Consider the following 72,089-nt stretch of genomic DNA (forward strand, 5'->3'; position numbering starts at 1 on the left):
CTGGACCCGTGCCCGTCTCAGACTTGAGTAAACATCAGATCGTCATCAGCAGAATGTCTGACTTGAGGGAAAAAGCGCAAGGCAAGTTGAACTCTGGAGCCGTGAACTTTAATCGACCTCTCTGCAGGCTCGGATCTATCATCTTAACTGAGGCGATCCGCAGATGACAGCCCTGCTCATCCATCACGGGAACCGCTCAGCCCTGACACACATAAAAACTTAAACTGCATAGAGTCGGACTCGGTAGAACAGAGAAGTTTCACTTTGATATAGAGTCCAACTTTTGCTCTCTCAGGACGTCAATCACACCTGTACGACTTTACTTTGACTTTCACAATCACCCAAAACATACATATGGAAATATGCTGTTCCTCTGTAGTGTCCTTTGATCAACTTTACGTTCCATTTTAATACTTCTTTCCATTCTAGCAGCTCTATTTCTTTGTTAAATCCCCTCTGTTCTGGCTGCTGTATCCCTCCATATAGAAAGGTTAAACACACCTAAGCAGAGGCAATGTGACTGATGCCGGGGCTGTTTCTAAATGTTAATGACACCCTGCAGGCAGAGCGCTGTACACCGCAGTATCCTACTGTAGAGTTATAGCGTGGCGGTTATGCTATAGTGGCTCCATCTGTGCACGTACACATCAGAATGTGTGTGCTCAGCGCAGACACACACACACACACACACACACACACACACACTCACACATCAGGGACAGCCCACTGTACAGCTGGCACGCAGCCAGGAGTCCTTCCACTGAGTGGTCAGGGAGAGAAATCAATCAAACATGGCTTGTCAGGCCCCTGAATCCATTATGGCAGGGAGAGTGGTGAGGCTTGAGTAAACAGGGATGACAAGGAGAGACAATTAGCAAGAATTCAGGCTGTTGTTAGAGGCAAGCTTGGGGATTTGGTAGTCCTGCATGGCCTAGTTTGGCCCACCTTGGCTTAGCTCCGTCAACAGGCTCGGCTCGCAGCTTTATTGCTGGTAATTCACTAGCCCCTCAGTGTTTTATGCCCGCTCTCTTTACAGCCTGAGCAGGCCAAATCCATTTAAATAAACACCAGTGCTGCAGAATGATGGCCGAGGTGTTTAAAAGCACTGATGCAGGACCAGCACATCCACTGAATCACAGCTGGGGCCATTACAACATTTCAGGCCAATATACTGTACAAGTATTAGATCAGACACAGGGGATCTCAATGAGACTGAGAGCCTCTTTGAGTTTATATACCGTACAGTATTGGGTGTACATGAACGCTATTGTATAGTGTTGATTATACCTGCAAACACGCTCTAACACACCCATCTGTATGCAGAAGTTATTTGCCGAAAATCATTCCCCAACCTGCAAAATTAGCCGCAAGATTTACCGCACTCAGATCAGGAGAGGAACTGATTTAGAAACAATGTGTGGAGAGCTCTCAGTGCGAGTAAGTGTGCGGCCATTACTCATACGTAAACTCATTACATTGGTCTAATAGCTCTGTCTCGTGACTCTACCGCTGCCCGCCTATATGGAAAGAACATTAGTGTGGCCTATGTATGGAACACAGTGCTGGAGTTCATTCATTCTTCTCTATGGTATGGATCAGACAGATAATTAACTGCAGAGACATGAAGTCATTGTTCAGTTAGAGATATGGGCCCGCTCTAATAAGAGCTCACACTGTGGAGTGGCGAGGAGAGAAAGGGACGAAATTACAGGGATGGGTCTGCTAATGTTTGGTGGGTGACTCGCACTGTCTCTCTGCACTGTATGTTGCATCATATGCTCCCTGTGCTATAGCATTACTGTGTTCATTTTTACACTCAAAAATGTGTTTCGCTCATTGTTCCTGTACTTTGATGCCTCAGCTTCGCTGCGTAGAATAATGCAGGAGCAAAGTGTGACATTGGACGACATTCATCTGCCGAAGAATGGAAGTTTCTCACCTTAAACCTCACTCTGTCACGTTTATGTACGAGCAGGATTTTGACATCACATATAGTGTGGAGGCCAATAATTGCCCAGTATGCAACCTACACAAGTGTGGTTTGGAAACCTGCAATGTCTTTGAGGCCTAGCAAACATTTTAAATTAATTTATTTCCACAAGAAATGATTTCTTCAATATCCTGAATGGTTAAAATCTATGTTTGCTAGCTTGCAGTTGTCTTCACTGCCTTTGTTGGTGTATCGCTCAGTTTCTTTGCACGTTGCCACCAAGCTGCAACCTGTTGGGTTGAAAAATGAAGTGACGACTGAGGACGGACGGTTTAGGTGCCGGGTGATTTGTCTGTGGATTTACAGAGTGGAGGTTGAAATTGTTTGAGGGTAAAACTACCAGAGGTTGGCAAGCTAATGACTATCAGGACTGTGCCTTCTCTATTCCAAAAGTGCAGCTGCATGCTACCAGTGAGCTACACTGTGTCGTGTTGTTGTCACGCATGTAGACGGGAGTGGAGAAAACATTGAGAATTCAGGGTTGGAAATTAGCAGCAGGCACCAGCCAAATGCTGGTAAAATATGCAAGCGGCTGCTATATTTGCTGCTCACCAGCAAAACAAAACAATAGTTATCTTCTGAGTGGCTGGTAGATTTTGGAGTCCACCAAAGTGGCTGGTGAAAAAAAAAAGTAAATCTCCAACCCTTGTCTGCTGCTGTAAATAATGCAGATATTTCAGAACTGCTGTCTAGTATGTCTTGAAACTCATCTGTCGTCAATGTGCTGGGAAAACAAGACAGTTTGTCATAATTGATGAATGAACGGGTTGTGATGTTGATGAACGCAGTGAATTCTAAGGGATGCATTAGTGAGAGTGAGAAGGAGAGTAAAAACAGTAAGTGAAAGTAAGGCTATAATCATCTCCACCTCACATGGACATTGAGTTTTTAGAGCTGAGCAAGTTCCCCTCATAAAGTAAAATTTATGTCCCCTGCTCAGGTGTTGTCTGGGGCTCCCACACAAGGCCAGCCTGTACTCGCCCCGACCCATAAATTCTAACTTTTGAATTTTTGAATGGACCTCTGTGCAGGGCCCAGGAGCCCCTGTCTGCGAGGCCCCTAAATTACAGAACCTCCACAAGCGGTCCAGTAGGAAAACAACTATGAAGTTTATCACGTAATTCCAAAGACAGCAGGGAACCGTTTGCGCTGCAGGGCCGAACACTGTACAATACACTGACAAGTTGATCTTACTTACGATAATCTTGGGAACAGATTGCCTTGAAAAAGTAAACTAAATATAACTAGAAATCTTTTATGTTTATGTTTACTTTGTATCTTATTGTTATGTTTGCTTAAAGTGTAGCTGTATTTAGTCAGTTTTGTCAAGTTGTTGCAACCAAAAAATGACAATTGAAATTAACTTGCAACTTCAGTATACCAGTCTGACTTAACTTGATCATGACAAAGAGGATGTTGTGGATGATTAATTAGGAGATCTGTGAGTTCTGTTTTCTTAACATGTTTAAGAAAATGCAGATATAATTGACTAGTTTGCAACCAGCAGATACAGATGTATAGCATAGTAACCTTGGTTTACTGAAGTTGCTGAAAGTTAGAAAAAATAATTTAATTAAACTTGTAATTTTTTAAGTAGCAACAACTTCACAAAATTGAGTCAGTCTAATTAAATTCTAACTAATTTTACAATTAGTTATAAAGTAAACATAAATTAACCCTTAGGGACTGTTTGCTGCACTTTACTCACTTTATATTCTTAATTCTTTGATCATTTTGGCTGTGTTCATGCATATGGCATATATTTTGACAAGATTTTGTATTTTGGTTTAATCTTGGAATTTCCAGCTCAGCTTCTACAATAAGTCTAAAATACACTGGAAACAAAATTGTTACATTCAGACTGTTAAGTGCAAAAAATGTGCCATTTAAACCCATTCAAACTGCAATGTTTGACCCCACAGCCATCAAAGCATAAAAACATGCATTTTATTATTTCTGGGTGTCATTCTGCTTGGAATTTATAATTTTAGCTATTTTCCACCCGATGACATTATTTTTACCGTATTTGGCATATGTCGAAAATACATGCTATTTCCACTAGGTGCACTGTCTCAATCAATGTTGCTGCAAATTACTGACATATCTCAGGCTGAGATAAGAAAAAAAAATACTTTGTAGTGTTAGAAATGAACATTTGATTAGAGGTCTGGTGTTGGCTAAAAAAAATAACTTAATGAAAGTAGAAAATCATATCAATGTATAATATTTTTTATAGCCTGATTTTGAAAAGCACATTTTGCGGGCAGAGCAGTATTTGACACAGTGTTTGACACTGCAAAAAAATGTTCAATGTTGCTGCTAATCATTGACATATCCTAGGTTGTGATAATAAAAAAAGCTACTTAACATGTAGTTTATGAAAAAATTCAGTTTTTGTAGTGTTGTTTTTTTTCATCTAAAAACAATGGCAATTTTGACAAAAACCTGGCATTTAAAGGGTGAAAATTCTGAAAATTAATGAATATTTGATATTTATGATAAGCACTGATGTTGGTTTAAGTATAACTAAATGTAGAAAATCACATTAATGTATAATATTTTTTAAAGCTTGATTTTGAAAAGCACATTTTGTGCACAGAGCAATACAAATGTGTGTAATATTAAAACAGGCCCTTAGGGTTAAGACTGGTAGTTATGTTTACTTACATTTTTCAAGGCAGTTGGTTACCTTTATTTTTTTTTTTTACAGTAAAATCAACTTGTTGTATTTTACAGTGTAGAGGAGAGGCATCTCACTTTATTTGTTATTTCAGTGTATTTGGTGAATATATAGAAAAGGGCCTTAAAATCCACAGATCGCATGACTTGGAGTGCATGGCTGCTACATTCGATCTGTCCCTGTGGGATAACATGCATGTGTGTGGGTCTCAGTGGAATAGCTAATGCATTGTATATATACATGTCTGTGTGTGTCTGTGTGCTAGAATATTTATCAAAGGAGAACTGCATGGACTAAAAGCATCAAATAAGCAAAGACCGCATGCTTTTACACGCATGCTGCACTGTTCTTATGTTGGTCCCATTGATTCTCATCCTTTGCATGATGCTGGAGGCCAACACTGAAGACAGAGACAGGGCCAAGTGGAAGATTATTCAGAATAACATATAGCGCTCTTGTGAGTCCTGATAAAAGTGAGTGACAGCATCAGAACAAATGCTGATGAAACGGTTGCATCACGGCGATCTGATCGCCGTCTCTATACCCGGTATCCTCTCCTCTTACATGTATGATTTATATAGACGCATGGAGGATTTCTTCAAAGCTCTCACATGTTTATGACTCCATAACATCTGACGCATTCATGTTTACGCTCCCAAGCCACATTTGACATTTTCTGGATATGATGAATCATTAATGATGACCTCAATAGGCTTTCACATCTTTGGCCCACAGATCAATAAAGTGGTTAGGGGAGTAGGTCAGCGGCTCTCCAGAGGTGTTTGTCTGTGTCTGTATGTGTGTGTGTGTGTGTGTGTGTGTGTGTGTGTGTGTGTGTGGGAAGGGTGTGTTTGTGTGTGTGTGTGCGCACGCCTACAAACAGTCACACCCAGCAAGCGACTGTAAATGTTGGTGCTAATTGGCGGCCAAGCGCAGCCCTGTCTCCGGCGCGACGCTTGGGGCTGGCAGAATTGCGGCTGGTTTTTCCAAGTTTTTCCAAGCAGTCCCTGCCTGCGAGGCTGTGGGAGTTCCATCCATTATTGATCAGATCCAGGGATGAAAGCAAGAACGCTCAGTGGGGACTGAGCATCTTTGGACCCACACAGGAAAAAAACTCCAACAAAAACCAGCCTTGACCACCAACTCTGTGTGAAAAGAGAAGAAGGAAATATCTTTTTTAATTTCATGAGGAAGTCAGCTGGAGAAGCAAACTGTGTGGAAAAGTAAACAAGCAGAATTTATGTAAAAGGAAATTAACGCGTCATGTGGTGTGAATCTTTACTCATGCCTTAACATTTAGAAGCCGAATCCTCACTGAGATTTTTTGTACCCAGATGATGACATTGTGTTACGCGCTGCTTTGCCAGGCTTGGCAGCCGCTCAGCGCAGCACTGTTCAATGATTCAGCTGTGTAGAATTGACCTCCACCTCACCTTGGCAATCCTCCCCAACCAAATGGACGTTTGGCAGCCAGAACACACACTGGATATACAAGCATGTGTGTACGCCAGTGATAACACACACTTAACTCTCAGAAACACACATGCGCGCACACACACGTACACACACTCTGGGAAAGGTTACAATGCTGCTTGAAACAAAGGGGCAGATGGCTGACAATGATACAGTGCCAGCACTGGCAAGGTGGTTAAAATATGCATTTCTGTTTGTGTGTGCATGAATATGTCGCTACACATCTCTCTGAGGTGGTTCTGTGCGTCTAACATCAGTCTGAACTTCTCCCAACTGTGTGTTTTCATGATGCAGATCTGTGTATTTGTTTTGGCCTGTTACTGTGTCTCTGCAGTCCCACAGCAAAGCAAAGCAAAGCAAAGCGCTTTGCCAGAAGTCGCAGTAATATACTTAAAAATTCTATAATGAGCTGCAACCACTGCTGGTGTTGAATTATCATTTAAGGAAAGAAGGGCTCATTTGCAGACATGAAACATTTTGGGGGAAATGGAAAGAGCTAATTAAATGGCATAAAAGTGAGATTATCTTTTTTTTAAATTTATATTATATTTCCATTCTGATATTTTTGGCAAACACTAAAGTTATAACCCTTAAGCCTTGATTCTGCCAGTAGCGTGTTGATGGCTTTATGTCTGTGACGCTGTTTTGCCCCGCCCTCCTTGTGGCTCTATATCCCATCGCGAGCGTCTGTGAGCTCTTCAGAAGTGGAGCGTCCTTCAGGTTTGATACTGTAGACCTGCTGAGATTGGGCTAATTTTGTAATTTTCCCTTGATTTTGTGGTCATCTTCTCTTGATTTTTGTGATTTTACCATGGCTGAGTAGACTCTGTTTATTGATGTTTTTACTCACTTTGTTGTGCTGTAGCCTGCAGTCCTGCTAGGAATCAAGTAGAAAGAATTTAAGCCACATTTCAGTCAAAAAACATGCTCATCTTGATAATTTTACAGATCAGTTTAAAAAGAATCCAGTTAAAGATGGAATAGATTGAAGATTTGTGGCTGTGTTTTAGTTAAAAACATATACATCTTTATAATTATGCAGATAGATAATTAATAATTCATTTGTGAACGAAATAGATGTGTAGGAGATTTTTAAGTGTGTTTATGATAGAAATACAGTGCTGTTCTTAATTATTATCCACTTTCTTTCTATTTCATGTACAGTGGCTGTTAGCAGGGACATTAATTCTCCTGCTTGCCAGAATACAGAGGGCTGGATGAAGAAGAAGAAGAAGAAGGAGCAGATACTATTGATGTAACATTTGGTAAGTGAAACATGATCCTGAGTTCATGCAAGGTGTGGTATTTAGAAAATTGACAGGATGCAGTGCTGCTTAACTTCCTGCCTGGTACGATCTGCTCTATGTGGCTTGACATAGCTGCTGTCCTCAGCATATACAGGTCAAAAATAGACCTGTATATAGCACATATTTTCCCCAGAGCAAAGCCGTGAACCGCGTCTGGGATGCTGCTGAGACGCTCTGAAAAACCAGTGGAATCATGAGCATTGTCCAGAATGTCCACGATCAGCTCCGGAGGCTGTGCCGTTGCCGTAACACTACGCTGATGGACCCGGATTCCAGTCTTGGTTGATCTGGCAAGACCTGTGTTTGGTTTAATACCATTGCATGAACCTGATCGAAATTAGGAGTACTCATGTGGACAAAAATCTGATCCCAGAATTCTCGGGGTAGCAAGTACAGCAAAGCCTATTCATGCACACTTTACGTTGTGCTTGAGTAGGCAATTGAAATCCAACACAGAAATGGCAGACCCTGCCGCTAAAAATGAGAAAATGAGAAAGTGAGTCTATAGAGAGGAAATAACTAAATGGAAATGGATTAAATGTGTATAGAGTGCTGCAGTGATGATGAGTTCTTTTGTATGCAGACAGAAGTTAACGTCGCCTTTGTTCTCTCGTTGAAACACCTATGGGATTTTTCCATTGGACTTTAGATTATTGCAGAAAAGAAGCTCTGTGGCAAACAGATGTTTCTGATACTTACATGTTTTGTTGAGAAAGATTCTTCACAAAGGAGCATCGCTTTCATGATTTTTGAAGCACATATGCAAATGCCAGAAGTAAAAAGCTAAATGTAAGCTTTTTACTTCTGGCATTTGCATTTGTGCCTATGAACAAACTACACCACAGCCGCATGACTTCACAGACAACCTCAATAACTGTAAATTTTTTGTTTGGTGTGATGGCATTTTTTTGTCTCTTAGCCACTTATTAGCAACCGCCTTTTTTAAGACACATTAAAGTTGCAAATTTTACAAGAGTGGAATATATTGTTGCAGAACAAAACATGAAACTATTTTGATCTTGTCTTAACCACAGACCAAAAACCTTTTCAAAAAGCCCATTGACTTCAAGACAAGGGAACCAAAAGTACAGAAATGCTAACTTCTTTCCGTGTTTTCAGACTCATTCATGCACTGTTCTTTGCAGAAAAAATGCAGGCCATAAATGTTAGAAAAAACAGATTCTGTTTCATGAAAATCTAAAGGATTATAGCTTTGAAGGTTTAAGGTATGATCGTGAAGCTCACTCCTCCAGCTTCTGCACCTGACTCCTCCTTTACATGAATGAGACTGTCCACTCCATGTCATTGGCATATTCAATGGCCATCCACTCTAATCCATCCCAGGTCATTAGCTCTGTCTGCGAGGCTAATCATCATCTCCTCTGGCTGAAGTTATCCCAAAGAGAAAAGTGTCTGCAGAATGAGACAGTTAAATATTCATGTCCCACTGCAGTGTAATATCCTCCTAAATGATGTTTGAACCTTTTGACCCAAGGTAATCAGCAGTAATCACATGGTCACGCAAACCAGTGATAAATTTGATCTTCAGATGGTTGAGTCTGAGGAGCTTTTGACACCCCTCAGCGCTGCGGATCAGCCAAACTATGATCGCCACATCCAGCATACACGCACACGCACACACACACACACACACACACACACACACACACACACACGCCACATGCGCTCAAAGGCGGCGTTCCTGGTGACAGACAGTTCATTCACCCCCAGGCATGTAGGTATGACATCACTCGATTAATAATGGAGCAATTAATTATGACCTATTAGACTGATGAATTAGATTAGATAGAGAAGAGGGATGTAGCCATGTGATAATGTTACACTAAGATACATTAATGACTTCTTGGGGAGCGAGGTGGGGGACGTTCTAGGATAGAATTTATATGTGCCAGTTTGGAATGACATACAGTCAGCTATCTAATTACATCAGTGATAAATGGTGTTATTGATATGATAATGATTCCTTACCCCTACATGCTGATATCCTACAGCTGTAATATGATTACACCGAAACCCATGGATCCATACTGTTAGACTCTGATGTCTCGCAATGTGACAGCAGACACCATCTTAAATGAAAGTTTCATATTGATGACACACTTAGCCTTGTGGAAATCACTGGTGCATTCAAGGTATCTTTGAAGCTGCCGTATGGAGGGTATTTATTGCTTAAAGACGTGATATGTTTTTTAAATATTTATGCAGTTGTGACGTCTCACTGGAACAACAAAGCTGCTCCATACATGACCCTGTATGAAATGAATAACCCTTTAAAAACCACTGTTGGTGTTGGATCATCATTTAAGGAAATAAGAGCTCATTTGCAGATATGAAACAAGTTTGGGAATATGGAAAAAGCAAATCAAATTGCATGAAAGTGATTATACTTCATGTATTTTCAGGGGATAGAACAGGGCATCCTCCAATCGGAGGGTTGGTGGTTCAATCCCTGTCAACTCCAGTCAACATGTCAAATTATTCTTGTGCAAGATACTGAAGCTCAAATTGCTACTGATGGCTGTTCCATTGTTGTATGAGTGTATATGAATGTATCAAAACAGAGTAGCAGGCGTCCATGGGGTGGGAGGGGTGGTGGACAGGTCCAACAAACCGTGGATCTTTATGTGGGGGTCTGGTGTGAGCTTCCAGTTTAAATGTGGTGGTTTTTTTTCTACACCTTACCAGGTGTTCCTGTTGCCTAATCCTAGCCATCTGTTGCAGCATGCGTGTTTGGTGATGCGTTGGTTGCCATGTGCTTTTGTTACCTACATAAAATCACGTACAGCATAATCCCACCATGCGCTCGTGTTAACATCATGGTAGCGTCATCCTGGAACATCAATAGCAGACACAGAGGATACCTAGGTCCACTGCAAGGTGACAATATGTAATGACTGTAGACTGTGGACTGTATAACTAATGGACGTGGCTACCATGACATCACCTATTGATTTATGGACTGCCATTTTGAAGCCTCTTGGTTTTTTGGGGTCCAGAGGTGACCAAATTTGGATGAGAAGCTTGGGCAGTTGAGAAGTGAATCGCAGTCTGTGGCCTCGCAGACAGCCCATAACTTAAACAGCCCAGCCCTAAATTGTGTAGTTTTGGGCCTCCTGCAGGCGGCTACGTTATTTGCATAATTTTGTTTAAATAGATCTAAAATTAGAACCATCACAGCGAGAGCATTCATTCTTTACATTCATCCTTTTTTACAGTAGAGAGATAAGGATTCTGTCTTCTCTGTCATCACATTATGACTGAACATTACATTACCTTACATACCATGCAGACATGGTATTTTGTCACAATTACAACAAGAGTTGTCCACAATGGCTGTGAGAGATTGCATAATCCTACAAATATATATATATATATATTAATTGACAATTAAAACCATAACAGCTAGAGCATTCATTCTTTTTGCAGCAGAAAGCTAAGACTTCTCATGTCAAACACAACATTTTGTATGATATCGATCTATATATATGAATAAGCACTCTAGCAATGACATTATGTCCTTACTTAGGTTAGATGTAGGCAAGTTACTTTGGTTAGGTTACATTGGTGAGAGAAACATGATGAGGACTTTCCTCAAAATGACTCCAAGCTGGGGCATCTGGTGGCTCTGGGATAGAGCAACACCACATATACAGAGGTTGCATCCTCACCACAGCAGCCACGGGTTCAACTCCAGCTTTGGCCCTTTGCTGCATGCCCCCCCTCCCCCTTTCACACTCACACTGTCCTGTCAAATAAAGGCAATAAAAGCCTAAAAAAAATGACTCCAAGTTCACATGGTTTGCAGTCCCAGGGCAAAGTCAGACTTTTGTGACCCATCCACCACCATAACCTGCCTCCTTACAGACCCAAGGGGACTTTCAAAAGTGGGATATGTATGAATTTAGGCGCATCACTTTTCAGAGGAAAACCAACTAACAGTTTGTGAGAACAGCCTGCATGATGTCATTGTGCTGCGTTGCAGTGGTGTTAAGACGTGTATTGGTGCCAGCAACTGAATAATGAATTGATCACTTCTTTGCACTCTGCTCATAAAAATAAGCATATCTCAAAACTTAAATACTGCACGTAGTTCAAATAACTTATGGTGTGTTGAGAAATATGTGGTACATGTTACATTTAAAAATCTTTGGGATCAATATGTTTTGTGGTTCCATTTTGTAAAATTGTATTTGTGGAAGAATTTCAATACTTTTATCAATTATTGTGGTTTATTTACTTACATAACCTTTCAGCTCAGGCTGCACAAATTTTAGGGATATGAAACATTTAAATATACTTAAAAAAATGACATTACAAAAAGCAAAAGTACCAATGTAGGCCCCGGTGGATAATTTCCGTTCAAAGGGTTAAATAAGTTTTATTCACATGTGTTTTTATTCTAATAGAGAAAAACAATCTGACTCATCGAGCAGAGTGTTTACACATCCCACTGTCTTCTTGGCAATATCTCACAGACGCCATTGATGTCCTCAAGTTCAAATGGAAGCTACCATCAACAGCAATCAGAGATAAACACATTTGAAACAGATAAACATGTTATAAGGCTTCAAATATGTATGTTGTTATTGCACTGAGTGAAGACTGAAGAAACAAAGGATCCTGCACTGACAAGGTGAACAAAAAGCCCTGTGCTTGCACTCCAATGACATCTAGTGTCAGATTTGGGAACTGAGATAACACACTGTGTCTGACCCTGTGCAGGTGTGTGTGCCCCCCCCTCCAGACACACACAGATGTTATCCACTTCCCCATACATCAGTGTAGTCTTATTGATCTGCTCGATATGACCTTGAATGATCAGACAAGTGGAAGCGCCGTGTTGGAATGAAACCCATCCATTCCCTCTGTCTGCTATCTGCCGCTGTAATGACTTGAGGGAAGACGGGGAATAAAAGGAGCCCATTGAGATGGACCCCTGAACCAGTCAGCTCTGCAGCGGCCTTATGTCGCGGCCAGTCTCCCCTCCAGGCACAGTCTGTTGCGGGTAAAGGAAGAGAAGTGGGTCAGCCTGTCTGAGATGTGAGACAAGACTGAGCTGGGTTATTCTGTATATCTGATCATATAGACAGATAGACAGATAGCGCTCCATCCTTAGCAGGGTTATGTAAGTGGATTTGTTCCCAGGATGGCCTCACATCTGAATACGTTAATATAGTGTATTAAAATGATAATCAGTGGATGAATGATGAAATTTATCCTCTTGGGGCGAAAGATGAGGTGGAGCCATGCTTCAGGGTTTTAGTTCGGTATGTTTCATCCTCTAACATGTAGATTCTAACAGGATATGTAAAACATTTTTTTCCCTGCAGCTGAAACATGGCTGGAATGGTTAATAATGATGATTTTATCCTACTTTCATATAACTTTGATGACGACTGAAATCAGGATGATCTGTAAAAAATGTCACAAATGATGTAAAGGCTAGGAGTACCCAGGCCTGCTTTCAATCCAAGACAACCCAGTCGCCGGGAAAGTTGTCGTTGTACATTTACACAAACCATAGATATGTTACATTTGTACATAATTTATATGGTTACCATGCATTTTTTTTCAGAAGCCCTCTGGTGAATGTTGGGCACAACAACCAATTGGTTATGGTTTTGAAAAGATAATGTTTTGGCTTAAAACCCTTTAAGGAAATGCACAATGTGTTACTAAAAAACAGTTTTGGTGCCACAAACACCAGTAGGAACACTGAAGAGGGTGGACAAAAAACAACAGGTGTTAGTCTCAAGTATTGGTCTGCATCTTTACAGGCGACCATACCCCTCACCTCCCACTAACACAGCCTGTTCTCACGCTGAACTTGTAAATACGTCCACTCTTTCAGTGCTTTCGGCATATCAGCTTCATGCCAAAAGCCACCTTCCACGTCCAAGGGGAACTCGTTTGGATGGTGTCAGATGAGAATGCGAACACAACTGGTGGCATTATTATTATATGCTGGCCGACAGCCGGACAGTACCGGGTGTCCACATGCAACCTGCACAAGCAGCATCACTCGAGAATGCGGCTAGATAGAACCGGTTGTGTGTGCATGAAACGCTGTTGCAATGCAGTTGTTTTTATAAGGCAGGCGTGTGGGGAGGTGGATGGTTCCCAAAGATGACTGACTTTTGTGCAGGAGTCCTTCTCGTGTGGATGTGATTTTTTTGTTTTGTTTTTTCTACACCTTACCATGTGCCTCTTTAGCTGAAAACTGTCCATGACTTTGTTGGTGGTCCACGTTGGTTGCCATGTGTTGTTGTGTAAACATAAGAACCTTGCAGCATCATCCCATCATGTGCATTTGTTAACATCACAGTAACAGCATCCTGGAGTGTAATCAGCTGACACATAAGGATACCTAAAACGTCAATAGAGGCAGAAGGTCACTGACAGAGCAGCACCATGTGATGAGATAAGATGAGAATGTGTTGAATGTTATGTTACTTAGAAATGTTGATATGCAATGTATTCTCATACTAACATATCACATATCACCACTTTGTCTGTGGGCTTTCACATGGAGGTACCCTCCTGTGTCTGTTGGTTGATTTTCCAGAACGCTGTGTCAATTTATGCTTGTTACAGGAAATGAACAGTTTTTTGCACACACACACACACACACACACAAAGAGAGACACAGACACACACACACACACACACACACACACACACACACACACACATAATTAAAGAAATAAAGGGGAGATTAGATATTGGTCTATAGTTAGCTAAAATCCCTAGATCGAGAGTGAGCTTCTTTAGAAGGGGTTTAACGACAGCTACTTTAAAGGACTGTGGTACGTAGTACATAAAGCAGCATTGATTATATCTAAAAAAGATTTTTTATTAAGGGTAAAGCTTCCTTAAGTAGCCTAGTTGGGATGGGGTCTAGCAGGCATGTTGATGGCTTAGATGCAGAAATCAAAGTAGAGAGTCAGCAAAGGTCAATGGGGAAAAAACAGTACAAATAAATTTCAGGCCTTGCTGCCGTATCCAAGCTACCTGTGTGCGGGTTCAGGTCAGTTAAGGGTGAGAGGTGATGGATTTTATCTCGAATAGTTATAATTTTACCATTAAAGAAACTCATAAAGTTGTCACTGCTTAGGGCCGAAGGAATACAAGGCTCTATGGAGCACAGAAAGCAAGACTTTTACTTACGATGGATCACCTCAGTAAAAAACAAATCAATCAGAGCCCCAGTCAAAACATTTTTCAACGGAAGTAACTGTCTACATCTCACAAAACTACAGACATATTGTGACAGCTTTATTTTTTGCCTTATGTCTCCTCCACACCTCCGCTGTCTGCAAATCTAATTACAGCATATAATGCACATGCACTACTTGCAGTATTTTCAAAACCAGATTTTTCCCTCCTGACAAGCACAAGTGAGAAGCACCAAGCCCAAAATGAGAATGTATTTAAAAAGGTTTTTTGAGAAAATGTTTTATAACCCGTATTGAGCAATAACGAGCGGCGCGGTCATGCAGGCGCACATCAACACATTCACACAAACAGCCAGACACATGCACACACTCCTCTGCCTCTTCATCATCGAATGTGACACCTGACGGCCCATTAGTTCCCAAAGTGCTATTCTATTCTATGAATTCCTCTCCTTATAGAATATTTAGACTCTGTGTGTTCCCCTCAGCTTGTCAACATGGGATGCATTATTCATGTTAATGTGCCATTATCTGACGCTCTGCGTGATGTAACGGAGCCATTCCGCGGCCCCTCACCCACAAACACATCCAGTGACCTTCTGAACTGTGCACTGCCATCACCCCGCCTGCAGCGCTGTAGCCGCTCCGCTTCATATAATATACAGAGGGAGAGGAAATTTGTGCTTTACAGAGGCTTTATTGTGCAATTAAAATGTGTGCTTACTAAAAGCACAGTTACATTGAAGATAACAAAGAAATATGAGGCTTTAACACAGCTTTGGTGCATCAATAACTGTAACCGCCTACAATACCTGTTTTCAACAAAGACATAGAGAGCAGCAGAGTGAATTAAGCCAGCTTTTAATTATGCCATTATAAAGGTATGCCTGTATTTGAGATAGAGTGATGTATCCTGACTGTGTGCTTGAATTTAAGAGAGATGTGACACGAGGAGAAAAGAAAGGGTATTTGAGTTAGCAAGCCTTTAGTGCAATTAAAAGATAAGTCAAGGCCTGCATTTGAGATAGAATGACAGAATGATTTTGAGTTTTAATATGGCTTTAGTGAATCCATAAGGTATGCCTGGATTTCAGATATAGAGAAGAAAAGGAAAATAGGTAGGCTTTAACAAGCTGTAGAAATATAAGCATATGAAACGTGTTTGAGATGGGTAGAGACAGAAAGAAAGTGTGATAAATATCAGCCCGTTCTCACTTCTAATTCGTCAAATACTTCCTCTTTGCTTTTGACGTAGGTGTGTGTTGCCAAAAGGCTCATTGTCCACATGGAATGCTGTTGGACAGCATGGACTGAGAATGAAGCAAGACAGAACCAGTCGTGTTTTTATTACACACAGGCAGACAGCACCAGGTGTGTCAACATGATACGCGCACAAGCAGTGCACCTGAGAATGTGGCCAGACAGAACCGGTCATGTACGCACATAACGCAGAAGGACAGCATCATGTTGAAATGCTGCTGGTGATGAAGTACTATAAGGAGGGCGCCTTTAGGGCCGGTGCAAGGGGCAGTTAATTCGTTCTACAAACAACTGACTTACATGCAGGAGTCTGGTGTTCGCCTCCCATCTGAATGTGATGAGGTATTTCTGCATTTAAACATGTGCCTCTTTTGCCTAAATCTAACCATCTGTGCCAGCATGTGCATTTGTTGACGTTCCACATTGGTTGGCATTTGCTTATGTTGTCAAAACATAACCACGTGTAACGTCATCCCACCATGTGCATTTGATAACATCGCTGTAGCACCATCCTGGAGCATAAACACCTGACGCCAAAGAAATATGCCTAAAACGTCATAAGTAGCAGATGCCACAGCGGCACCATGTGAATAGTTGGAATGAGACTGTGTTGTAAATATGCAACACGTTCTCATCCCAACTCGTCACATGTTGCTGCTTTGCAGTGGACTTCTGCTGCTACATATTATGCTCTTCTGTGTTGGTTGTTGATGTTCTGGAATGATGCTGCACATGGTTATGTTTAGGCAGCAAAAGCACATGGCAACCAACGCTGCAACGTCGACAAACATAAATGCTGGCACAGATGGTGGTTGGGGTTGGGCAAAAGAGGCACATGGTTAAGTGAAAGTGAACACTGGACTCCTGCATTAAAGTCATTTGTTTGTGGGATCCATCCACCTTTCCACCCTATAGGCACCCGGCATAATTTCAACCTGACCCTGTCCAGCAGCATATCATGCAGCTTTCTCAACTGACGCTGCCTATCCGCACATCATGCTGATGCGGCAGGTGCCATCTGGATATCCGGTGGCGTGTAAGAACACCACAAATGGTTCTGTAAGTTTAGTTTTCAGTTATCATGCAGACGCGAAAGGTGGCTGTTGGCGTTGGGATCTTATGCCGAAAGCACCGCAGAAGTGGCTGTATTTGAAAACTTTGAAATGAGAATGGGCTGGAATAGGTAGCTCAAGCCAATTACCACTTTGCTTTGTTTAGTTTAGCTTCAAGTATGAGCTGGCAACAAGGTGACCAGTTTCTGTTGTTTTTACAATCCATTTTTGAAAAAACCACACCCATTTCTGCATGACAAAAGGGGCTGCCAGTACAATACGCCCACTGGTATGTGATGCCAACACCAAAGGCCTTCTTTAGCATCATTATGAGATGCACCCGGCTTTCAACACGCTCTAGTGTAACCCATGCATGGCTGTACTAGATGCAGACAGCAACTGACGTAGAATGAAGAGCAAGAAAGTCTGTGTAGGACAGGACTGAAGGTAGGGGAGGTGATCGGGTCACACAAAACAGCTGCAGTTTGTGTTCTGTTTGCAACCTAAAGTCAACATTGTTTTAATCAACCCTTACGCCTTAGCAATTACGTTTATATGCTACCAATTTGAAACAGCAAAGCGACTTGAGGAAATGTAATGCTGAGCGAGTTATGTTATTTATTAACATAATCAGGAAATGTTGCTCCTTAATGTGTCTGACAAGTTGCAAAAATGTTGATACTGAAAATTTTGGTAAAATGTTCACTGACAATCGATTTCACATTTCCTATGATATAGGCAATCTTGAAATGCGGTATCCAGTTGTTGTGAATACTGCATTATTTTTTTAATTTCCTTTTTATTAATATTTAACCAACTGTCCTTGACCAAAGTGCATTTGTTGCCTAAAACTAAAGATCTGTTCAAACTACAAACAACAATTCTGTTGAATTGTCCTTTGCAGTTTAGTCACCATTGAAGTGTTGCTCAGGTGCTCATTAATGTAGTTACTCTGCCACTCTTTGTTTTGATTAAACAGATATCTGTGCTTTTGGTTGATGTCTGAACCCCATTTTAACATCACATTTCACCACCACATTGCTTCTCTGGGTGCACTGCAAGGCACATAAGCTTGCATAGCAGCAGCAAACTTTACTAAATAACACAGTACCACAGCTAGAAACCAAAATGTGTGATTGGCTGGCACTTCACTGTGTCACTGGAGCGCTGAAAAAAGTTTAAGCCATCTCTACGTCTTTGTAGCGCGTCATGCCTGTCATGTAGTGGCAACTCTTGGGTGTCAATTTGCAGCTTCATATCGCTGGCTTCCACTGAATATGACTGTAGCTTGTTGTACATGAATGTAGTGTTTTGTTACATGAAAGAAATGCCTTTAAACATTATCCAGGCAGTGATTATGTTGCCATATTAATTTGATTAATGTTAATGTTAATGTATTTACATATGCTCATTGTGCACTGACAGCACTCTTGTGACATACAGTATTTTAGTGATTTGAAGTTATGTTAGCCTGTTCTCACCCCGGCATCGATGAGAACATACTCAGACAGAAGTCAAGTAACTTTTAGTCAAGATTATTGATAAAGCCCATTTTCACAAAAGACAGTTTGCCTCAGAGGGCTTTACAGCATACGACATCCCTCTGCCCTTAGACCCTCACATCACCGAAGGAAAAACTCCTGAAAAAGAACCCCTGTGGGGGGGGGGACACCTAAGGAAGAGCCGAAGAGGATGATGAGGGATCCCTCTTCCAGGACGGACAGACGAGCAATAGATGTCATAAATAACAGTTGAACTGGTGGCATTGTTATTATATGCTGGCATATGGCCAGATGGCTCGGGGCGCATCCACATGCAACGTGCACGGGTAATGGACGGAACCGATCGTGTGCGCATGAAACGCTGAAAGTCCGGAATTTGCTTCCGTTGTTGATGTGTATGGGTTTTTTTCTGCACCTCACCATGTGCCTCTTTTTCCTAAACTTAACCTTCCGTGCCCTTTGCCTAATCCTAACCATCTCAGCAGTCAGGGCTGTAAACATCAGGGCCATGCTGCTTCTTCCCACCTTTTTCATTTGTTGACATCACAGTAACAGGCTGCATCATCCCACCATTTGCATTTGTTGACATCACTGTAACATTATCAGGGAGAAGAAACAGTTTACGCAAAACAATACCTAAAAGCACCATGTGATGAGTTGGAATGAGAACACGGCTATTCTTACGTTACAAACAAATTTTTAACCCAAAACATGATCTTTTTTCTAACCCTAACCAAGTAGTTTTGTTTCCTAGACTTAACTGCAACTGTTTTTCAGTATTAATCATGTGTTTAAGCTGTGTTTCATATAGAGACACCATAGGGTGCCCTTGTGCCCTTCTCTATGAGACGCTGGGGGGCATACCTTTGGACAGCTGTTTGCCAGTCTTTGTGCTAAGCTAAATTAGCCAACTGCTTGTTCCAGCAACTTACCTACTCTTAAGACAGAGTGGTATCAATCGTCTCATTAACTCTTGGCAAGAAACTGAATAAGCTTTTTTTTCTGTGAAGGCAAAACATTCCTTCAGACTTTAAGAATAACATATTTAAGCATTCAAATGGTGCAAAAAAATAAAAAGGAGATGGACTTGAAACGTATCTATCTATATTAGCACTCCACTTAAGTCATAAATCATCAGAAAGTCTCTTCCAGTGCATGCTGGGATTTTGGCCACCATCCCTACCACCCTGACAAGGATTAGACAGGTGGAGAAAATTAAAGACTGAAAGTCTCATATAGTCATCAAACCTAATTATTCTGGCTTTGGGAAATGTTTTACCCTTTCTATTTGACAAGCCAATAAATGAAGGCTTTTCAAAACTAATTAACATGATGGCTTGAATGTTCTGCAATATTGACAGTGGCTTTATGGGCTGGTGTGGGTTGGTGCACAGGTTATTTTTAAGATACCAGACAAGCACAATGCATAATTTATCACACCAAAGGATAACCCTCCTGAGGTGGTGAATAAAGGAAGTAATAAGGGCAGCAAGGCATGCAGCTGAAATGACTGATAATGCTTTACAACAGCTTCTAAATAGAGTAGATGGAAAAAAAAATCCTGTTTGCTCATCATCTTAAAGGGAAGTGTAATTATCTAACAGCCAATCAACACCTAGCACTCACTTCCTGTGTCTGACCTTGCTGGACTCGTAACCATGGAAATTCTGTTTTCTCTGTGATAGAGCACAGCTTGGTCATACAGAAACGTGTGTGTGTGTGTGTGTGTGTGTGTGTGTGTGTGTGTGTGTGTGGAGTTGAATGACAAACAAGACCAGTTTTCCATGTCTTTCTTTCAAAAGGGCACCTTGGAAACAGTCTTATCCTGCCTTTTATGCTTTACCATACTGTGTCCAAATAACAAATATGCAGAGATGATGAACCACTACACCCATGCACTCACACACACTTTTGCTGCCTGGTAGCAAATGTTCTTTGCACGCACACATACACACACATAGGTCGGATAAATATGAGAAAATGACAGTATTTGTTTTCTTTTCATTTGGGATCTGTTATGACAGTCTGCATAAATAATGCATCTTCAGGAAACACTGAAATATTTACAGAACACATATTGGTGCATATCTGACTTTGTGTGTGTGTGTGTGTGTGTGTGTGTGTGTGTGTGTGAGGTTGTTTCTTTTAACATTATTTCAGAGACGGACCATGCCTTGAAGTAAGCCTGCCTTTAATGAGAGGTACCGCTTACAGAGACAGAAACGCTTCTTTAGTTTGCGTTCCCGGAAGCACTATCAGCCATTGACAGCTGCTGAATGCAGCACTCAATTTAAGTAGACCATCCTGTCAGATTGGCATTTGATGGACAGTTAAAGGGGCTCCAGAATTGTACAAAAACGTACCTTACTATACGATATTTACCTCATTGTTGGTGAAAAGTTGAAAAGACTCAGCCATGAAACTGAAGGTCTACTGCACATAGATAAAACGCCTCTGCATTTTTTTCTTTTGTGCTGAATTTAGACACTGAGAACTTCATAAAAGAATTCTCTGTCTGATTGATGTAGGTGCGTGAGGCTTTTTTATACTTTTTAGACAAAAACTTACCTTCAAACTGAAAAAAACATTGTAGTACTTCTGCAGTAATCCCAAAGGATGCTGTGCTTGCTTCATAATACTCATACTAAGGTTGTGATAGTAAAAAAGAGCCATATTGATTAATAATAAGTACAAACCCCAATTCCAATGAAGTTGGAACGTTGTGTAAAACGGAAATGAAAACAAAATACAATGATTTGCAAATCCTTTTCAACTTATATTCAGTTGAATACACTACAAAGACAATATATTTAATGTTCAAACTGATAAACTTTGTTTGGGTTTTTTTGCAAATATTCACTCATTTTGAATTTGAGTTTGACTGCAACGCGTTCCAAAAAAGCTGGGACAGGGCATATTTACCACTGTATTACCTTATGACACTCAACACTCAATAATCTTACAACATTTAATAATCGTTTGGGAACTGAGGACACTAATTGTTAAAGCTTTGTAGGTAAAATTCTCTCAGATACTTGCTTGATTGCGACTTCAGTTGCTCAACAGTCCGGGGTCTCCCTTGTCATATTTTGTGCCTCATAATGCGCTACATATTTTCAATGGGAGACAGGTCTGGACTGCAGGCAGGCCAGTCTAGAACCCACACTCTTTCACTACGAAGCCACGCTGTTGTAACACATGTAGAATCTGGCTTGGCATTTTCTTGCAAGCAGGGACTTCCCTGAAAAAGATGTTGCTTGGATGGCAGCATATATTGCTGTAAAACCTGTACCTGTACCCTGTACCTTTCAGCATTAATGGTGCCTTAACAGATGTGCAAGTTATCCATGCCATGGGCACTAACACACCTCCATACCATCACAGATGCTGGCTTTTGAATTTTGCGCTGATAACAGACTGGATGGTCCTTTTTCCTCTTTGGCCCGGAGGACACGACATCCATGATTTCCAAAGACAATTTGAAATGTGGATTCGTCCGACCACAGCACACTTTTCCACTTTGCGTCAGTCCATCTCAGATGAGTTTGGGCCCAGAGAAGCGTTTCTGGGTGTTGATATATGACTTACGCTTTGCATGGTAGAGTTTGAACTTGCACTTGTAGATGTTGCAACGAACTGTGTTAACTGACAATGGTTTTCCGAAGTGTTCCTGAGCCCACGTGGTAATATCCTTTACAGAATGATGTCGGTTTTTAATGCAGTGTCGCATGAGAGATCGAAGGTCACGGGCATTCAATGTTGGTTTTCGCCTTTGCCGCCTAGTGTAGAGATTTCTCAAGATTCTCTGAATCTTTTGATGATGTTTTAGACTTTAGATGATGAAATCCCTAAATTCCTTGCAATTGTACGTTGAGAAACGTTGTTTTTAAACTGTGGGACTGTTTGCTCACACATTTGTTTACATAGTGGTGAACCTCGCCCCATCCTTGCTTGTGAACAACTGAGCCTTTTGGGGATGCTCCTTTTATACCCAATCATGACACTCACCTGTTTCCAATTAACCTGTTCACCTGTGGAATGTTCCAAACAGGTGTTTTTTGAGCGTTCCTCAACTTCCCCAGTCTTTTGTTGCCCCTGTCCCAGCTTCTTTGGAACATGTTGCAGGCATCGAATTCAAAATGAGTGAATATTTGCAAAAAAACAATAAAGTTTATCAGTTTGAACATTAAATATCTTGTCTTTGTAGTTTATTCAATTGAATGTAGGTTGGAAAGGATTTGCAAATCATTGTATTCTGTTTTTATTTACGTTTTACACGACATCCCAACTGGTTGTGATGATTGATAGATTTTGACTTGAAGCACACCATTGAAACTTACGATCTTCAATTTTAACTAGCCATGATGACATGTAGGAGGATATAATGCAACGCAAGGTGTGTGGACTTTAACACCTTTATCTGACTTCTCAGTATTTAAAACCATGGGTATTAATATGCTGCTTTATAAGACTACTTGAGGGATTTGGTCTTTTTGATTGAATAAAGCTGTGAAACCTAACAAGCTCAAGCTCCAAAAATACAGATTCTTACATTTTCTGCATGCAACCAATAGCATCATTTCATTTCATCGGCCCTTTAGGCAGCCCAGTCACCAGGAGATCATGTTGCCACTGTACACATATGGTGCATTTGTGCATTTCATATTCATATCATATCAATGTTTTAAAGTGACATAGTATATGAGCTGACTTTGTCATTGGGAGTTGGAGGGGATAGTGGATGGTCTGAAATTTTGGTGAGATTTCTGCCAAGTTGCAGACCTCTAAGGAACCCTGTTCAGGACCAACAAGGAACAAGATGGTAGTCTTTAGTGAGTCACTGCTTCTCCTTTTGGTGGCTTTTTAGCTACTTAAATTTTTTGTTTTTTCACAACCTACTGTTGTTCAACTGGGCGTAGTGCCATAAAGAGTAAAAGTTTTTTTTTTAATTAATTTTTTTTTACTGAGATATCCATTTATTTCCTGCCAAATTACTGCCACAGAAGGTGGGTATATTAAGCCAAAACACTCAATTCAATTTTATTTGTAAGGACCAATATCACAGTTTGCCTCAGAGGGGTTTATAGCATACAGCATCCATCTGTCCTTGGACCCTCACATCCAATAAGGAAAAAAATCACCCCTCAAAGAAACCCTTTAACAAAAAAAAAGTCTGAAGTCAGCTCCTAAATGTGAGGGTGGTGTCTGCCTCCTGGACTGAAACTGGAAGATGGTTCCACAGAAAGGAGCCTCATAGCTGAAGTCTCTGGCTCCCATTCTACTTTTGGAGACTTAAGGAACCACAAGTAACCCTGCATTCTCAGGATGCAGTGCTTTGGTAGGATAATAGCACACTATAAGCCCAGTAAGATATAACTGAGACTAATCATTTAGAGCTTTGAGAATTTTCAATTCTGGATTTTGAAATGAAAACATGATTTTTTCCTTACCATAACCAAGTGGTTTTTGTGTCTAAACCTAACCACCCATTAACCACAGTGTTGTTGAAACATAAAGCTTGAATGTATCCGCTACGTAACAACGTGCATATGTAATATATCCCAGGCTTACAGAAACGTGCAATGCCAAGATTTATTCTGCTAATTGGGTTATTAAATGCCATACCTTCTAACCCTTGAGATGCTTTCTCTTGTAAATTTGTTTTCAAGCAGAAGTCAAGATAACCTTGATGACATCATCTGGGTTGTTTTCTCAGAATTTATCTCCCTCCAGAGCAGGATAAGACATGAAACTGTTCACAGGTTGAGTGGGAATCCTAACTCAAAGTGAACATTTTTGATTGAAAAATCAGTGGTGAGGCCGTTTAACAGCCACTGATTTTCCTGAAAGGCTTTCCAAAAGAGTGAGGTCAGCCACTGATATTTGGAATAAGGCCTGCATCACTCGCAATTCATCTTGAGGTGTTGGGTTGAGGTCCGAGTTCTGTGAAGGCCAATCAAGAAACAGCTCATCCCAGCTGAATCACTGACAACAGTGGTAGACCTCAACTTTCAGAACACTTCTAAATATATAGGCAGTTTTAATCTGGCTTTCATATAATACTGCTTAATATTCCTTTAGACAAGTAGTGACTCTGTGGTGAGTGGAGCAGCTGGTGCTTTAATCTCCTGTGGTATATAGACACATTTTCAGGGTTTTTTTTCCTATAGCATTTTTACGTTCTGGTGTGATTGCTATATTGTAAAAAGCCTGGGTCATCAACAAGGGGTCCATGACTCCGAAGGGGTACTCAGGACTACTGTAGGGGGGTCGTCAACTTATTTGGTATTTATTTGTTTCTCAAAATTTTAAACATGTCTGAAAATATACATTTACACAGGTCCAACATATTATTTTCAAAGATAAATTGGCCCATGTGGGGGAAAAAGAAAACACTTAATTACACAACAATGATAACAGGCTAACCAGCTAGCCAGCGCTGAATCACTGTGTGGCACCTGTCCCTAACAGTGAGGTCAGCTACTTTGTAGACAGTGGCATACAATTGAAAGAAATTGGCCAATTAGCTGTATTATTATTTAAAGGGTGTGGTCCTTTTTTTGTGAGCCACAGTCATAGTAATATTATAAGACAAATGGCTCCAGGGCCCCACCACCTCTCCTACATAGGAGCAAGTCACATAGACTTTGTGTTGGTTATGCGTCTCTTTGTAGTTGTTATGCATTAGTCTTTTTTTTTTTTTTGGGGGGGGGTCTTTTGTGTTTCTTTGTAGTTATTTTTGCCTGTTAATAGTAGTTAATACATGTCTATGTGCAGTTCCTTTATTTCTTGGTGGTCATCATGAATCTTTTTTGTGGTGTTGTTACTCTTTATGGTCATTTTGTGTTTTAATTAAATAATTTTATAGGGTTTTGCTGGTAGTTTCATTTAATCCTTTTGTGTTTCCTTGGGGTCATTTTGTCTCTTTGTTATCGTTTTGTGTTTCTTTGGAATGATATTCACATTTTTTGTAATTATTTGTGTCACTGTGCAGGTCCTTTGCATCTCTTTGTAGCTGTTATGCATCATTTTGTGGTTTTGTGTCGTGTTAATCTTTATGTTTTTTGTTGTTTTATGTCACTTTGTGATGGTATATACGGTATGTATACCCTAGTGGTCATTTTGTGTCTTGCACATGCATTTAAAACACTGCTGCTTGGCGAGGCTGACGTCTTGCACTCATGCACTGTGTGAAACGGGCCTTACACTATAGAGTGGAACATTCCCCACTCTATAGTCTTATGCGTCTTTGCATAATCGATTACGTCGACGCGTCGCCCCAGCCCTAGTTTTGTGTCTGTTTGGAGTAATTTTGTGTCTTAATGAAGTTATTTTATGTCATTTTATTTTTTGGTCATTTTTTATCACTTTTGAACTTTTTGCCCGACCAATTTATCAGTTTACTGATATTATTGGTTGAAATGAGCCTCTCACAGAAATATCGGAGCATATCGGCATTGGCGTATATTTTTTCCGATATGCGCCAATAAGTAAACTTTTTTTACAGACCATATAATGCAGAAAACAATGCTTGGGTGGTTTAGAAATAGTTTCATTATATAGTTTGTCCAGCAGAGTGCACTCCAACTCAATTGTTTGCACTACTCTTAGCACTCTGAAGCACATGTAGTAGAGCTAGCTTCATAACGGAGCAGACGGTGGTACAGTCAGTCAGTCTAGAGTTGTTTTCACAGTAAAACAACTCAGTCATACTGTTAAGTTAATAAACAATGGCCCCATTATTTTGCAAATGAACAAGATAATCTAAGGTCCCAGGGTGACGGAAGGAGAGGACTACTAACGTGTTGACTTTATCGCTATTGAGCGGCTTTCCGGACCTTCTCATTGGCGTTATATTTAAAAAGCAACCAGAGACACATTTAGCAACTTATTTAGATCATCAGGGAACAAGGAGGAAATATACTGTCATTTATCCCCATGCGCGCTGCACTCAGTAACTGCGGAACACCACTGTAAGTGTCCGTCAGCCCAGCGTCTCCCCTCTCTCTCCTCCTGCGCCAGGTGTGTGTGAGACGGTGACAGGGGAGAGGAGACGCTGCTTGTGGTGTGAATTCAGGTGTAGTGAGTTTCCAGCCTGGTTATGTTGAAAGAATAAACTTATGTCTAATGTTCGATTCCTCAACTCCCAACAAGCAGAACAACATGTAAATATTCAGAGATCACACCAAAGCCGGTAGGCCTACTCAGGGACTGTTCTGTAGCTGTGGTGCTTCCTGACATTTCGGGGAATGTTCCACTCTATAGTTCCACTATGACTTAAACAGAATACTATACTATACTTTAGCACAATGGGGAACATTTGTGAGGACAAGAGGAGCTCCCTGGCAGTTGTAAATGCTTAGAAGCTGCTTCTTGTTTTACAACCTGCCCCTAATTGACTGGCTGTATTAAAATAGTAAGCAATTGACTGATACTGAACAGTACTGATGTTTATTTAAGTATTTATTTCATTGTATTTATTCTTTATTTAAATGGTCAGCAAAGACCATACAGTACTGATGTGTATTTTATTTTTATATTCTTCATTTGAATGGTCAGAAAGCAGACAAAATCATACACTGACACGGTCAATCCTATTCAGGCACGGCCTGTCACACTCCAACACGTTCAAACACTTCTTGCTACACTTACTGTTCATTTTTGACTTGACCCAGGCATAAATAAAACGTCCCATCGATAATGCTTCACCTGGTGTGGGATGCTGGTACTGCAGGTGCTAAAACTCAAAAGTATATTCTCAGAATAACAAAAGCGACAAAATAGTATCAAGGACATGTAAACATGCAGCCAATTTTTTTTGTCTATTTTCTGGTTTATATTTCCACTTAGAGTCTTTAAATTGCAGACATGGATTAATTTCTACCTATCTAAGAATATTACAACAAAGGAAATTTTACATTATGTAACTGATCGCAATAAATATCTGTTGACTTAAGTTTACTACAGTGCTCGTCATGGTGTAAATACTCAGTAAATAACATGAAAAACACTGATAATTTGTGAGTAGCCAGAAGCTGCCACAACAAGCATGCCACAAGCTGTCACTGATTGCCACAGCCTACCAATGCCACTAGATCTCACTGCTGCTGATAAAAAGGTAAAAAAAAAAAAAGGTTTGTACATGGCACTTTAGGCCATCCTACTCAGTTTAATGCAGTTTATGTTTTGGGGGTCCTTGCTCCGTCTCTTTTTCAGCTAAGGGGGCCTTAGCCTGAAAAATGTTGAAACAACCTGATGAAAACTGTAAAGATGGTGAAATTGGAAATAAAGTAACTCACCCTGGCCCTACCAATACTTTAAAGAATTGATTGTGTTACCTGGTTGAATCTGCTGATTCACTATAAATTGTTATGTCACCAAATAAGTCAGTCAAGTAACAAAGATCTTCACACTGAATAAACTGCATGGACGAAACGCTTTGAATCGTCTCCCGGTATAAGATAGGAAACGGTGTCATAATTTACGACACAGGTGTCATAAATTATCTTTTTTGTTTTTTTCCAGTTGTACGCATGCTCAGTGTCTCCGTCCAGCTGATTGTCATCAGCAACAGCATAGGAGATTCAGCGATCCGACCTGTCATGGAGCCCCAGTGAAAAGAGCGAGCACTCCGGCCCGGGGGTAAGACTAAAAGTCTGTCAGCGGTTGTAAACTCGTTAGAGTGATCTGAGGCGGCTACCGGTGCGGACAGAACGGGAAAAAACGAGCCGCCGTAGATGAAGCGCGACAGAGAAAAGTGTGACATGAACCGAGGCTGCATGGCCGCGATGACTCACCGGTGTTTGTGCTCAGTGCTGCCGGTTACTGTGCGTGCGTGCGCGCGCGCGCGTCGTTTGTTTCTGCCTGTTGTGAAAGAGTGTGATCAAAACTGCGACATATCGAAGGCTGGTAGTTTAGGAAATGAAACGATACAATTAAAAACTGCATTCGTTTCGAGCAGTGAAGAATGCCTGTTGCATTTTCGGGGCTCAATTATGGGGCACCGATTGTAAAGTTGTGCGAAGAAACGACAACATTTCTCCACATTTAGCACTAAAACATTAAAAAAAGGTGTGACTTTTTCTAAGTCACTTTTTAACATAAGAGAAATATTTGCAAACTATCAGACTTATTCTTTCACGAAAAATATGCTCAACATAATGTCACTGTTAAAATAAAAATGTTTAAAATTAAATTTGAATGTTAATGTTAAGTTGAAATGTTATATGTCAAATCTAAATTTAATTATGTTTTAGAGCTGAGTGTGGAGAAATGTTGCAGAAACATTTGGACTGGGGGGAAAGTTATGGCAAAACTCTCAGCACCATGGACAGCGCTCTGAAATATTAATACAACTGTATAAGGATAGCATACAGTGCCAAAGCTTAGTCGAAGTTGCATATGTTTTATGATCTTAAAAAAAACAGAAATCCATTTAATAAGACATAAAAATGTTAAAAATAATTAAATAAATAAATGTCAACAGTTCTGAAGACCTGAATCCATCATGTCTGAATAATACACTGTCAGTAATCAGTCAGTGCTCTACATGTTTATATTTATTTAAAGCATAACTATATACTAAACCGCTTTTCATAGAAAAGAAATATATACTCATATCCTTTAATAAAAGCACTACTAAAGACCTAAAAGTACCCCATTACAACTAAGTCCTGCATTTACTTAAATAAATGTTTGTGAAAACTGTACAATTTTCGCTCTTCAGGGCTCAAATAGTTAATTGAAATTATAGAAGTTTTGAGGGGACATGTCTCTCTGGTGGAAACAACTCATACACATCTAAAACATAAAAAAGTCACAACTAGCCGCTTCTTTTTTGTGAGAAGTCACAAGCCAAAAAGTTGGGCAACACTGCTTTAATATTTAACAATGTGTTGTTTTTTATGAGTTCACAATGTGTTTTTAATGGAAAGTCTTTATCTGAAAAGTAATTATTTTATGAGTGAAAAGTACATTTCACCCTGAACTTTTGTAGACTAGAAGTTAAAAGTAAATGGAAATATTTAACAATCTCAAGATTGTACATACTTTTAAACACTTTGTGTGTGTGTGTGTGTGTGTGTGTGTGTGTATGTGTGGTTTATTGCCTTTAATGGATAGTTTTTAAGCATGAAAGGGGGAGAGAGAGGCGGGGCGACCTGCAGCAAAGGGTCGAGAATGGAATCGAACCCGCGGCTTGCAGAAAGGATACAACCTCTGTATATGGGGTGCCACTCTATCCACTCCTCCAAACACTGTTTATGATCATTAAAACAAAATGCAGGAAATAAAATTGTAAGCAATATTACAATGTAATGTAATGTAATGTAATAGAACTTACATTGGTGTTACTATGTCAGCAGCTCAAAGATATGTTGCTGTCATGCTATCATAATGGCCCTATAATACACTGTGATTCCCTAAACTGTGAAATGTATTTTGAATATTTACTTCAGGGTACCAACAATAATATAAAACCTACTGCTTTCAAAATGCTATTTAAATCTAAATATTTATGTGCATTTGTAGTTGCTATATAGTCTGGCCCCTTATTGGATCCAATTATTACAGCCACAGAAATGTATCAGCACCATATTAATATTGTATCTGTTCAAGTGGTGCTAATTTTAATATTTACGGTTAATTTAATTATGTTTGTATCTAAGATGTTACTATTTCTTTAGGATCTAAGTAGTATCTATAGCAGCAAATACATGTAATACATGTAGTGCAGTAAAATCACTAATTAGTGCTCTGCACATTTACTGAAAAGGATGATTAGAAAGGAAGTCACATGAAGTTGTCCATTGAAATGTATGTTAGTTGTGGACTTTCCTTTTTTATTCATGCCACTAATTGTGTTGACATTTACCACAAATAAAACCAGAAAGGTCAGATTGTTTTCATTAAAAGGGAAAACTACCCCGGAAAATAAATGGGATGTCAATACTTTAAAAATAAAAAGGTTTTAAAGCGGCACACCACCTAGATTAAGAATTCCACCATGTTAATTCCAAACTGTGGAGAAAGTTCAATCAATATGAGTGAATATGAGCTGCTCTTTGTCAAAGCCAGAATCCAGAGAAGGAAGTTTCGAACTTGAGTATGAGGTCTGGAGTTGCTCCATAGACAATGAATGGGAGACTGATTTTCATAATGATAATAATAATAATAATAATAATAAGAATAGTAATAATAATAATAATAATAATAATAATAATAACAGTAACTTTATCTATAGAACACTTTCATACAAGGAATGCAGCTCAAAGGGCTTTAGAATAAAAGAAGTGCAACAGCAAAAACAAGATTAGACAATCATAAGACGTGGTGATAATCAAGGTATAAGAGTCAAAGTGGAAAGTACAGAGACCAGTTAAAACCGTGCAAATAGCAGAATTGACATAAAATAATAAATACAAGAATTACGTTAATTAAAAGCCAGACTATATAAATAGATTTTCTATTTTCCTATTTTCTTATGCGTATGAGCAGTAGAGGATCTAAGGGCTTCTGAAGGATTATAGAACAACTGAGAGTCTGCAATGTAGGCCAGTCCCAAACCATTAAGAGCTCTGAAAACAATTAAAAGAATCTTAAAATCTATTCTAAGAAATACTAGGAGCCAGTGGAGTAAAGCTAAAACCGGGGTAATGTGCTCAATCTTCCTTGTTTTGGTTAAAAGTCTAGCTGCAACATTCTGAATAAGCTGGATTTTTTCTCTATTGACTGTTTCAGGAGACCAGTTAAATAAAACTACAATAGTCTAATCGGTTTGAAATAAAAGCATGGATAAGTTTTTCAGCATCTCGGTGGGATAGGAACGGCCGTACCCAGTGTTGCCAGATGCACGATAATTATTGTATTTGCACGATAATTCTGCCCTATGTATGATCGATAATTCCAAAATTGCCATAATGTACGCTAATTTGACCATTGTGACACTCACAATAAGCACTTTAGTTTACATGAGAATTCAGTCCATCTTGTGACATTTAATCAAATAACTGATATAATCAAATAACTGAAGAAGCGCATTTAATATTCTTTGAAATAGCAAAGTCTTTGTTTTGTTTTTGTTTTCTTTTTCAAATTACAGTTAATCGATTAATCACTAGTTAATTTTCACAATAAATTGATAATGGAAAATGCTTAAAATTTGCAAACCTAGTTTTTAGCATTCTAGTTTTTCGATTTGGGATTTGACTTAGACCACAGGAATTACATGTATGAATGTTGAAAATGGGCATTGTTCCCCTTTACTCTGATGACTGCTGGCCACAATCAGCATTTTCTTTGGAAAACTTTGGAAACTGTTTCTAAAAGCTTTACCCAAAAAAAGTGAAAGCACAAACTGCAACATCATGACAATCACCTTGAAGAGTTGGGATATTCTGTTTATCTGTTTGATCAAGTTTTCTTCATCCTGATGCAATCACACACAGGTTCTTTCTCATGTTCATGTGCCCAAAATTTCCAATTACAAGGAGGACAGGGCTTCTAAACACAAATCACATGGAGTCACAGAAAGTCACAGAAAGCTGGTTTTACAGGACCGAGTCACAGCTCATCTTGTCAGGTTCAAGACTTTAGCCGTGTCAAAACCTAACATTACCTGAGAAGGATGTTCTCGTTTGGTGGTCGCTGATTTGTTTGTCAGGGTCTTGTTTGAAATTGCGCTCAGGTTAAAGTGACTGTACAGTTCAGACTGAGATCAGCCATGTGAAGCCGCTAAAAGAAACCGTTTGAAGGCAGAGAATGAAAGAAATCAATCAAACCGCCTTGGGAGAAAAACAACAGGGGGACATGTGTGCATATGCGTATGAGGAAGAACGGATAGTGCACACACTTGCATGTGTGTGACTCATCCGTGGTGGTAATAGAGCCACCTCAGGGCCACAGCAGCCGTCATTCGTTCACACGCGGCAACAATAACTAGGGCAACCTGACGACACAGGCCCAGATTTATAACCTGTCTCTGAAGGGATGGAGGCTTTTATGAGGGAAATCCATATTCAGCAGATAAAACTGTTTGTGTTCCGACAGCTCAGGCTGACATGTGCACAGATCACTGTGTTGAGAGGACTCTGAATATGTATCAGCCACTGTATGTATCTGTGTGTGTGTTACTTTAGGTGTACGAGGTGTGATGGCGCTGTGCTTGGAGCCCTGTGTCTCAGGAGGAGAGTCCTCCAGCAGTGAGGTGAGGTTCACTTTGTCTGTGTGATGATCTGATTAGGGGTTCAAGCCTGAAGGGCTGAAAAACTGTTGCTTTTGCTTTTTTCTTGTTTTTGGTATGAGATGGTGCATCATAGACCGCTGAAAATTTCCCCAATCATCAGAAGTTGTGTGCAAATGCAGCTCAAGAAATATGACACCAATTGGCCAGATGAGGACGCTATGATTTAAGCCCAAAATTTTAATTTTGGAAAGGCCACTCCCCTTTCACTCTAAGTCGGATTGACTTAAAAGAACACACACAAATGCAGCCAGGCCACTCTCATTCTGTGCTCGTAAAATAGTGCTACTCTGACAATTTTATTGGCCTAAGTCGCAACGCCAAAAGATACTTTCTGTGTGCGCTTAAAACACTGCCAGATTGCATCAAAAATGTGATAAAAATATAGTATAGCATGTCACAAATAATGTGATATAAAAGTCATAGTTTAGCATTGCTATAAAAACTGTTTTAAAAAAGTCAGAATCTAGTGTAGTGTGTTAATAAAAATGTAATTAAAAATGTAATCTTATAGAATACCATTAAAATGTGATTAAAAAGTCATAGCATGTCATGGTAACTATGAAAAAACCTCATAGTATGTTAATACAATGTGAATCAAAAAGTCACAGTATAGGATGCCATAAAAAATTATTTAAAAAAGTCATAGTATAGAATGATGAGAATAATTTTTTTTAATTTTTTTATTTAATTTATTTTATTTATAAATATTTATTTAAAATAAATAAATATTTTATCTAAATAAGTAAAAGTAATAGTATGTCAATAAAAATGTGAGAATCCGGCCAGACAGATCCGGTTGTGGTGTTAATATACGCCAAGTGATAGCCAGACGGCACCTGCCGTGTCCACATGAAAGGCAGCAGGACGGCATTAGGTTGAAACATAGCCAGTAATTTAAGGAGCGCAAGGCACCCATATGCTTCCTGTCTTAATGTGATGTTTTTTTTCTTCACCTTACCCCTACTCCTTCCCCTAAACAGTGTGCCATTGTCTAAACATAACCACATGCAGCGTAATTCCACCATGTGCATTTGTTGACATCACAGTAGCGCCATCCCTGAATGTTAACAGCAGATGCAGAAGAATACTAAAATGTGATAAATAGACGCGGAGGTCCGCTGCAAAGCGGCAGCATGTGACGAGTTCGGATGAGAATGTGTAGGTGCAGCTCAATGACTTCTTGATCACATTTTTATTAGCATGCTATAGATACTGCAACCTATAATATGTCAGTTTTGTCATGTTTTTAGCAGTTCACTATACAGTTACATTTTTATCACATTTGAAATGACATGCTTTAGTTCTGACTTTTTCATCACATTTTCATTGACATCGATCAGTTTTTAACACAGTCTCCATCATACAATACTATGGAGTTTTTTTTCCACATTTTTGATCACATTTATTATGACAATTTTATCACATTTTTATTGCATACGATACTATGACTTTTTTAATCACATTTTTATTGACATGCTATACTATGATTTTTTTTAACACCTCTTTTTGTAGCATACAATACTATGACTTTATTAGTACATTTTTATCGAATGCCAAACAGTGTTTTCATCACATTTTTTGACGGTTATGTTATGACGTTTGTCACGTTTATATCATGTTTGACATATAACTTCCATCATATTTTATTTACATCTGATACTATGACCGACTGATGTTCACCATACTATGCTATGACTTTGTAATTAAAATTTTATGGCATCCTATACTATGACTTTTTGATACACATTTTATTAACGTTTTCCCCTTTTTCACAGTTACTATGACATGCTATGACTTTTATATAACATTGTGACAAGCTTTATTTGATGTTTTATCACATTTTTGAAAATTTTGATAATTTAGATTTTCATAGCCATATTGTGCAATAATGCTTTTATCACAATTTGTATGGCATGATAAACTAGGATTTTTTTTTTCATAATTTTTATGACATACGATAGGCATTTTTTGATGACATACTATACAATTACATTTAAATGCTATTTTGAACAACCAAAAATTGACTTTTTATGCTATTTTGGAAGACTTACTATACTATGATATTTTATGCTTTTTTTGGACAACAGACTATACTGTGATATTATATTTTCTAATTTGACAACATATACTTGGACTTTTTCTTGTATTTTGGGCAAAATACTATACTATGACATTTTAAAGATTTTTTTGGACAACAAACTATACTATGATGAGTATATGCTATTTTGGACAACTTACACTACAATTACTTACACTACATTTTTCTGCTATTTTAGACAATATACAATATTCTAACTTTTTTTGTGCTATTACAGAGAACATACTAAGAATTTTATGCGATGTGTGACTACAAACTGTACTTTGAATTTTTTATTCTTTATTGGACAACTATACTAGTACTACTACTACTTTTTTATTTAGAAGACATATTGGACTATGACGTTTTTGTGCTAATTTACACAACATATTTCACTATGAATTCTTGTGCCATTTTGGACAACATACTGTACAATAACTTTTTTATGTTATTTTGGATAGTAAACAATATTGTACATTTTTATGCTATGCTATTTTACAATAGTAAAATGCTAATTTACACTGATGTTTTTTCTGTTAAAGGTCATAGTATAATGTGTCACTAAAAAATTCATCAAAAAACGTTATAGTATAGTGTGCTCAAATCCTCACAATCATTAGAGTACAGTATGCCATTAAAAAATAATCATGAACATCCTATTATACTATGTTGCTGAAAAGTCATTAAAAACATCATAGCATTATATGTCTTCCAAAAACATCTTACTATAGCATCATATCAACATTTCATGGTAAAGTATGATGCAAAAAAAAGATCAACATTAACATCAACAACATAGTATACTAAGTGGGGGGCAAAAATCATTAAACACATTGTAGTACACTCAACAAAAATATAAACGCAACACTATAAACAAAAGACACATTTCTCTCAAATATTGTTCACAAATCTGTCTAAATCTGTGTTAGTGAGCACTTCTCCTTTGCCGAGATAATCCATCCCACCTCACAGGTGTGGTATATCAAGATGCTGAGTAGACAGCATAATTATTGCACAGGTGTGCCTTAGGCTGACCACAATAAAAAATGATCAAAAACATCATAGTATAGTATGTCGCTGATGAAAATCATCAAAGACGTCGTAGAATAGTATGTTATCCAAAAATCATCGAAAAATCATCAAATAATGCCGTAGTATAGTATGTCGTCCATAAATCATCATTATAGAGTATGCCACTCAAGAATCATCAAAAACGTCACAGTATGGCATGTCGTCCAAAACTCATCAAAAAAAGTCGCTCAAAAATCAAGTCGTCCAAAAATCGTCAAATACATCATACTACAGTATGTTGCTCAAAAAATTTAAAAAGATGTCATAGTAAAGTATTTCATCCAAAAAATCATCAAAAACGTCACAGCAGTATGTCGTCCATTACCATCGAAAATAATATAGTATGTCGTCCAAACCACAACATATATTTCATACTATAATGTGTCACTCAAAAGTCATCAAAAACATCATAGTATAGTATGTCGTCCAGACATCATCAAATTTGTCATAGTATAGTATGTCGTCAAAAAATCATCAAAAACGTCATAGTATAGCATGTCGTCCAAAATTCATCAAAAATGTTTTAGTATAGTATGTCGTTCAAAAATCATCAAAAAGTTCATTGTATAGTATGTCGCTCAAAAACTCATCAAATATGTCATAGTATAGTATGTTGTCCAAAAATTGTCAAAAACTCCATAGGATAGCATCTCTTCTGAGAATCATCAAAAATGTTTAAGTCATCCGAAAAGCATCGGAAAAGTCATAGTATAGTATGTTGCTCAAAAATGATCAAAAACATCATAATAGTATGTTTAATAGTATGTCGTCAAAAAATCATCAAAAACGTCATAGTATAGCATGTCGTCCAAAATTCATCAAAAATGTTTTAGTATAGTATGTCGTTCAAAAATCATCAAAAAGTTCATTGTATAGTATGTCGCTGATGAAAATCATCAAAGACGTCACAGAATAGTATGTTATCCAAAAATCATCGAAAAATCATCAAATATTGCCGTAGTGTAGTATGGCGTCCATAAATCATTAAAACATCATTATAGAGTATGTCACTCAAAAATCATCAAAAAGTTCATGGTATAGTATGTTGTCCAAAAATCGTCAAAAACATCATAGTATAGCATGTCGTCAAAAAATCATCAAAAACATCATAGTATAGCATGTCATACAAAATTCATCAAAAAATGTTTTAGTATATAGTATGTCGCTCAAAAATCATCAAAAATGTGTTAGTATAGTATACTACAGTATGTTGCTCAAAAAATTTTTAAAAATGTCATAGTAAAGTATTTCGTCCAAAAAATCATCAAAAACATCACATAACCATTGAAAATAATATAGTATGTCGTCCAAACAACATCATATATTTCATACTATAATGTGTCATTCAAAAATCAACAAAAAGTCATAGTATAGTATGTTGTCTTAAAATCATCAAATACCTCATAGTATAGTATGTTGCTCCAAAGAAATTTTTAAAAATGTCAGTGTAGTATTTCTTCCAAAAAAATCATCAAAAAAGTCATAGCGTAGTGTCACTCAAAAATCATCAAAAACATCATAGTATAGTATGTCGTCCAAACATCATCAAATATGTCATAGTATAGTATGTCGTCCAAAAAATCATCAAAAATGCCTCATAGTATTGTATGTTGCTCAAAAGAAATTTTAAAAAAATGTTACAGTGTAGTGTGTCACTCAGAATTCATTAAAAACGTCATGCTGTGTATGTCGTCCAAACATCATCAAATACGTCAGAGTATAGTATGTCCGCAAAAAACCCATTAAAAACATTATTGTATATAGCATGCCGTCGAATAATCATCAAAAATGTTTTAGTATAATATGTCATCCAAAAATCATCAAATATGTCATAATATAGTATAGTAATATGGTTGTCATCCGAAAACCCATCAAAAAAGTCATAGTATATGTCGCCCAAAAATTATCAAAAATATCATAGTATAGTATGTTGTCCAAAAATCATCAGAAAAGTCATAGTATAGTGTGTCGTCAAAAAATCATCAAAAACATCATAGTATAGCATGTCGTCAAAAAATCATCAAAAACATCATAGTATAGCATGTCATACAAAATTCATCAAAAATGTTTTAGTATAGTATGTCGCTCAAAAATCATCAAAAATGTGTTAGTATAGTATGTCGCTCAAAAATCATCAAAAAGTTCATCGTATACTATGTCGCTGAAAAAAATTAAAAAATGTCATAGTATAGTATTTCATCCAAAAATCATCAAAAACGTCATAGTATTGTATGTTGTCCAAACATCAACTATGACATACTATGACATCATAGTATGGTATGTTGTCACAAAACCATCAAAAACGTATAGGATGTCCTTCAAAAATCATCAAAAAGTCATAGTAAAGTATGTTATCCAAAAATCATCAAAATGTGATAGGACAGTATGTCTTCCAGAAACCATCAAAAACGTAATAGTGTAGTATTTTGTCATAGTACATAGTATGTTGTCCAAAGACTATCGAAAACGTCGTAGTGTAGTATGTTGCTCAAAAATCATGAAAAACATCATCACATATGTATTAGTAAATTATGTCGTCCAAAAGCCTTCAAAAACGTCATAGTATAGTATGTCTTCCAAAAAATCATCAAAAATGTTTTAGTATATTATGTTGTCCAAAAATCATCAAAAATGTCAGAGTATAGCATGTCGTCCAAAAATCATGTAGGATGAGGTCCAAAAATCATCAAAAACATTATCTATAGTATGTTTTCCAAATATCATCAAAAACATCATAGTAAATTGTCCAGAAATCATCAAAAGCGTCATAGTAACATCGTCAAATATGTTGTCCAAAAACCTTCAAAAATGTCATAGTATAGCATGTCGTCCAGAAATCATCAAAAATGTTATAGTATAGTACGTCGTCCAAAAATCATCAAAACGACATAGTATAGGATGTCGTCCAAAAATCATCAAAAACATTATTTGTAGTATGTTTCCAAATATCATCAAAAACATCATAGCAAAGTAAATTGTCCGAAAATCATCAAAGCGTCATAGTAACATTTGTATGTTGTCCAAAAATCATGAAAAATATTTTAGTACAGTATGTTGTCCAAAAATCATCAAAACCACATAGTATAGGATGTCGTCCAAAAATCATCAAAACGACATAGTAAAGTCCATAGTAAAGTATAGGATGTCGTCCAAAAATCTCTCGTCCGAAAATCATCAAAAATATCATATGACATACTATAGTATGTCATCGAACAGACATTAAAAACGTCAGTATGTTGTTCAAAAATAATCAAACACGTCATAGTATAGTATGTTGTCAAAAAAACATCAAAAACGTCATAGTATAACACGTCGTCCAAAAATCATCAAAAATGTTTTAGTATAATATGTCGTCCAAAAATCATCCAAAACATCATAGTACAGTGTGTCGTCCAAAAATCATTGAAAACATCATAGTATAGTATCTCTTCCAGGAACCATCAAAAGTGTAATAGGATAGTATGTCGCTCAAAAATCATTAAAAACGTCATAGTATTGTATGTTGTCCAAACATCATCAAATATGTATTAGTATAGTATGTCGTCAAAAAAACATCAAAAACGTCGTCCAAACTCATCAAAACGTCATAGTCCAAAAAAGTCCAAATATCATCAAAAACATTATTTGTAGTATGTTTTCCAAATATCATCAAAAACAGCATAGCAAAGTAAATTGTCCCAAAATCATCAAAAGCGTCATAGTTACATCATCAAATATGTCTTAGTATAGTATGTCGTCCGTAAACCTTCAAAATCATCATAGTATAGCATGTCGTCCAAAAATCATCAAAAATGTTTTTGTATAGTTTGTCGTCCGAAAATCATCAAAAACATCATAATATTGTCCAACAATCATCGAAAACCTCACAGCATACTGTGTCGTCTGAAAAAAACATCATACTATACAGTGTTTCCTCTAGGATTTTTTTCAGCAGTGGGGGCAGGCTCTCCGGGGAGCCGTGGCGGCGTAAACAAATGACACTTGACTGCAGATTTTAGTTTTATGCCCAGCATAATGCCCCTTTTTATTGAATGGTTGGCATGAAAATCGCTTTTTAAAGGCTGAATGTAAAAATACATCATGGCGTGTATATCGCTTAATGCTATCAATTAGTTTACTCACGTTAGCGACACTGAGTTGAGTTTGCACCGGGCCCAATTAACTTAAGCTACGTAACCTTAGCTGGCCATCAATATTTTGCGAATGTTTATTTAACTAATAAAATCTATTATAAGTTTTCTTAAGCTAATAAGTCTACCTTTTCTCCGGTAAGTTGCACGCTATTTTCAAGCCGACACTCCTCTGACTCTCCGACCTGATGCCTGGATGCGAGTAGCTAATTAACGTCGGCACCAATTAGTTCTGTTGGGGGGTGGGAAGGGGCGGTGGTATCTACCCCAAAGAGTAGATACGGAGCAAGATAGTTATCTGCCTCAGCACTCGCGACACCCAACGCAGTGCAGGACTGTGCTGTGATGCGGCGGTGGTGTATTTGCAATTTAAAAAAAAAAACAACCAAAAAAAAACGACATTTGAAGGAGCGGCGGATAGGATTTAGGAATGAGTGTAGAGGAAACACTGCTATAGTATGTTGTCCAAAGGTCATCAAAAACGTCATAGTGTAGTATGTTGCTCAAAAATCACTAAAAACGTCATAGTATAGTATGTCATCTAAAAATCATCAAAATTGTTTTGGTATAGTATGTCGTCCAAAAGCCTTCAAAAACGTCATAGTGTAGCATGTCATCCAAAAATCATCAAAAATGTTTTAGTATAGTATGTCGTACAAAAATCATCTGAAACGTCACAGTATAGTATGTCGTCCAAAAGTCATCAAAAATAACGTAGTACAATATGTCTTCCAAGAACCATCAAAAGTGTCATAGTATAGTATGTCGCTCAAAAAACATTAAAAACGTCATAGTATTGTATGTTGTCCAAACATCATCAAATATGTCATAGTATGGTATGTTGTCAAAAAACCATCAAAAGTATAGTATGTTATCTAAAAATCATCAAAACGACATAGGACAGTATGTCGTCCACTTGCACACTCCCATCGGGGTGCAAAAAGAGGCACTGATCAGGAGCCAGGATGTGATTTCTTTCCTGATAATTAGTTGAAGGTGGCATGAACAGGCTTCATAGAGCCAAAGAACATAGTATGGCGGATCACTTTAGGGAGCGAGAGGGGGAAGGGGGGCTGTGCAGGCTACTGAAAAATTGCACTCTTCAGAATGTTTCCTTTAATTTTTTTTTTTCCCAGTACATCGTCGCGTTTGTTCTCTATTCTCAATTTATGATGTAGATTTTATCATTTGGTTCTTAAAGAGGTGGTATTTTTTCAGGAAAAAAATCAAGCCATTATGAATGTCTTTGTTGCTGGAAAATTTCAGTACTTACTAACACATGCTCTCTTTTCTACAGTATGTCCGGCACTTTGGGATACTGCCCGGATTTTTGGGACATTTCTTGGATTTTAGGACATTTCTAGGAATGTAGGACATTTCCTGGATTTATGGACATTTCTTGGAATTTAGGAAGTTTGTAGGACTTTAGGACATTTCCTGGATTTATGGACATTTCTTGGAATTTAGGAAGTTTGTAGGACTTTAGGACATTTAGGATGTTTCTAGAAATTTAGCACATTTCATAGTGTATGAGTATGTTGTCCAAAAATAATCAGAAATGTCATAGAATAGTGTGTCGTCCAAGAATCATCAAATACCTCATTGTATAGTATGTCTCTCATTCGAAATAAAAAAATGTCATAGTATAGTATTTCGTCCAAAAATCATCAAAAACGTCATAGTAAAGTATGATGTCCAAAAATCATCAAATACGTCATAGTATAGTATGTCACTCAAAAATCATCAAAAATGTCATAGTTTTGTATGTCATCCAGAAATCATCAAATAAATCATAGTATAGTATGTTGTTTAAAAGAAATCAAGAAAATGTCATAGTATAGTATGTCGTCCAAGAATCATCAAAAATGTCTTAGTATAGTATGTCGTCCATAAACCTTCAAAATCATCATAGTATAGTATGTCGTCCAAAAATCATCAAAAATGTTTTTGTATAGTTTGTCGTCCGAAAATCATCAAAAACATCATAGTATTGTCCAACAATCATCGAAAACCTCACAGTATACTGTGTCGTCTGAAAAAAACATCATACTATAGTATGTTGTCCAAAGGCCATCAAAAACGTCATAGTGTAGTATGTTGCTCAAAAATCATTAAAAACGTCATAGTATAGTGTGTCGTCTAAAAATCATCAAAAATGTTTTAGTATAATTTGTCGTCCAAAAATCATCTGAAACGTCATAGTATAGTATGTCGCTCAAAAATCATCAAATGTCATAGTATAGTATGTTATCCAAAAATCATCAAAACATCATAGTATAGTATGTCGTCCAAAACATCAAAAACACCATAGTATAGTATGTCGTCCAAAAGTCATCAAAAACAACGTAGTACAATATATCTTCCAAGAACCATCAAAAGTGTCATAGTATAGTATGTCAGTCAAAAATCATTAAAAACGTCATAGTTGTCCAAACATCATCAAATATGTCATAGTATGGTATGTTGTCAAAAAAACATCAAAAACGTCATAGTATAGTATGTTATCCAAAAATCATCAAAACATCATAGAAAGTATGTCATCCATAACCATCAAAAACCTCATAGTGTAGTATGTCGCTCAAAAATCATCAAAAACATCAGTCACAGTATAGTATGTTGTCCAAAAACCATCAAATGCGTAATTGTATAGTATGTCGTCCAAACATCATCAAATATGTCATACTACAGTATGTCGGCAAAAAAACATTAAAAAACATTGTTGTATATAACATGTCGTCGAATAATCATAAAAAATGTCATGGTAAACTGTGTTGTCCAAATATCATCAAAAACATCATAGTGGAGTATGTCGTCCAAACATCATCAGATATGTCATTGTATAGTATGTCTCTCATTTGAAATAAAAAAATGTCATAGTATAGTATTTCGTCCAAAAATCATCAAAAACGTCATAGTATAGTATGTCACTCAAAAGTCATTAAAAACGTCATAGTATAGTATGTCGTCTAAAAATCATCAAAAATGTTTTAGTATAGTATGTCGTCCAAAAATCATCTGAAACGTCATAGTATAGTAAATTGTACAAAAATCATCAAAAACGTCACAGTATAATTTGTCGTCCAAAAAGCATTAAAAACTTCATAGTATAGTATGTCGCTCAAAAATCATCAAATGTCATAGTATAGTATGTTATCCAAAAATCATCAAAACATCACAGTAAAGTATGTTGTCCAAGAATCATCAAAAAATGTCATAGTATAGTATGTCGTCCAAAAGTCATCAAAAACAACGTAGTACAATATGTCTTCCAAGAACCATCAAAAGTGTCATAGTATAGTATGTCGCTCAAAAATCATTAAAAACGTCATAGTATTGTATGTTGTCCAAACATCATCAAATATGTCATAGTATGGTATGTTGTCAAAAAACCATCAAAAGTATAGCATGTTATCCAAAAATCATCAAAACAACATAGGACAGTATGTCGTCCAAAAACCATCAAAAACATAATAGTGTAGTATTTTTACCAAAAATCATCAAAAGCATCATAACACATAGTATGTTGTCCAAAAATCATCAAAAACGCCATAGTGTAGCATGTCGTCCAAAAGTCATCGAAAACAACATAGTATAGTATGTTGCTCAAAAATCATCAAAAACGTCATAATATAGTTTGTCGTCCAAACACCATCAAATATGTCTTAGTATAGTTTGTCGTCTAAAAATCATCAAAATTGTTTTGGTATAGTATGTCGTCCAAAAGCTTTCAAAAACGTCATAGTGTAGTTTGTTGTCCAAAAATCACCTAAAACATCATAGTCTAGTAAATTGTACAAAAATCATCAAAAACTTCACAGTATAATATGTCGTCCAAAAATCATTAAAAACTTCATAGTACAGTATGTCCCTCAAAAATCATCAAATGTCATAGTATAGTATGTTATCCAAAAATCATCAAAACATCATAGAAAGTATGTCATCCATAACCATCAAAAACCTCATAGTGTAGTATGTCGCTCAAAAATCATCAAAAACATCAGTCACAGTATAGTATGTTGTCCAAAAACCATCAAATGCGTAATTGTATAGTATGTCGTCCAAACATCATCAAATATGTCATACTACAGTATGTCGGCAAAAAAACATTAAAAAACATTGTTGAATATAACATGTCGTTGAATAATCATAAAAAATGTCATGGTAAACTGTGTTGTCCAAATATCATCAAAAACATCATAGTATAGTATGTCTTCCAGAAACCATCAAAAACGTCTTGGTATTGTATGTCCTCCAAACATCATCAAAAATGTCATAGTGGAGTATGTCGTCCAAACATCATCAGATATGTCATTGTATAGTATGTCTCTCATTCGAAATAAAAAAATGTCATAGTATAGTATTTCGTCCAAAAATCATCAAAAACGTCACTCAAAAATCATCAAAAATGTCAAATAGTTTTTTATGTCATCCAGAAATCATCAAATAAATCATAGTATAGTATGTCATTTAAAAGAAATCAAAAAAATGTCATAGTATAGTATGTCGTCCAAGAATCATCAAAACGACATAGGACAGTATGTCGTCCAAAAACCGTCAAAAACATAATAGTGTAGTATTTTTACCAAAAATCGTCAAAAGCATCATAACACATAGTATGATATGTACGCCATAGTGTAGTATGTCGTCCAAAAGTCATCAAAAACAACATAGTGTAGTATGTTGTCCAAAAGCCATCAAAAACGTCACAGTATAGGATGTCACATAAAAATCATCAAAAATGTCATAGTATAGTATGTCATCCAAAATCATGAAAAATGTCATGGTATAGTATGGCAATATACAATAATGTTTTTATGTTGTGTTGGACAATATACTATATTCTTTATACTATAATATGACTCTTTCATGCTATTTTGGCTGACATACTATACTGTTCTTATGCTACTGTGGATGATATCTTATACTACAAAATTTTTATGCTATTTTAGATGACATGCTATACTGTGATATTTTTTATTCCATTTTGGATGGCAAATACGGTATGGCTTTTTCATCACATATCTCCGTCATTCTATAGTCTGACATTTTATCACAGTTTTTAATCATCCTATACTATGATATTTACATCACATTTTTATGGTGTATTATATGATTTTTCTCATCACTTTTTTATTGTCACCCAATACTTTAACTTTTTTCACATTGTTATGATCATACTATACTATGACATTTTTAATCACATTTCTTGTATTGACATACTAAAAAATGACTTTCATTTTTTTCATCATAGTATACTATGTTTTTGGTATACTTTGCAATGATATTTTTAATCAAATTTTTATATGCATAATAAAGTCCTTTTTTCACATTTTTATCAACATGTTTTACTGACTTCATCGCATTTTTATAGCATATTATACTATGAGTCATTGCTCATACTTTCCTTACATGCTATACTTTTTTTTTCTTTGACATGGTATGTCCATTTTATCGACTTGCTATACAATGATCTTTTCATCATATTGTTTATTTATTAATTTTGGAATATAGATACCATTCGTTATCCATTGCACCACACTCTTGGAGCACAGAGCTACTCAAGGAACAGATCAAGTAGAAGAAGACCAGGCGCAGTCAAAGTTAAACATGGCCAGTCATTGAGCTGGGTCTTAAAGTCTGCTTTCAGCCGCCTCTCTGTACAGTTGATCAGTTATCCACCCTGCAACTAAAACTACAAAAACTGCTGCTGACGAACAAAAAAACTCATGAAGAGTTACAAGGGGATACAAGGGGACCGACAAAAAAAAGGGCTTTTGCGCGCTGTAATCTGAAGCCTTTACTAGCTCTCCTCAAATGTGTAAGAGCTGGAAGAATTACTGAGATTTTGCTCTTTGTGTATGTCATCCTTCCAGGCGGGTTCCAGCTGTCTTCAGTTTGGGGTTCGTTCCTATCTGCACCACTTCTACGAGGAGTGCTCGTCGTCAACGTGGGAGAGAGACCCGGAGGAGCAGGGGTTCGTCCAGAGCCAGAGGTCAGCCCTGTGGTGGAACTCGGCAGTCTGGAAGGTAAGATCCAATCTACTTACACCCTTTAATCTCTGCTGCTGGACTGTAAAACATCAGTTTAATAAGAGTAGTGACATAACTATAAGTTTCAGTGCCCACAAAATGAAATAATTTAAAAGACATAATCATTTGTAAGGCTCAAAATGAGAAAAATAACGGTAAACAAATCCATGAAATGCATATCAGATGTTGTAGTTATTGTCTGTCTGTGGGTTTTCAGGGCTCAGCCTTCTGGGCAAGTCTTGCATTAATTAGTAGCAAGACAAGACCCACAGTGTACTTTACTTAATCAGTCCTACTCTGATATTTTATAGAAAGAAATATAAGTCACTGATTACTATAAAAAAATGTCCAGTCCAGTTTTCAGTCCAGCACATTTTCTGCATTACCGTTACAAAGTTTGATCATATCATAATAATCATATTAAAGAAAAAGTGGCCTTTTTCTTAGAGAACCACAAGTGTAGAAAATAAACAGTTTTTTAAAAAAGACATTAATACATTTGATGACAATAGACTAAATTAGAAAGTAATTTATTGCATTAATAAATGGGCAACACAAAGAGGAATTATAAGAAAGAAATCGATGACTAGTTTAAATTAAAGAGAGTTAAGAGTTTTATGTTTTTCATAAAAAAACATAAAACAGTAAATAAGTAGGTCATTTAAAACAACTTAATGGATTTAAATCTGTTATGCTGTTAAAAATATTAAATAACTGGATTCACAGTTCAAATAATATTACAGATTTCAATAAAGAATTTTAAAGGGCATTTTTCTGCTTTTCCTTTCTGTTAACTATTCTATTTGCTTAATCATTTAACCTCTCCAGGAAACTTTGGACCCTGTTCTGGTAAAGGTAAAAATATGTATGGGATGTAACAGGCTATTTGATTGGCTATCATTTGTTTTATGCAAACATAAGCTGGATGTGGGAAGGAGGAAAAATCGTAGCTAAAAATGTGAGTTCAGGATGGATCAGTACTGGCTTTTGATCAATTAAATACTTAATTACTATTTTCATGACACTTGTGGTCCCCTACTGCAACTATAATGATGTTACCAAAGTTACTGACATCAGCTGGACCCATTATCAGTCCCTCCCTTGGTTACTGCATCAATCAGTAATATTGATAATGACCTATTTTGAGGCTTGCTGTGATTGTAAAAGCCTTTAGCACACCCCCCATTTAACACATTACATAAAGATCCACTTATAGTTTTCATTGAAAATTAGACATTCAAATTTCCCATGCTGTGCTGTTAATTTTTATTTATTATTTAACCCTTATCCAACCAGGAAAAAAAGTTGAAAAAGTTCAATAGTGTCCCGATCAAGACAGAAAGCAGCAAAAGTTACAGTTAACGAAGGGCAGAAATACATCCTGACATTGGCAGTTCTTGTCTCTGCGAGCCTCACTGTTGGTTTAGGGAGGGTGTCAGACAGTTGTGCTACCTCTATGCTTCACCAGTGTTATAACTATAGACATCTCTGATATACTCATGTATTATTGTGCAAATTCTGCATTTTAAACTCTGCATGATAAAGCTGTGGTGCTGTGGTATTTGTAAAGGTGAGGAATTGCATGCCAAATTGCTCATTTGGCAATTTGGATTTTTTTGCATCACACACAACAAAATGACCTTTCCTAACAAGAAATGAAGAGCACAGAGCAAACAGGACCACCTATAGAAGAAGGACCAGGGCTGCACAAATTTTTACTTGGGGTTTTTATCTCTGTCTCTCTCCAGGTGTCCTTGGCCCTGGGTCTCCTGATCCTGACTGCTGGGATTGCCAGCCTATCAGTCGGTTACTCCACTCCCCATAAAATTGAGTCGTTCGGAGAGGGGGACCTGTTCTTCGTGGACACCCAAGCCGTCAGCTTCAACAGGGGGCTACACCTCAGCACTTCGGCCGGAATCGGGCTATTTTGTCTTGGCTCGGCCCTGGCGGTGATGGGGGTTGTGGTTTGGATCCTTCCCAGGGCCAACCTGAAAGAGAAGCTGTTTCACAAATCGGGGGAAGGTGGACGGAGAGGAAGGTTATTTAGGGATCCCGGGGATGTGGTCACGAAGCCGCCAGGTACAGAGGAGGGTAAGATACCTGTCACACTGTCAAAAGTGGAAAATGTGCAGCCCACTCCTTAAAACGATCACTGCTGAGCTACATAGTGTACAGCGTTTTGTTCTAGTCCTAGGGCCTCATTTACTGGTCTTAGCGGTGTTGTTGAAGGAACAATCATTCCCCGGTTGGCATCCTTTCCAGGACACCACCTAGATACTCCAAGAAAACCAGGTACTCTGAACTGCTTTGTGGTGCATACGCACAAACAACAGTCAGAGACCTCCTTGTAGCTATTTGCAGCCGCATAGAGGCAACCCTCTCATTCCCTGGGGAGAGCTCCAACATAGTGGCACTCAGCCGGAGGCTTGTGAGTGTCCCCACACCTGCCGGCAGTTTTATGTGTGAGGAGTGAGAGAGACAGGTTCCTTTAAAACACCAATCTGCCCTTCAAAGCACAACTTGATCTGCATAGATCATAGATACTTTATAATCACTCCAAATTAAAATGTCTAAATGAGGCCCCAGGACTTAGACCAGAGACTTTGTGGCTCTTTTAAACACCTCATACTACAGGACAGGGATATAGTCGTTGACCGTAGACTGTGTTTGTGCAGTGCACTAGTGATATATTTTAAAAATTCAGTAAGTTATGTCCACCTCAGCACTCAGAGAGTTGAATCCTAATGACTGATGGTAGAAAATATGTTTTTACCCTCCACTTTATAGTATTTGCTGGATTTTTTTAAAAGTATTTTTTGGTAAAACTTTCTACGTACGCACGTCTATGATGCATCATGAAGGCATTCATAATTGTTTATGTATGCATTCATAAACACATAGTGCTTACTGATGCACTATATCAATAGTCATAAACCATTATAAATGTTACTTATAATGATTTTTAAGTGGCAAGGGTCTTATGGATGCTCTTGACTTGTTATAAATTAGAGGTTGAATGCTGGGGCTTGTAATGCATTATAAATATTTATACTCACTTATTCACATATCGACAATTAACTGTAGTAAGGACTCAGTGTGATATAACAGTCCATGCTGTATCATAAGTTATCATTCCATGTGTTAGGTAAAGTGAGGTACATATTTGATGCTTTTATAATAATTTATGCTTCATCCTAATGTTTCATTGTAGGTAAAGTGTAATCTTTTTCATGCATTTCAGAGAGTTTTAAGCCACAGAGTCAGATTTCACAAAGACTGGGGATCTTGCAGTGTCAGAAGTGGACAGAAACTGCTGCAGTCCTTGAAATCCACAGTGAGTATGCTATATACTGTAGCTAGCTACCTCGCTAGCAACCACTGTCCCCATACCAAACAGACTATTTGCAAGCTAAGTTAGCCACTGGGATATTTATTATTAGCCTACAAGCTAACCATAGAAAATACATGATTACTTGATATATAAATTTTGAAGCTAGCAATCTTAAGTTGAACCATATGGTTATCTTGTAGGCTAATGGTAAACAATCCAGAAGCTAAAGTTAGCTTGCAGAAGGCCCTTGCAGTGGTTAGCATACAGCATACTCACCAGGGATTTCAGAGCAGTATCTCTGTCCACTTATTTCTTCTCCAGTGTTTAGTGGTACAAATGAGAGGCCATGTCAAAGAGGCACTCTTTATCTCTGCTCAAATAAGATTTCTTCTTTGACATGTCTTCACATTTTGTACTATGTTAGAGTGGAAAAGAAAAACGTTGACAGTGATTGCTGCAGCTCCTGAAATCCCTGGTAAGTATGCTATATGCTGTAAGCTAGCCAGCTAACCACTGTAGGGTCTACCTGTTAGCTAACATTAACTACTGGATTGTTTGCTATTAGCTGGCGAGCTAACTGTATGCTTTAACTTAAAATTGCTAGCTTCAAAAATCATATGTATCCATGTATATGAGTGGAGCTAGCAATTGTCAGCTAAAACATATGTTTAGCTTATAGGCAAATAGCAAACATTCCAGTGGCTAACTTAACTTGCAAATAGCCTCTTTGGTATGGGTTATGGTTCGCTAGCTAGCTAGCTACAGCATATTACATAATCACTGTGGATTTCAAGGACTGCAACAGTTTCTGTCCACATCTGACACTGCAAGATCCTCAGTCTTTGTGGTCAAAATACAATCTTTTAAATGCATTTTCAAAGTATTTTAGTGTGACGCGGTTATGACACGGCATATATTCTTATAAATGCATGAAAATGATTACACTTAACACCTACAATGAAACATTATGATAAAGCATGAATTATTATAAATACATCAATATGGACCTCACTTTACTTAACACATGGAATGATAACTTATGATACAGCATGGACTGTTATGTCACACTATGAGTCCTTACTACAGTTAATTGTTGATGTGTGAATAAGTGAGTATAAATATTTATAATGCATTATAAGCCCCAGCGTTCAACCTCTAGTTTATAACAAGTCAAGAGCATCCATAAGACCCTTGCCACTTAAAAATCATTATAAGTCACATCTATAATGGCTTATGACTATTGATATAGTGTGTCAGTTAGCACTATATGTGTTTATGAATGTATTCATAAAGTGTCATGAATGCATTATAATTCACTGCATTAATGCATTATAGATGTGGTCTTCATATCAAGTGTTAACTATTTTTAAAATTGAAGTGGTACCAGCTTTCCAAGTAGACATGGTGGTGTTATTACATGTATCTTTTAGAAAACATATGTTTCCATTAACATACTGTATGTAACACAGGACATCCAGAAAGGTTGGCCACAGAAGGACAGCATGACTCATTCACCTTTGTATCTACATTTTCACATATCTCCACTAATGCTCAGCTGTATTCAACACATGTACAGTTACTGCACTCACCCACACACAAATCCATGCTCCATTGACAATATCGCCTATTCTCTCCACACTGTAATCTGGCTCTGTAATTGCCTGCAATGTGTCTCCAGGCAACAGTTGGGCTTCAAGTGCTCCATTCTCAACTCTGAACAAAGACTCTTTTCTGATTGGCCCAGCACTTCCCTTACTTTATTTTCACACCAATCAGATGTCATGTTTACAGGCACACACAGTGAGTGGTGGAACGCCGAGGTGAGAGGAATTTGCACTGGCACCTTAGAGGCCAACTGTTTGATTAGATCCTTCAGGTATTTAAATGAGTTGGATTAACAGAGTACAAGGTAGAACAAAATGTAAAAAATGTTCCTGATTGGTTAACTGCACTGATTTTACTGGATGTTATTATTGATGTGTCTTTGTTTTATTGTGTTAGTGGCTATGATGAAGATAATATAATAACATGTGGATCAAGTAGTGTAAAGCAAATGGCCAAAATAAATTTGCTATCTGCATACCTAAATGTGTTAAGGTTTATTAGCATTTGGTTCCATTTTATCAGCTGTTTCACTGTGGCAAAATATCTATATTAAACCCAGTTTGTGATAGGTTGAAAAGATTTTATGCAGTGCTTTATCCACTAAGGACTGACACCCAATTTTGAAGCTTTTAGTTGCTTTTAGTTGCTTTTAGTGTCTTTTGGTTAATTGTTTTGGGCCTGTTTGAATTTGTTCAGAGAATTATTATTAGATTATTATCAAGCCAATTTCATTAAGATAGTACAACTTGAACTTTGGTTTAAATCAATTAGTTTAGAAATCTGAGATTAAATAATGGAAAAGATCAAGCTGAGTTCTTAAAATCTCCTTTGTAAACTGACTGATTCTGATGTGACTGATGTAGAGGACCTGTGCCATCCAGACTTGACCCTTTTGGACGGACCCTTCTGCAGCAGAGACCCACTCAGAGCTTTAGAAGTCAGGGTGCTGTTCTAGCAGATGTCCATAACATCAAATCAGGACCTCAACACTGCAAGACAATGGATCATTACATTGGACATCTTTATCAACCAAGATAAACCTTTATCTTCTGCACACACGTGAGACATTACCAGCCTGTTTACACCTGGCATTAATACGCGTCTCGGTGATTTAAGTACAAATGGACAGCCGATACACATTACACCTGTTTCTATCACGTGTCTTAAGCTGACCACCTGTGTGATTTTGTTACTCCTACCTCATTTACACTAGAAGGTCAAAGGACCGTGTGCACAGTTCTTACATCCATGCACAGGTGGGGCGTGCCATAGGCGAAATAGGCAGCAGCCTAGACGCCATCCAGAGAGGGATGCCAAAATTGCGCCCACGTCAGAGGACTTTTTTACACTCACCAATCAGCCACAAAGCCATTACAATATACAGAAGAATATATCTACGTCCTCCTCTGTAACACACCCACCTAACTAGTAGTACACTCAACTCATAAACTACCACTACAGCATAGAGGAGTGTATGTGAAGAGAAAGAACATAAAACAAAAAAACAACAACTAATCTGTGTTGAAATCGGCAGGGATGCCATTATGATACATTCAAGCTCTGTTCAATAAAAATGTGCTACAACCAGCACTGTCCACACTCTTGCTAGTTTCTCGATTCGTTTGTACAGCTGGAGATATTGCTGTCAGCAGAATTCAGCATGAATCCTACCACATGACAAGATGATGAATGGTCACGTTACACTTTGTCCAACTTGTGATAAAATGTGCAAGTTATGGAAAGTTAGCGCCGAGCCTCCAGGAACAGCGCTGGGCTTTGGAACTACTATCGGGGTGCATTAAATGTGCGATATCTAAATCTTTTTGTGCATCATTATTTGCGCGCTGTTATCAAAATAGCCTAAATTGACAACGTAATTTTCCTCTTACCTCTTACATACTTGTTGGGGCCTGACCACCTTAGCAAGTGGTTTGAGTGATCGGATCACAATGTGTGTTGTTGAAGGTTTACACATCTATTTAAAGCTGTCCAGTTGTGATTAGATCATCGAAACATCTTAATACCAGGTATAAACAGGCTCAAAGAGAGCTATAAGTCATTATATGTTAAAAACAATGTAATCATAAGGCAGTTTGATCTGCTTGATCTGCTTATCAGCATCAAGCTGGAGCACTGCCTTCAGCATGTCCACAAACATCAGCCGGTCATTCAGGTCTGCAACTTCATCAGCAGAATTCTCAGGGCTCAAGACCTGGACCTGCAACATGAATAATAGCAAAGATCAGGGGGATCCTTAATGAATTTCAGGAGTGAATAAAAAAAACCCTCTCAGGAGTTTTTTAAGTGTATTCTATGTATGCTTGAGAAATAAACTTATGTTCAATTCATTTACAGTGAATTATCAAAAAGAAAACCTACATGCAGGAGGATTCACAGGGTGGTGGTGAGTGAGAGGTGAGCTTCCTCCTCCAGGTCTCCATCAGCTGAATTCCTGTCTCTTCTTGGCACCGCTTTAGTGTCTGAAAAGAGAATGTTATTGTTAGCAATGACATTCTGAGTGCAGTAAACCTGCATTAGCAAACAAAACTAAATATTTTGTTACATGTTAGAAATGTGAGAAAGGAAGAGGAAGATTGAAAACATTTAAAAGGTGGCTGTGGACGTACACAATTAACTTAAGTTCTAGGTTGTACAATAAGTCAGTGAGATCAGAGTAATGAGGAAACAGCAGGTACATGGAGTTTCCAGGGACTGGTGGTGGAGTTGTGGTCTATCTGGAAAAACAGTGAGTCTTCTGTCCAGGGTTGAGCAGGCCGTCTGGTTGACCCTGAGTCTCCACTACGTAGCTCATGTGAAGATAGAACACAAGGTCAAGTCACACTGGGAGACCACGTCGAGGACTTTCAGTAAGTTCTAACAGACTCGTTTCTGTATTCATTTCTATGAATAACTTAGCAGTAGTTTCCATACTGTCCAAAACTGTTAAGAAAAGTAAATCAGATGATCAAATTCCAACTAACACTTACTATATCCAATTCACACCTGCTGAGGTTTGCTGTGTTGGTTCAAACTACGGGGCCTCTGTCTTAATATCTCATAACCTTCATCAGTATGCACGCAGCGTTAGCTCCCAGCAGACCGGCAGCTGCTGATAGTTTAGTGATCAGCTGATGTCTTGTGCGGTAAAAAGTGCCACAGAAGAGAAAGTCAGGTAATTTCGGGCCCTGCTGACAGTGTTTACCATGATTACAAAGCACGGTAATCACACACGGTTATCATGATTATTTAAATTTGAATGATAGTACTAACCAATCGTGATAATCGTGATAACCAGTAACTGTTACATCCTTACACGTAATATAAGAAGCACGATGGACTCTTTAGGGCGGGAGGGAGGGGCAGTGGATGGATCCAACTTAACCCAGATTTTTATGTGGGAGTACAGTGATTGCTTTGATGGGTTTTCTTCTGCACCTCACCATGTGGCGTTTTCGACGAAACCTAACCATCTGTGCCCTTGTTCCCTAATTCTAACCATGCCTGTCAGCATGTGCTTTTGTTGACGTCCCCGCGTTGGTTGCTATGTGCTTTTGTTGCCTAAACATAATCCTGTGCTTTTGTGGCTTAATCCCACCATGTTTGTTGACATCCCAGCATCAGTCGCAGCATCCCAAAACGTCAACAGCAGACGCAGAAAGATATCTAGACTGTAAAATGTGGACGCGGAAGTCCACTAAGAAAGTGGCAATATATGATGCCTTGGGTTGAGAGAGTAGTGGCATGTCTTGCTACCTGGAGTGCTATGTTTGATCTACTATCACTGCTGTAAAACCCCTCACAGAGAGTGTGGATGTCATATTCTCAGCATAACAACTTTTTATTAGCCTGGAGTACATCAAATACAGCTCCACTTAATTACCTAAATGGGCAGGTAGGACTGTACGAGCCAGCCTAGCAGATGACACGCTGCAGGTCAGGCCGAAGTCAGTCACTTTGACCCTGTACGGCTTCCGTAGATGGTTCACCAGCATCTCATTCTCCAGCTTGAGGTCTGCATGTATTATCCCAACAGCCTTCAAGTTGTCGAGTGCAGTGGCGAGCTGAAAGGTTATTGAAGTCATTCATTAATAGTAAGGTCAAAGATATGCCATCAGTATTCAGTATTTATCAGTATTTAAAGTGCCTCTTAATGCAGAGAGAAATGCAGCAGAACATACCTGCTAGACAATCACTGATCTCCCTCAGAAGGATAGGTTGGAAATATCTTTCCTTCATGAAGTCAAAAAGACTTTAGTCCAGGTGCTTATCGGGGAAGCCACCGGGGGGAAACACGACAGATCACAGACAGATTTTACATTAGCTTGACCCACACTTAAAGTAAGACTTTGAGAAGCATGAACAGTTTCTATTTCTATCTCTTCTTCTGCCTGCGGGACGAAAGAGTCCTGTTTTTTATCATTTTGATAAGTCTTCATCCTCGCACACTTCGCAGCTGTGCCAAAGGTGTCCTGCCCCAGGAGAGACTGCACCAGGTAGTTGGATGATCCAGAGCATAGCCAACCTCCGACGCCATCCTGGGTGGGAGGAGTGGAGGACGTTTGCCATCAGAAGATGTGACACTGGCTGCTGGGAGCTGGAAGCTGAAAGGAAAGCAGCAGAGAGTAGATGTGGATACATTTAGTCACCATGTGATGCTATGATAGTAATTTGTATCACATAAATACAATTTTTGTTGTGAGAAAAGAGAGGCAGCTGACATCACTGGGATTTCTTGGGAGTTTCTCTCAAGATGTTCTTCAGTTCTGACTTTATATATTGATGAATGAGTGAAGAATTAAAGCGCATAAAGTTTACCAGATAATGGAGTGTCATTTTAGTGGACAAGAGCAGGACGGTAAAATTATGAGAGGCCTGCAGAGAATACCAGCACCAGCACCAGTGGACAGCACTGCCACCCAAAGTTAAAATATTTTTACATTTAATTTACTGCTGGATTTTATGTAGCTCAATTATATAATGAGAAAACATGGGTGATCCGGACAATTACTGTACATTAGTAGAATAATTGTGTTTTTTTCCACAATGTACTTTTGGTTAGATATGTCAAATAAGGTCTCATATTAACAACATTTTTAAAGACTTTCCAGGTTTTTTCTATGACATAAAATACATCAGTAAATACTCCACTTGTCAATTTTGAAGATTTTGTGTCATAAAACAGGTGATCGCTAACAAGTGGCTAAATGAGACGACAGAATGTCACATCAAACAGCCTCATTTTGGTGGCTATGTTGTGTACAAAGCGGCTAAGTATTGCTTGTTTGCCTCAGAGCTCATTTTCCTCAATAATTCAGGAGCCTGTGGAAAAACATCATAGGCTTTTTGTCAAGCCAACCTAAGCAATTTCCGGGTCAGCTGGAAAAAAAAAAAAAACTCATCCCAGCACCACTCTGTTAGCATGGTTACTGCTTTTAAAAAGGTGATATCTAAACTGTGTTTGACCTAAACTCAGTGCATATCAAACTCACTCACAGAATACAGATGCTCAACGGGACAAGCAGATGGTAGCATCTGGCCCGGCAATAACTACTAACAAGTGTGAGCAGCGGTGTGTACAAAGTAAGAGAAAGAGAAAGCACGCTAAAACGCTCCTGCAAAAGGCCCATCAGTTTTTTGGTTAAGTCCCACCATTTTCAGCCTCTCTTACATAAAAATATAAAATCACAGGAGGTTGTTTCTAGTGAAAGAGCGCGGAGGGCGTGCTAATCACTCAGCATGACACTTCAAGTGAGCAAGTGGGGTGGGGGGCTCTGTTGGGCTCCTCCCGAGCTAATTGCTAATGTCAGCATGCTAACATGCGCACAGTGAATGTTAGCATGTAGATATGTATGTTTACCATGTTCACTACGGCTTAATTGAGTCTGTTAGCATGCTAATTAGCACTAAGCAGACAGAGGTTGTCATTAAGTCGTCAGTATGATTCTTCAGAGGTGGCTGTTAGATGGTTGATTACCTTTGAACAGCTTTGGTATTTCATTTAATCACCATGGATAATGTTCAGTTTTCATGGAGTATCATAATTGTATATATTGCACTTAATAATGACCTTTTGGACCAAGATAAAAGAAAAATAGTTTTTGGGACAAAACCAAAAATTCTTTGACTAAACTGTAGAGCTACATTTTTTATATCACTGATAAACTGATTTCATACCGTAAATTTTCAATTAATAGTTGGGCTATTATTTGCTTAAATCACTGACCTCAACAGGCTTATATTTGGCACAGGCGTCTATATGGGACAGGCTTTTGATTTCATTCACACAAAGCTGTTGCTCAGAAAAGATGGAAATACAATCATATTATTTATTTAACCTTTTGAAACCTGGGCAAATTGGCATATGTTTTCAGGAGGGTAATTAGCAACAAAAGAAGACATTTCCTAGAATTTAGCAAGAAATCTGTGAAATGTTAAATAAAATTTCCAGAAAATTTGCCTAAAAGTAAATAACGTAAGTATGAAAGTAAAACAAAAGAAATGACCTGGGGGAAAAATGCTTAAAAATTATATTAATTCTGTAAATAAATAATTATTATAATCACTGATGTAGTTCACAGGACATTTTTCCCTTGCTTTTTTAAAAATAGTTTTCTACATCTACTACTCTCTTTTTTTGAGTCTCTCTTGATTACTATGCTGGTAATATTCGCTTCTTTGGTGCTCATGGTGTAATATGTGTAATATAAACTGAATTACTGAATCGTAAATAATCTTACCAAGCTAACATTGTGAGTAGTATGTCCATATTGACAAAAGTCTAAACATATATTCATACTGTATGCATTATCTAAAGAGCTAATGTTATCTCCAGCAGGTAGCCAACAACCCGGTTTTACACATCTAAAAAAATAAACTTCATGGCGTCCAGACCGGGCCTCTAACTGAGACAGTGCTTCAAAAGATGCAGCATTTTCAGTGATGCACAGTGAAAGGAACGGTTAGCATTAATTGCCAATGTTTCGATAGAAAAGAATTACAACAAGAACAGCACGAGCAACTAAAAGCAATTTGCAAAGTGTGTACTACATGTAAAGAACAAAATGTGTTTGTATCATTCCTCTGTGAGATCTGGCGTGTGAGGTCTATCTGTGGGTTTGTGCAGGACTGTGTGTTAGTGAGCTGTATTTATGTCTGAATGAGTACATGGTGTTACTTTGGGGGGTGAGTCATAGCTGTGAGTGTGACTCATCTCATCTCGTCTCCCAAGTCACACACGGGCAGGAGGGACACCTAACGTCTCTAATGGAGACAGTTTGTACGTACACAAACAGGAACTTCCTCTAGGTCACCACTTGTCCTCAGAATCATACTAGTTTTTTAGCACAATGCTCCGTTTACTGGACAGCTGATCGATGATTGCATTTTTGGTTGTTTTTTAAGCACTATTCTAGAGGAAAAATGCTTTTGAATTGTAAATTACAATAATTAACATCATTGATTGTTCAAGGTCACCCTTAAATAGCATCCTAAAAACAATAATAGTAAGACATATTTTTCTTTTTTCTTTCCATCTCTTTCTTCCTGTTGCAAAATCATTAACATATGTCTGCCTATGAGCGAGCGTCAGTGCCATCACAGGAACTATTTTCTGTCTGTGTTGTCAACATGCTCCTCGCACACTTTTGAGCGTGTGTTTGCACGGCTGATTTGTGCATGCTGGGTTTATTAGCAAGTGTATGTAAGTGCATAATGAGATAGAAAAGTGGAAGCAGTGGCAGCGTTTCCTGTGAAGATGGAGGTTGCTGTACGCTCCACTAACTGCAAAGCTCAGAGTGTGAGTCACACTGTTGTGGGAGAGAACTGCACAGCCGAGGATTGGGCTGCAGTCTGCTCGGCTGATTGGCAGACCCATCCAACCCTGTGTGTGTGTGTGTGTGTGTGTGTGTGTGTGTATATATATATATATGTGGGTGCTGTATCTCTGGGTGCCTGGGAGTCTGCTGCTCTGATATGATACTGTAACATCTCATCTGCTGTGGAAAACAGATAGAAAGCTGGAATGTCTCTCAGACAGTGTGTGGGGTTGTGTACTCTTTGCACAAAAACAGATCTGTTGGCAGATATCTGGAAAAAATAAATCAGTCAATATATTTATTATTTTAAATTTCATAACAAGAAATGATAAAAGAAGAAATACTTTCAACATTTGACCAGGAAAACTTGACTGAGATACAGTATTTTGTTTTTATTTTTAAAAAGAGGACAATCTGAGGAAATAAAGTCATCATCACCTAGTATAAAACTTAAACATGAATAAACATTATGTTAGGAGCCACAAAAGCATATGTGCATTTAGTTTCAGTAGACTCTAATGAAGGTCATGGAGTCAGAATGTGTTGCCAAAAGATTTGTAAGAAAAACAAAAGCTTGAACTCTATGTAAATAACAGCTGCGTTGGCTTGATTTTTTTGTTTGGTGTTGTATTTTCCCACAGATGGCAATGCAGATGATACGACACCATGTTGAAATATTTACAGCAGAGCCTCAGTGGAAGTGACAGAAAACATCAACAGGTAGAATCAAAAGCTGCTGTTCTCCATCCAAGTGTATTTCCATCCAAGAGCTACACCATGATTTACAAATGGCCAGAGTTTACTGTGCTTTTATAATAAATTGTTAATTTTAAACATATTTTCCTTACAGGGCTTAATGCACATTTGAAGTCTGACAAAGAGATGCTGCTCAAAATGTAGCATATATCATATCAAAGCTTTAAAGCCTAGAATAAGTGTTGTTTTTAACCCAAAGGGCCTGCTTTAATATGGCACACACTCGTATCACTCTGCACAAAATCCATTTTTCAAAATCAAGCTTTAAAAATATTATAAATTAATATTATTTTCCACTTTCATTGAGTTTTGGGGGTTTTTTTAACCAACATCATTCCTAATCATAAATATCAATTATTCATTAATTTTCTGAATATTAACCTTTAAATGCCAGGTTTTGGTTACGATGCCACTATGTTTTAGATGATAAAAAACAACCAGAAAATAAATTATTTTCAATATTCTACATGCTAGGTAGTTTATTTTTATTATCACAGCCTAGAATATGTCAATGATTTGAAGCATTATTGATTTTTATACATTAAAATCAATAAAGCACGGTGGCTTTGTGGTTAGCACTGTTGCCTCACAGCGAGAGGGTCCCTGGTTCGAATTCCAGTTGGAATGGGGTTTGGTCCGGGCGGGGGCCCTTCTGTGCGGAGTTTGCATGTTCTCCCCGTGTCTGCGTGGGTTCTCTCCGGGGTCTCCGGCTTCCTCCCACAGTCCAAAGACATGCAGCTCAGGTTGATTGGTGACTCTAAATTGCCCTTAGGTGTGACTGTGAGCGTGTCTGGTTGTCTGTCTATATGTGTCGGCCCTGCGATGGTCTGGCGACCTGTCCAGGGTGTACCCCGCCTTCTGCCCAATGACAGCTGGGATTGGCTCCAGCCCCCCCCCGCGACCCTATTTTTTGTGCAGAGTCAAATATTTACACTCATACTGCTCTGCACACAAAATGCGCTTTTCAAAATCAGACTATGAAAAATATAACATTTTAATATGATTTCCTACTTTCACTGAGTTTTTTTTTTTTTTTTAACCCCCATCAGTCCTAATCACAAATACTTATTAATTTTCAGATTTTTAACCCTTTGCCAGGTTTTTTTTTTGGATGATTCCACTATGTTTTTAGATGTTAAAGACCCCACAACAAATTAACTTTCAATATACTACATGCTAAGTAGACTTTTTTGTTTGGATGATCACAGCCTGGGATATGTCAATGATTAGCAGCAACACTGACGGTGATAGTTCACCTATTGGATATAATTTTAATTATAATTTAGGACTTTGGCTTCCCTCAATTTTCAAAATAAGATAATCGAGATAAAACAATTATATGCAGCGTGTGCAGCGAGAGAGAGAGCACAAGCGACAACAAGCATGAGTGGGGAGAGCAGATGTGTGTGTGCCTGTGATGGTGACAGCGAGACTGCAGTGAGAGGAGCAGAGAGTGTGACGTGAAATTCAGCTGTGTGATGTGTCAAATGGCAGCCCACCATAGTCTTTGTAAATAATGGGGAACACTTGTGGGGCTGGACGGTAGACGGTCTGTGTGCACTGTGAAATTATATTGTCGATTGGAAAAAACAGTGGAATTTGGATTTTATCTTCCTGGGTGGGTCTCAATTTACCTGGGCGGGCCAGATAAATGCACACACACACACACACACATATATATATACGTATGTGTATGTGTGTATATATATATACACACACACACACACACATATACATATATATATCATATATATATATATATATATATATATATATATATATATATATAAAACATGGGAACTTGTGTGCATATAATGATGAACTCTGAGGTCTCCGAAAATTTCCACAGGGTTGTGAATACTGTAACATCATGTTCTCTTGAACACAGCAAATACGATCCCATTTGAACATACCCAATTGTATTTTTTTCTGGGATGCACCAATTTTTTTTTTTTTTTTTTGGCAAAAATACCAAAAATTTACGACACTTCTTAAAGCTCTTGTTTTTTTGTTTGTTTGTTTTGGGTTTTTTTTTTAATTTTTGTCTTTAAAGATACAATCATAGATTGACAGGGAAGGTGGGAGAGAGATGCAACAAGGACGGCAGGTTGAAATTGAACCTGGGCAACTGCAAAGGACTTAACCGGTGTGGGGCACACATACTATCAGGTCAGCAAGGGGTCATCCGAATGCACTTTAATTAAAAAATAATAATAATTTTTAAAAAAACTTTATACGTATTTTTGCTTACAGGGCCTGAAATTTGTTCAGTCTTCCACAGAGATGCTGCTCTAACTTAGGCTGGGCTAACACTAGATTCTACAGCTAAGTGTAAAGCCTTGTCTAAGTGCTGATTTGAGCTAAATATAAGCTAACAAGCTAGTGTCAGCATGCTAACATGCTCATAATGACAACTGCTACGATCAAATGGAGCTGATGAGCTCGCGTTGACGACATGAGAAGTTGTGTACGAGAAATTGTGAACCTGGAGCTCTTGGAAAACTTCCAGGGTGTGAATACAAGCACGATCTGATTACATTACATTACAACCAACCAATCAGCAGCATTTAGTTTAGCTTAGCACGTAGAGCTAATGCTAACACAAGTCCAGTAACATCTATTTTCATGCATATTTTTTCTCATTAAATAGACCCAGAGGATAGATATATATTTAGTAATTCCCACACCTAAATAATGTGCTTAAAATCCAAGCAAATCTCTGTATGCGGTTGCTGCTTGAACGACTTTGAAATGGGCATTTTTTTAAAAAAACATTTATTTTCTTATGGGCGGTTATCTGCACGGTGCACTGTGAATGACATCACAACAACAAAGTGCTGCTGATTGGTTGGTTGTAAGTTGTAAACAACGTAGTCATCAATCCAGGGACAACACTTACTTGGTGACATCAGATCGTGCATTAATACTGTAACCTCGTGTTCTCACGGTAAACACGACCTCATTTGAAAGCAGCAAACATGCTGATGTTTAGCAAATACGTTTAGTCAACTATCTTAGTTTTGGAAAAAAAAATGCTAATTACTCATTTGCATCACATAAGTACAAAACTGAATTACTCAGACCCCTTTAGAATCTTTGTTATCAATCAATCACAACACTCCGTGCTCACTCCTCTGCCTGCAGAAATCATACATGTGAACTCACTGCTGCCATGCTACACTAATGGAGCACAAAGCTAATTCAGGAAGATTCTTACAATCAGCGATCACATTCTCACAAGTCAATGAGGTGGTGCTTATCACCTGACAACCATTCATGCTTGCTGCTGCTGTTTCTGTTTACGCCGCCTGCTCCTACCTGCTACTGCTGCTGTTACCCTCGCCGCTATCTCCACCCTCCTGCCTCCTCACCCTCTGCTGGTTTCTCATTACTATACTTACAATGACATCTGTTGCCTCGTGCATTTATGTATCTCTGATATCGCAGTGATCCGTATCTGCTCATGTATCTGTTCATGTGTGCATCTCTTGGGGGGGATTTTATGTGCTTCCCTTAAAATCTTGTACAGCTTGGATTCATTTGGGGAGCAGCCAAAGAGTAACCACCCGTATTTGTCACACTTAATTCTAAGGGCTTTAAGATAATTTAAAATGTACCAAACACACAAGAATATTGAAATTTCAATTAAGCTGATAGAGATTAGGGGTCAACAGATAATCGGCCTGGTTGATTATTGGGGCTGATATTTGGCATTTTGACGATTATCTGTTTTGGCATTTTATTCTAAAGATTGTCAATAAAATGAATTAATCAAAAAGTGCAAAGAAAGTGTCAGCATGGTAGGAACTTTTACTTTGAAAAACACAAGGGAGCTATTTTTATTTATTCATTTATAATTAATATTTTCATTTGACCTTAAAAAAAGTTGATGGGAACTTGCATTTCAGTTTTTATTAAAAATTTGCTAAAGGTATTTTGTGTTGGAGTTTGCTATACTCCAAATTCAAAATATTGACAGAATGATTTTTATTTTCGTTGTAAATGCATATATCGGTTCCAAATATTGACTATTGGTCTCATTAACTACTAATAATCAGTATTAATATCAGCCCTGAAAAACCAGTATCGGTCAACCCCTAATAAAGATGTATAAACAATGTCAGGCAGATGTGAACATTGTAATGAATATAAGAGCTGGATAGGAAATATGAGTCATACGCCAGAGCAAAAAAAGCCATAAGAGAGGCAGAGAGGCAGAGATAGCAGTCTCACTATCACTCTCATTTGTCATTTCATGCCTTCAGGCTGTAATTAGCATTTTTCCTTTAAAAAAGAGCCAAATATGCACATAGAGTTGCTCCATTACACGTGAAGCAACAGCAGGCAATCACGTTGCCAATGAACTCATCGAAATTCTAGAAATGGTTATGGTTGACCATGCTGATGTCTCACACATTACGACATGAAGAGATGTTATTTCCCTCCACAAGCACAACTCAATCTAAGCATTTGCAATGGCCAAATTCTTATCCGAGCAGCGCATATACAGTCCATTACCATGAAATGCCATATGCGCAGGAAGCAGACAGAATGCATAGTCATATAGAAAAGTCATGTCAGTTAGTGAATGTTTGGATCCAGTATCATTTAACTGTAAGAGCTGTTCCACTTTTGCACTCCACTGCAACATGTACTTGTACCAATTCAGGCTGTGTCAACCCTCAGATGAACTCTCCATGCATTCATGATGAAGTACTCTACATCCCACAACCAATCAACCTTTGCTTACTTGATGTTAGAGGCTCTGAAGATGAAACAAGATATGGTGGGCAGACCAGCAGCCTGTTTCATCAGCCAAAAGTCTCATTACACCAGCACATCCTCCTACATCAAAAAGAAAATCTGCTATGAAGAAAAAAACAGATATTTATAGCTGATAAATATACTCCAATTAGACCGTCTATTTACAGGGTGAAAGTCTCATTTTAAAGAAATTAAGTGGAAAATGTCAACTATAACATGACTGATTATTGACCTTGTTCAAAGAGTGAATTAACATTAAGACTGATCCTCAAGAAGGAACCTGACTGGTGCAATTAAACAAACATTTAGTGAATTTACAAAAAAAAAGATTGAAGTTGAGGAGTTATCAACCTACATTCTGTTACACTGAGATCATTGTTGTGATTATTTTTAAAGTGATTTTGCTACAAGTGTAAGGCAATTGACTTATATTAGATGAAATATAAGTGTTTTGCATATGAAATATGTTAACTCTTTAATGAACTCGACTTTTCCCTCATGTTAGTGGTATGGCAATATCAGTCTGCTGGTTGTTCCACTGTTTTGATTCAGACTTACAGAGAACCTATTAGGCTCTTTTTCAGGTTTATACTTGCATTTTGGGTTTCCATTAAGACATGTTTACTTGCTTTAATAGCCAAAAATCATTTTACATTCCTCATACTGTTTGTACTTAAACACCTGTACTGTGACCCTCTGTCTGAGCCAGACAGAGAAGGTTATGGCAGCACTTTCTAGCATAAAAATCACCAAGAAAAGCCAAAATCTCCACAACAAATATTTCAGCAGGAACATTTACCATAAAGGAATTTACAAAACAAGATTTCATGTTTCCCTGATGCAGCTACATGTAGCAGTGTACTTGCAGCCAGAAGAATGACCATCACAGAGTACAGGATAGGCACCTGGCTGCAGATACAGCACGGGTCCACAGGTGCATGCACAATAGGCATCTCCACAGGAACATGCACAAGAGTCGCAGTTGACAGGAAATCACACGTTCTAAGCAGTGGAAGTTAAAGTGAGGTGGAAGTGGACAGAAGTAGGAGAACTTAGGTAGCAATAACAGAGTAGATTTTGTGAGTATTTGGAGTTTTGTGGAGTGGTTTGTTTTTGTTGTTGAAATTGTTGTTTGGTGAAAATGAGCCCGATGTAGCTGCTGTTTGCAAGTTAGCATCATATATGAAGATGAAGAATACTAAGAAGTAAGCATCATGGATGTATTAACTGTGCTGCTGATGAAGGACAAGAGAGGAGGAGGCCGTGCTTAACTCAACAAGATAAGGTCACTGAACAGTTTGACACAAAACTACAAGGATTTTTTTTAAGACTTTTTGTGTATTTGTACTTGTAGATTCCAGCACTTGTTTGAATCTTATTGTCATTTGATTAAACCGTTTTATTGGTTTAAAGTGTGTTTTATTCTTTCCGTCCTTAAATAGATACATTCAGGGTTTCAGGGAAACCTCAGAAAGAGTGGCAGAGGATGATGAGGGATCCCTCTTCCCTATCAAAAACATAGGAAGAAAAGAATGAGCAATAAAAAAAATACATCCCCCAAAAGTCTGCAAGAAATTTGTAAAAAAAAAACAAACAAACAAATAAATAAATAAAAGGAAAAGAAAAGGGAAAAAAGTGTTTTGAAATTATAATAATTCTGTAACATAATTTTAGATATATAATTATGATAATTATAAACATAGTTTCCCCATGGCTTCTTCCCTTTTTTCTCAGTTTTCTAATTTCTTGCAATTTGTGGAACTTTTTATACTTTTTAGTTGCACATTGTCTTTTTTCTCATGTTTTTGAGAGAAATCGCACCAATTTCCTCAAGCTTTAAAGGCTTAAATACTTGAACTTCTTAAAGCAGCATCAGAAAAGTGATGTTGCTCCAGGTTTCAAAGGGTTAACTGTCCCACTTTAACAGTATTCACTGCTTTTTATATTTCACACAGATACATGGCATGACAAGAAACAAGACAGAAAGGACAAAGTTAAGGGTAGTGAAAATTAAAAATGCAAAACTCAAGATCTTAAAACCTTCCAAAAACTCAGATGAAAATGTATTGTTCATCTGCTGTTATAATATTATGCCCATACACCCAGTGTGATTGAAGCAACAACTCACTTCTTCTGTGGTGGTTGTCAAAAGTTGTCCACTGAAAAGCAGGAAATCACTAACTGAGTGGAGGGGATGAACCAAAAAAAAGTAGATTAAAACACTTCATCACAAAATAACTCCAGTAATACATTAAACATTAGATATTGATGATATATAACAACGTCAGATGATCTGAGGTGGACTTTAATTTTAATAACTTAATTTTAATGACCAGCAAAAGGCGGTCCCTTTTTTACAACAATTTCCTGTACTGTGTTGATCTATCTTGGTTAAGTATTTATGAGAGGAAGGTAATAATAAGGTAGCTAAATTCAAGGCTGCAGGTATGCAAAGACAGATGTTAATAAAGTCATATTGCTGGAGCATTTTGGATGATTATTGTGTCTTGAGAGAAATATGTTGTGTAATAAATGAGTAGAGTTGTGTTATCCAATTTCCTCCTTTTTATTAATACCCTAAAAAATGAATCTTGATGTGCAACACTAATTTACAGGCTTTGAATGTAAATCTATGTGCTATTAAAGGTTTTATGTAAGATTGCTTCACTCAGTGTGACAACTGATAGCAGCTCAGTCATCTTGTTAAGAAGGATGACATGTTCCAACAGGAGCTGGATCCAAAATCGGAGAAAAATTAATAACATCATCATATTACAAATCTTCTACAACTGGTATATAGCTACCACTATGTAGCAGTGTACTTGCAACTCCAGTACTAACTTTCACAGAGTTCAGTGGCACTTTCTACAGTGAAAAATCACCAATAAAAGCATCTTGACCAAAATCTTCAGAACTGGATATCTTCCAACAGGAATTGCATCCAAAATTGGGGAAAAATTAACATCACTGGCATATAGTATTTCATGTTTTGTGATGTTTGAATTAAGCTACATGTAGCAGTGTAGGTATACTTGCAGCTGGAAAAATGACTGTAAAAGACCATAGCGAGACATTCTACCTTGAAAAATAATCAATAAAAGCCTCTAAACTAAAATCTTCACAACCAGACATGTTCCAGGAGGAAAATGAATTAGAATTGGGGAGAAATTAACAACCACTGCGACTGAGATCGTATTTTTTCATGACATTAGCGTGTAGCTACATGCAGCAGCGTGCTTGCAATCTGGAAAATGCCTGTAACAAAGTATAGCAGCACATATTTCTCCTGTGAAAGATCACCAATTAAAGCTTCTAAACCAAAATCTTTACTCATGGACATGTTCCAGCAGGATGATGATCAAAATAAGAGAGAAATCACACTCTTGTTTCCCTGTCGTGGCATGTAGCTACATATAGCTATGTAGGTCGCTGAAGAAAAATGAATGTAACAGAGTATAGCGGCGCATGTTTCCTGATGTTCTAAATAATTCGCTAAATGTTTCTTGTTTTTTAAAAAAAAGAAAAAAGAAACAATGCTTAGCCTGGCGAGGGGTCAGATCAGGCATGGCAGCCCGCCAAGCCTATTATACATTGAACCTGCAGTGAAAAATAGGCATGTATTGTGACACGTATCCCCCCTGCTGCTGACTGACAGATGTCTAACTTCTGCTGTATGACACAACACTGCCGGCAAGCTGTTTGAATCTATCTAGGTCTATCCATAGAGTAAAAATGACCATAATTTATCATCGTCATTGACGCACTTTTTATTGGGATCCCATATTGAGATCGTTTTATCGCCTAGCCCTATTTGAAATCGGGACATGTAATTACCACTGACACCCTAGATTACATGTTTCCATGCTGTTAGCATGTCACTACATGTAGCAGTGTTCTTGCAACCTGGAAAATTACTATAACCGACTATAGCAGCACATATTTTTACTGTGAAAAATCACCAAATGAAGCTTCCAAACCAAAATTTTCACTAGCAGACATGTTCCAACAATTACATGGTCTAAAATAAAGTAGAAATGTACACTACTGGCATCCAAGATTACATGTTTCCCTGACACTAGCATTTAGCTACATGTAGCGGTGAAGACTCCCTTGCAGAGGAAACATGACTGTAACGGAGTATAGCATTGCATTCTCCCAAGAAAAATCACAACAAAAAAAAAAACAAACAAACATTACATGTTTCCATGCTGTCAGTATGTTGTGAGTGTAGCATATATTTCTACTGTGAAAAATCCCCAAATGAAGCTTACAGCAAAATCTTCAGTAATGCACTTGTCTTTACAGCAATATTATCTGAAATAAGAGAGAAATGTACACTATTGGCGACCAAGATTACATGTTTCCCTGACGTTAGCATGTAGTTACATGTAGCTGTGTAGGCCTACTTGCAGCCAGAGAAGTGACTATAACAGAGCATCGTGGCACTTTCTACCATAAACAATCACCTATAAAAGCTTCTAAACCGAAATCTTCACAATCAGACATGTTACAGCAGGAAAATTAATTGGAATCGGGGAGAAATTAACAATTATCAACATCAGCTACCAAGACTGTATGTCTCCCTAATGTTAGCATGTAGCTACATGTAGCAGTACTTGCAACTGGGAAAATTGCTATAACAGCACACAGCAGCACATATTTCTACCATGAAAAATCAAGTAAAGCTTCTAAACTAAAATCTTCACTAATGAACATGTTCAAAAAGAAATATAATCTGAAATGTGAGAGAATTTTAGTCTATTGGCTATTTTTTTTTAATGGAGTATAGCAGCACATTCTACTATAGAAAATAACAAATAACCGCTTTTAAACCAAACCAGACAGGAATATGATCTGAAATCAGAACATATCAATAACATGGCATCCAGAATTACATGTTTCCATGCTATTAGCATGTCACTACACGACGCAGTATAATATCAACACTGTTATGAGACATCTTTCACATGCTAACACTAGCTTTTCTCAAAAGTAGACAAAAGCGTTGGAAACAGAGCAAAAACCTCAAGCTGCAAACCATTCTGAATACTCTAACTGTCTTAAGAGAAGTATGTTGTGTAATAAATGGGTCAAGTTGTGTTACTCTAAACTAATTTCCTCCCTTTTATTGAGGCCTTAAGTGTATCTTGATGCGCAGTACTAATTTACAGGCTGTGAATGTAATTCAATGCCATATTAAAGGCAGCATATAAGATTGCTCCACTTAGTGTAACAACAGAAGGCAGTCCTGTCATCCCTGATAAGAATGATGAATGTAAAAGAAATATTTTTGTGTTTATGGGTAATAACAGTACGACAGTGTTTCCTCCATATTTAAAGATTATCACTCTTTCCACAATGTCAATTTAAAGTCAACTGACAGGAGAGCCCAAACACGGCACTCGCCTAATCAAAAGTTTGCATTGTGCAAAAGTTATTTTCCCCTCTCGTTTTGTCTGAAACCCATCAGGAGATTTGGCACAGTCAAACACCTCAGCATATTTGCAGTCACCATTGGTTTGTTGAGCATTAAAAATGTTAATTGGAATTTTTAAAAAGGAAAGAAAGTATCGCATTACCATCCCACCTCCTCCAGTCACAGGCTGTCAAAATGCAATATTCCAAATTAGATTGTATTTGGATAATCTTTTGAACTGTAATAGGTTTCCAGCCAGCAGGCATATTACTATTGGCACATCATTATTAAACAAAAGTGACACCGAACCATCACTTTGCAGGCGGCGCCAGATAAACGTTCGACACCGTGCAAATAATATTAGTTCTGCTTCCAGAGTCACTGGCTTATCTCTGGGATGCTATATTGGGTTCATATCCCTGTCGGCTGGCGAGGGCCTTCTGACGGAAGTGTCTAAATTTATGAGTAGTCCATATGTGTGAGGTGCATGTATGAATAGGCTGCTGTGTGTGTGTACTATGTAACGTGTGTGTCGCATATTAACGCTTTTATATGTAAATGCTGTGTGTGTGTGTGTGCGTGGGTTGAGAGATGTGCGCCTGCTTTGTGGGTGTGTGTGCAAAACTGGATGCATTCATATGTAAATAGGCAGTGTATGTGTGCCTGTATATGCAGACGCGACCCATATCATGGCATAATGAGATCCGCCACTGTTGGTTACCCTCAGACAGTGGTAATTATGGCTGCAGTGAAAAGGACTGATGCTGAAGGCAGGATGGACGCTCACACACTAACATATTCCACCACACACAGGCCTCAGTCCCACTGACAGCACGCTGCAGGCGAAATGACGACCTGTCCATTTGACGGCGGCATGGGAATAGGATGCCGCTAACTGGATATGATAAATTAGACCTGCATCCGATTTCTAATCAGCTTTACAAAACCTTCATACCTGTTATAATATCAACGCCAGGGAGATACAGGACATTCACAGTGATGTCAAGTCAATAAAAAACTGATAAAGAACCACAATATATAAGACAGCATGATGCTAACAGCTACCAATAACAACAAGAAATATGAAAAAAGAAAAGCTTTTCGTCTCTTATTCAGCCATATCATGTAAGTCACTTACCTTGATATTGCTTCCAGTAATGTCAAATGGAACAACACACCTTCTAACAGCTAGTAAAGCCGTCCATAGGTTGTGTTAAATGGACCAAAAAGATGGTCTTTTATTGCGATGGAGGGAGTCTGATGTATCCATTTGGTCAATTTAATTCTAAGGATAAGTCTGGTTAACCCATTTAAGACCAAAACCAACAACAAATTGATTCATTCAACAAAAAAAGGTATTTCACATGTTGCCAAAGCCCGATTCATCTTATTTCTCTGTGCTAGAAATCTATTGGTGTATAAAAACAAACAGAAAAAAACACACCATTGAGCTTTATTCTTACTGTCCCTTCATTTACATGACAATAAGTCCTAGTTTATTTTGAGAAAATCCCACAGACACTGCCCTGCTGTTGTGAAGACTTGCTAGAGCACCAAACATGAGTTCGCAGCTGAAAATAGTCCCCAACAAATGCACTATTTAAGATTCAAGATTACTTTATTTGTCCCCAGGGAAATTTGCCTTGGATATAAAGGCTGCCACACAGAAATACATTCATAGTGCAGAGACAGTCACACAGACAAGTACAGACATAAAGTACATTCAAATGCATGCAGCACTGCCCCTCATTTTACACTCTCCTTATTCCTGAGTTTAGTCTAAATACCTATTCAGGTGTCTCCGCTTGTATTTTTACTTTACTTGTATAAGATTTACTACAGTTTGAATAATGTTTGCTTTGTTAAAAGCCTATTTCCAGTTTAACACCTGATGCCTTTTAACAAGAGATATGCCAAAAAAAAGATGTAGTAGATGTAGAAGCCTATTTTTTAAAAAGTTAAAGAAAAAATGTCCACGGAACTATATACATAATTATCATACTTATATATTTTTTACAAAACAAAAGAAAGTAAAAGAATTCAGTAAAATTATCCTAAATAATTTTTTTTAAAAACTGCCCAGGTTTCAAAAGGTTAAATAAATAATTTGATTGTATTTCAACAAACAGTCTTGTGTGAAAGGAAATAAAGGCCCATCCCATGTGGACGCCGATCCCAAATATAAGCCTGTTGAGTTCAATGATTTAAGCAAATAATACCCCATGCTAATAATTAAGGTTTTATGGTATGTATAAATTAATATATATATTTGTGATCTGATTTAAAAATTTACATCTTGAGTCAATGAGCTAGGGTCAGAGAGCTATAGTGGGTTAATAAACAATTTCTTAGATTATGGTTTTTAGTTAAACCGACAGGTGACAAGATGACTCA

General features: G+C 37.9%; 1 protein-coding gene across 1 annotated transcript; it reads left to right on the top strand.

Moving 5' to 3' along the window:
- The first annotated feature begins 28,026 nt into the window (after positions 1-28,026).
- nrsn1l (neurensin 1-like) lies at positions 28,027-48,914 on the top strand. Its single transcript, XM_042506830.1, has 4 exons — positions 28,027-28,102; positions 32,596-32,663; positions 45,854-46,006; positions 47,758-48,914. Exons 2-4 carry the CDS (start codon positions 32,610-32,612, stop codon positions 48,151-48,153), a joined length of 603 nt encoding a protein of 200 aa, XP_042362764.1. The 5' UTR covers positions 28,027-28,102; positions 32,596-32,609; the 3' UTR covers positions 48,154-48,914.
- Positions 48,915-72,089: the final 23,175 nt, after the last annotated feature.

Source organism: Plectropomus leopardus, chromosome 18, assembly GCF_008729295.1.
Source record: "Plectropomus leopardus isolate mb chromosome 18, YSFRI_Pleo_2.0, whole genome shotgun sequence".
NCBI classification, from domain to species: Eukaryota; Metazoa; Chordata; class Actinopteri; order Perciformes; family Serranidae; genus Plectropomus; species Plectropomus leopardus.

Excerpts from the sequence above, each read along its gene's own strand:
- nrsn1l (XM_042506830.1), top strand. The coding sequence starts at position 32,610 with ATGGCGCTGTGCTTGGAGCCCTGTGTCTCAGGAGGAGAGTCCTCCAGC. Across the intron at positions 32,664-45,853 it reads GAGAGTCCTCCAGCAGTGAG|GCGGGTTCCAGCTGTCTTCA; the intron begins GTGAGGTTCACT and ends TCATCCTTCCAG. Across the intron at positions 46,007-47,757 it reads GGAACTCGGCAGTCTGGAAG|GTGTCCTTGGCCCTGGGTCT; the intron begins GTAAGATCCAAT and ends GTCTCTCTCCAG.